Raw genomic sequence first — 72,089 nt, 5'->3', positions numbered from 1 at the left:
GGCAAAACAAACCAGGAGGTTAAGCAAAGGGTGGTTCAACATCGTTTAAGGATGAAGAATAGAATTTCTGCAGCGCCTATGGTCAACCATTTCACTGAGATGTGTCACAATAAAAAAGGTTTTAAGTGGACTGTCCTTCGTGTCAAGAGGCAGGAACCCAGAGACTTTGTTAATTGGAACAGTGGCGTAACTGATCATGAAGTTTAATACAGCAACGAGGGGTCTAAAAGAAATGATTGAAATCAACAGGTTATAACATCGAGTAAATTAACAAATAATTTTATGTGTGTGATGACCGCATGCCCGATCTGGATAAAAGCAGTCTAACGATACGGACCTATTCCAGTGCATGCTCGATTTTGGCCCCACACGCTTGCACGGCGATCTGACCTTACATTGGCCCGGTTGCTAACTACAGGTTGGGCCCACGCATGGTTCCACCCGCACTTTCCCACGCAGCTGATTGGTACGATCAAAACCAGCTAAGCATGTAACAATAAACCCAATGAGAGATGAGCATGCAAACAACGCTGTCGACTGCACTATGGCTCCGATGATACTGGTTAAAGAGGGTTCTACGTTTTTCGAACCTGACCTAACTGTCTCACCTCCTGTTTAATAACTAGCTCCTAATGGCTGACCAATCACACCACTGCACAGCCCACTCCCTTGTGGATTTTTACTATAAACCACAGGCACTTGACGCCTCATCTTAAAAAGGAGGGCGCCACACAGCTTCCCATTAGTCCCAAATTCCATTGTACATTGTTTTTAAAATATACCCAAACATTTTGTTTCAAACACCCCCCTGTTCTATAACATACTCTTTTGTTCTTCTTTATTCCCACAGGTCACTAACCACCCAGTACAGATCTACTAGGGCCCGCGTCAGGCTACCTTCGAAACTGATTGGAGCCTGCCATTAGTTGTGCACTACATTTCTCTCATAGGTCCTGAAGAAGTGTCACACGACTCTTTATGTGCAACTAGGCATGAAACATGTCGACCCCACCTCAGTGACTGCCCAGTAGGAACATTATATTCCCACAGGGGGTCCATTCTATTTTATTTCGGCAGGATCTACGAAAATCATTAAAGTTTTTTGAGAATAGGATTGATCCTGACTTATTTTAGATTCCACTTCACGTGAACCAAACCTCACCGTCCCCTTACCCACACGCACCCATCGGCTTCTTCTAAAAAGATCTCTGGCAAAGAGCCCCAATTACGGTGAGCCCGTCGGGCATTGCAGAGCCGGCCCGACGTGGAGCAAGGCCCAATGATGAAGCATGACACCGCTCTGGGTGTGTAAGGGCATCATGAAAAACGATCTGTCTTTTCCCCTTCCCCTCCCACTCTCACTTTAGGAACTGCATACTCTTTGTCAACACGTTCTCCTCAGAGCCTGGTGTGCAGGACCTCCATAAATATCGGCTCCCGGTCCCACCCCCCTTCTTTTCAAGTACAATGATTCCTACAAATGTGTGTGATATTGTATTGATCAGGTAGATCGGCATGAGAGGACTAGACCATTGTAGCAATGGGATAATGTCTTTCAGATGATAAGATGATGCAAGAATGTAGTTTGTTAATGGTTTATGCAGGTGAGCTTATGGAGGCAAGTGCGGTGAAGGAATGTGGGCTGGTGTTTCAGCATGTGCAGCCGCCTATGTAGTGAACGGTGCTCAAATATCTTTGAGACGTGAAGCAGCAGGATTCAACTCCCAATACGCTGCTAGCATCTCCTGGCAATAAGTCACGTCCTATATCCACATGTTTATGTTGGGTGCGTGGGGTGATCCCCAGTGGATTGCAATGTGTCTCTTGGCCAAGAGGAACATCATGGCGGACAGGCAGCCCACGCCTGAAGGAGTGTCAGCGACATGGCCAAGAAACGCCCTGAGCGGGGTGCAGGCATACTGAAAGCCAGTCACTTCAAGAATAATATTACACACTCTGTCCAGAACAATGACATGGGGCTAGAGTGCCATGATGAGTGTTGGAAAGTGGCTTGCGTCTCAGCGCAACGCCAGAATGCAACATTCAGGCGAAGTCACATTTTCTGTAGTTGCACTAGTGTACAATATAATCTATGTAGGTATTTGAAATGTATGAGCCGCAATTTATAATTTGGGGAGAGGCGCTTGAGTTGAGCGCAGCAATAGGCCCATTGTTTGTCTCTGGATAGTGGGTCCAGGTCTGAAGACCACTGCACCAGTGCATTAGGTGTCATGATCAGGCTGGTCTACTGTGTAATGTTATAAACACAGGTTACAAGCTTCTTGGGCAAACAATTCGCTAATATGTTTTTCAATGGGAACAGGGGTGCAGGTGCATTGGGAAAGAAACCATGTATTTGTTGGCAGTTAGCCCTGAGTTGGTGGTATAGTAGGAGTTCCAGTGGGGGGCATGTGCGTCCTCCAAGTTTCGAGGCTGAGGTAAAAACTCCTCCATCGGATACAGGTCTGCAAAAGTGGTTAGCCCCTTTTGACGGACTCATTGTATAGAGCCTGCGTCTTGCATTGGAGGGAAGCTAGGGTGGTGGGCAAGTGGCGTGAAGGTTGCGTAAAGCTGTGGTAATTTCACCAGACGTCGAAGCCCATCCCAAGTCCAGCTTAGTTTTTCAACGGTGTTAATTTCTGCATTGGGCCATTTGTAAGTGTAATAGAAAGCAGCTGGTAGAGGAGCTGGGAAAGTAACATCTCTCCCCAGCGCCACAGGACAGGGTGGACTCAGTAATGGCGGTATTGGGCCTGAGCACGAAGAGTGTGGGGTGCAAAGTCCTGCACCCCCAGACCTCCTTGTATTAGTGGTAGTCTCAGGACTTTGCAGTAACAGCTTTCTAAAAGTGGCATGTGGGATCGCGGGCCAGATAAACAGACATGGAGGCTGTATGTAATGAGCAATGGTGCATGTTTTATTGAAATTAATGGGTTTTTGGGGTCATATAGGGGTCTTCTTCTTTTGTCCCAACGACATCCTTATGGCTGCTCTGGTCGGTAGTCACTATTGTCTTGACTTGGTCTTCTACGTCTAGTGGGCTTCCCCGGAGGCTCATAAAGAGAAAAAAAGGGAGCCATCACTCACTGCGGGGCAGCAGGGTTTGGATTAGTCGTGTACCTGTCACCAGAGCCGACCGGTGTCATATATAAAAAGAAATAGAATGAAGAAAAACACACGAAAAAACGTGGGGTGTTGTATAACGCAGAGAAGCCAGGTGACACTTGTCAGTCAGGAATACACTACACAGCAGATGTTCCTTTGCGGGATGGCTATAGGGGTGAAGTAGCTTGTGCCGTAGAACAGACTGGCCCAACGTGCCCTGGTTGTCTCTGTGAGCCAAAGAGCAGGGTTGTAGGGAAAGAAAACAAAGAAGAAGGGGGGTTCCTGGGACAGTACTGCCATTTTGCACACGTTTATTGGTTGGTTTCCCTACCCGCTCTATCCATAACCCTCCTGCCACCCTCAGTCCCTTCCCTTTTTCCCCTGGGTCACAAACAATTCACAGGCTCTGCTGCAACTCTCCTGAGTTGCGGACGCTCTCCAGCATCCTCCGGGGGGCACCACCACTCCTCGTTTTCCTCCTCTTGGCTCCCTCTGTCATGTTCTTCAATACCGCTTGCTGCTTAGTTCACGCACCGGTCCTCACTCGCCTCTTCTCCTTCTCCGTTGGTCACAGCTCGCTCACCCTCTAGGGATTGGGCCTTTTTCACCCTCCGTGGGTGATTCCTTCCAGGATTGGCTCTGCCCACTTCTGCTCTGTCACCTTGCTCTCGCCCTTCCTCTGTGGAGAGATGACAGGTGGGTGGAGCTATCCTGTTAGTCGATGCACCACGGAAGTCACGCATTTGTGTCTGTTCCTTGGCGGGGAGCCTGCCTCGGTTATAACGACTCGAAGGGACAGGTAAGAGATTGATGCCGCCCCACATCCCCTTTCCCTTGCTGTCCTTCTATTAGGGTTCTGTTCTTGGGGATATCATGACAGATAGTCCCTGTTCACCTGTTCTATCCCTGTAGGAACAGAAAGCATCTCAGAACCCTTTCATTGTTGCCTTTATCGCGGGCCAACCATTCCAAGGGGGCATGGTCTGTATACAACATGAACTTATTTCCTTCTAGATAATATCTCAGAGTATCAACTGCCATTTGATTGCAAGAGCTTCCTTGCCTATGACAGCATAGTTTCTTTCTCTAGGGAACATTTTAAGGCTAATGTATAGAAGGTTCTCTCTTCTCCTTGGTTGGTTTTCTAAGATAACCTGGCCCCCAGCCCTTGATCTGAGGCATTTGTCTGCAGAATGAAGAGAATGGTATAAACAGGGCTGTCCAAAACAGTGTCGGAAGTGAGGGAAGGTTTTAACCTCATTGCTGCTGGACATATTCCCCTCCGGTGCTGAGGAACAATTATAATGGGTGTGGTCATGACGGAACGGTTCCGTCATCAGCACAGCTCCACTGTGCCTCATGACGGAACCGTTCCGTCATGAGCATCGAAGGGGTTAAGGTCTCAAAGGCCTGTACTACTTCCGGAGTGGGTCGTTCTAACGTGGCCTTTACTTTCATGGTTTTCTGAAAGAGGTCTGTAAGGGGGGCCGCTGTCTGTGGGAGGTTAGGTATGAATCGTCGATAATATCTGAGCAAACCAAAAAAGGTTCTGAGGTCCTGTTTTGTTTTGGGAATGATATCTGATAGATAGCCGCAAGTTTGTTATTTTGGGGCCTGATTACTCCCTCTCCCAACATATATCCCTAGTATCGGAAAGTCTGAGCTGCTACATGGCTTTTGGCAGGGTTGATATTTTGACTGTGATGTCCTAGGGCTTGTATCACCTTGAACAAATGTAGCAAGTGCTGTCCCCAGGTTTCACTATAGATGATGATGTTGTCTATATATGCCCTAACATTTCTCTCATGAGGTCGTAGAATGTGATTCATAGCCCTGTGGAAGGTGGCAGGGCCCGTGTAGCCCGAAAGGCCACACTGTAAATTGGTATAATCCGTCCGGGGTGAAAAAGGCTGTTTTCTCTTTGTCTTGTCTCAGTAGGATTTGCCAGTATCCTTTGCACAGATCAAGGGTGCATATGTATTTGGCCTTCCCTATCCTCTCAATCATTTCATCCACTCTGGGCAACGGGGTAGGTGTCGAAGTCAGATATTTTGTTCACTTCTCGAAATCAATACAGAAGCGTACCGACCCATCCAACTTCGGTACCAGGATAATGGGCGAATTCCATTCACTTACTTTTGGCTCGATTATACCCATTCGCAACATCTGTTGTACTTCCTGTCTATGGTATTTCTATGTGCCTTGGGTATTCTATAGGGTTAGAAACACACTCCCTTCCCTGGAGGGGTTTTGATGGAGTGTTCCAACAGTGATGTTATTCCAGGGGACAGAGAAAAGGTTTCTCATAGAGGATGGAGGACATTAACCAATTTCTGACTCAGACTTGAAGGATGGTTGGGGTCGATACATTGGTCAAACAAAGGGGCTGCTCCTACTGTCAAGCCTACAAGGTCTGGCAAGGGTCCCTCCCATTGTTTTAACAGATTGATGTGGTATATTTGTGAGGAACCCCGAGTCGCATCAGTCTCAATGCAGAAGGTCACAGGTGTTACCTTCTCCATTACGGTGTAGGGGCCTTGCCACTGCCCTAACAGTTTATGATCAAAGGAGGCTATCAAGTAATATGGGGTATCCCACACTGAAGGATCCCTCTTTTGCTTTTTTGTCATATTTAGCCTTTAGTGCAGGCTGAGCTTCTTCCACATTATTCCTGACTATGGCCCGTATCTGTCCTAGATGCGTTTTGAGGTTTGATATGTATTCTACCAGGGCTTTAGCAGCATTTGGCTCATTTTCCCATGCCAGCCGCAGCTGCTGCTGACACTGCCGTTCATCTAGCCACGCTCACCATACGGACCCGGATTGGATGCCTGTAAGCATCCACTCTCGGAGGACTCGGACTGAGCCTCCTCGAGCACTTGACTTTGCATGAATTTGAGTTTACCGCGTGACGGTGACCCCACTTATTCTACTTACCCTTATCACCAGCTTTTAGTGACCGGCACCTCTTGGAGTCTAGCCACTCCCCGAACATCCGGATATCTGATTTCCCCAACCTCTTGAGCACCTGAACCATTTTCTACAATTACTTCTAGTGTTCAGATACCCCCACCTCTGTCTCCAAGGAGACACGTGCCCTATGAAGGTGAGACCTACAGTAGGTCACACACCGAAACGTAGGTCGGCACCATTACAATAACCTGGTGAAGCCTATTTGAACTGTTCATCTATTCATTGTATGCATTTGGATCATCATCTGAAACCCTTACTGTTTAATATTGTAATATATACTCTTTGATAGCATATATTTTCTTGTAATTTTGGATTTTTACCCACTCGGAGACACAACAACACTGTACCCAGTAGGATCCCCATGTCTCCTGTTTTTGTGCTACTCATACCTACAGGTCTTCACCCTTTGTATTTTTTAATATTTTTACTAAATCACAATGAGTGGATTCTCTAGGATCAGGACGAATGGGATTGAATGAGCATGTGTTGGAGTGATTGTATGAATGATTGTGTTCCATGGGGGTATACAATTTTCCTTTCATTGTGCTTTTGATTATATCACATTTATTGAAACTAATGAACTGTTTACTTATGAATATTGATTAAAACGTATTCATGGATTTATATCTCATTTTGGTTTGTTGATCTACTTTCTCCTGGGAGGGAGTTTGCATTTATAGTGACTTTATTAGCACTTGTTGATTGAATACAGGTGGAGATTTTTGTTGTTTTATTATATTCTCATTGGGGAGAACCAATAACACGGGCGGGCTTCCTTTTTTCCGTTCTTCTTTGGTTTCGGCTTTTCTTTATTTTGGAGGAAGGCCATTCGTGCTCTTTGTCCCGGGAGAAGGGAGCTGTATTCCACCACTCTTCATCTCCTGGTGGTATCTTTGTAATAATTTGGGATAGGTTCGGGTAGTTGTTTCCAAGGATGGCCTGTTCAGTCAACTGGGGAATGAGGCCCACCTTCAGAGTAGACCCAGCATCATTTTCGTGTTGACTTTGTAAATGGGTGGTAGGATATTGCTTCTTGTCACCATGAACACATTGTATGGTTACTGTCGCTTGAATGGGCCCGATCCTGTGTTTAGTTTATTTATTTGAGTTTTATATAGTGCTGGCTAGACCCGGAGGTATCAGGGCACTTTACATGAGGATAAGAGTTAGAGGTTAACATGTTACATTTGTTTAAGAGCAATCAAAACATAGGAAACAAAGTAAAATTGCAGAGTTACAGAAAATGTGTTATGGGGGGGTGGGATGGAAGAAATCAGGGAGAAACTGTGCCCAATGTCCGGCTGAGTAGGTGACGGCCAAGGGGATGAACCAGGGCTGATCTCCTTAATAGCTGAACCAAGCAGCTACACTGTGCGTCGGACATATTGCCCTGGGGCCTTATGACACTTTGAAGGCTCCCTGTTTCTGCCAATGCTATGACTGGTTGTCCATGTACTGACACCTTACAATGATGAGGGGGTGGTTGTCTATCGGGAGGAGAGCAATTATAGTTCTGGACCATTTCAATCTCCATTGGCTCTTCTTTTTGAGGGCAAAACCTTGCTATATGTCCTATCCCCCACAATTAAAGTATTGGGGTGCAGCGGGGGGGCTGAACAAGGTAAGACCAGGTACAACAGTGACTGGTTCAGGTTTTCGTAGGGTTGGAGTTCGGGGTGGGCAATGGACCCACCTGCTTCCCGCTTTCCAGGGAGGGTCATCACTTCCCTTTTGCAATTCCTGGACTCTGCTGTATGCAATGGCGATTTTGACAGCCATTTCCAGGGTGAGGTGTGCATGTTGCTAGACCCACTTTTGGGGAGGATGCAGAGAGGTCAAATACTGCTCCAGGTAGATTTTGGCCATGATCCCTTCTTTGGTGGTATTGGAGGGTTTCAACCAACGGTCAGCCATGTCCTTTACCTGGAAGTATAGTGCTCTCGGTGTCTCCTGAGGGACCTCCTTTATTTGGCGTAGGTTCTATCTATATGTCTCATCATCGACTCCCAGTCTTTCCATGATACATTGTTTTATGTCACCATGTGGAGTCACTCCATGCATAGTGGCTGCTTGATAAGCCCCTTGTAAATTGCCTGACAATAATTGACAAAAGTTCTGTCCCCATTTATCGGCTGGCCAGGCCGCTGCTGTGGCCATCCTCTCAAAATTATTAAAGAAGTAGTCCGGATCCTCGCCACTCACATATCTTTGTAGTACCACAGAGGTAAGAGTGGCAGGCCCTCTCTGCTGTCCGATAGCTTCAGTGAGTTTCTCCATGGCTGCTCCATGGGTTTGACCTTATCCGTTGAGCACTTGATGTAGTTTGGCCCGATCTTTTTCCACCACGGTGAGAAAATGCTACATCACTTTCCCCTGGTTTTCCCTGCTTTCTGCCATTTTAACGATTGCAGCCTCCATGCTTCCGGGTGATCCCACTTCTGACACCACTTGTGTGATTGCGGGCAGGATAAAAATATGCAGAAGCGGTATGTAATGAGCAATGGTGCATGTTTTATTGAAAATATCGGGTCTTCGAGTTTTTGGGGTCACATAGGGGGTCTTCTTCTTTTGTCGCAACGTCTTCCTTGTAGATGTTCTGGTTGGTAGTCACTATTGTCTTGGCTTGATCTTCGGAGTCTTGTGAACTTCCCCAGAGGCTCATAAAGAGAGAGAAAAAAGGGAGCTGTCAGTCACTGTGGGGCAGCAGGGTTGGTATTAGTTGAGTACCCGTCATCACACCCGACCGGTGTCGTAAATAAAAAGAAATAAAAGAAAAGAAAACACACAAAAAAAACATGGGGTGTTGTATAATGCAGAGAAGCCAGGTGACACTTGTCAGTCAAGGAACACACTATACTGCAGATGATCCTTGCAAGATGGCTATAGGTGTGAAGTAGCTTGTGCCTTAGAAGACCCTGACCCAACGTGCCCTGGTTGTCTCTGTGAGCCAAAGAGCAGGGTAGTAGGAAAAGAAAACAAAGATATGGGGGGGTTCCTGGGACAGTACTGCCATTTAGCACATGCCGCCTCACATGGCATTTCAGAACTGTGAGTTAAAAATTTATTAGAGACCAAACACAACATTTCTACCTCTTCCCAAGAAAAAGTTGTCCCTGATTAAATGTGATACGGTAACCTAATTTTATCCAATGGGAGAGTTAGGCCTTGCAGTAGTGAAAAATGAATTTATGAATTTTTCACTACCAGCATTTAAAAGTACATGGCCAACTTTTTACAAGTACTGTACCCTGCCCTAAAGGCTGTTTAGGGCCTAGCCTAGAGGTGCCCTATTTGTATTAAAAGGGAAAGTTGAGGCCTGGCAAAATATTCATTTTGACTGGTCGAAATGGCAGCTTAATATTGCACACATTCTGCAATGGCAGACCTGAGACATGTTTAAAAATGTGACTTGAGTATGTGGCACAATAAAGGCTACAGACCCACTGGTAGAATTTAATTTACAGCCCCTGGGTACCTATGGTACCACTTTATTAAGGACTTACACGTAAATTAAATGTGCCAATTCACTGTAAACCAATTTTACCATATTTAGAAAAGTGAGCACAAGCACTTTAGCACTGGTTAACAGTGGTAAAGTGTGAAGATTCCTATGCCCAACAAAAATATAATCAAAATAGGAGGAGGGAAGGGGAAAGGTTTGGGGGGGAACACCATGTCAAGGATGTCAGATCTAATGTAGTTTAAATGTTGCTTGTAAATCTGAACTTTATAAAAAAAATATGTTATCATGACAAATTTGTAAATTAGCGGTTAAACGGCTAATAAAAAAATAAGTTGAGTAAGAAAACGCCCTTGCCTAGTAACAGCATTAAAATTAAATGTTTTAGGGGTGACATTGTTAATAAGCATTTTTGCTGATGGAGGAGTATATAAAGCTTTTACCATATTTGTAAAATGTATGCAAAAATTATAAAATTCAAACATTTTCAACCAAAAAGACTAATCAAATTTAGCAAAAGCTTTTCCAGTGTCTAGTGCCAAAAGGCCAAATGGATTTTCATATGAACTCAAATGAGATAAAACATGACAAAAAGTCCTGGTATTATACAGAGATTTACTTCCTATGATAAATCTAGCTTGGTAATGATGTATGCTGCAATGCAAGACTTTAATCTATGCATTTGAATTGTTGAATACATGTTACAATCTTATTTAGTAGTAATATTGGATGGTGTAAAAATACAAAATTATGATCTTTATTTAAGTTGGTAAAACAGTAATTAGAGATTCATAAAAAGATCCTTCAAAGAGTCTCCAAAAATGATAAAAGATAACATAATAACTCCTGAAAGAGAGCTGTATAAAATTCAGCAGGCAACCGATCAGGCCCTTAAGATTTACCTGAACTGAATTATTAGCAGTGGGCATTTCAGCTAAAAACACTTTTTAACACAGTTTCATCATGTGCAGAAATAGAAGGTAAGTTACATGTTTCAAGAAAAGGCCAATATAATAAAATTAAAATTCGGGTTGGTCATAGATTATAATATAACAATTTGTCAATTCTATCTTTAATGAAACTGGTTATTGACCAACTGATTTTCTAATAGTGTGAATATATTTTGATTTTATTATCAAATAATTAGCTAAATCTTTCCCAGATTAGTGTTACAATAGACATACAGTTTTTCATTAGATAACTGAATACTTATGTGTTTGATAAGTATAGAATTGCATTCAAATCAAAACTTTGTAATTTGTCTATTGCATTTTTTTGGATTAATGCTGTTGGCGTTTTGACAAGGTGCACTGGTACTGTGCTAATTAGGTCCCACTGCATGTTCCCTGTTCTGTAAAACATGTTGAAATTGGCTAGAGACTTAATTGGCACATTAAATGTACCCATCTGCCCCTAGTATCTGGTTCAAAGTGTACATAGGTCCTGTAAGTTAACCGTCGCTTGTGGACTCCAGCACCCATAGTACCACCCATTACAGTGAGTGTGAAAACATGACTTTTGTGTCCACACTAGATATGTGGCCTGGGAATGAGTAACCCCTTCTCTATGGTCACTCAAAATTGGTTCTGGGTGTAACTCCTCACCCACTGGGATTCCAAATCCTAGCGTGAAGGTGATGAGGGGAAAATATCTTTTAACCCCATTATACCTGGTGCTTGCACCATCACAAGTTAAGGCTGGAGTGTGTCTGAACCATCATAGGCCAGGGCATAGAAATGGAGACTCAGTGTGTACCAAGAAGCCTTTCAAAGGTGAGCAGTCACAAGGTATTGCATGTTTAAGAATTTGGGTAGACGTTTGCTCAGTGGAAACCTGGGGTTGGACTGCAGCCAACTTAGTTTCTGTGGGTGGTGTAGCTGTTGAAAGCCTTGCTGCCTTACCTCCCATCTTTGTAACGTACAGGCATTCGTCATTCATGAATAGGACCAAGCAAGGGGCTCTGAGGTATACAGGAGCCAGCATGACCACATAGGTGGATTGGCTGGTTTTCCTAGAGAAGATAATCCCTGATGTTCTCCATAAAGTAGTCAACGCTGACAATAGGGTGAAAATTCCTCTGATAGCAATAGTCACGTTTAGTGGGAAGGTTACTGGCTTGAAGAAGGCAGCTGTGAGCCCTGCAATTCTAGTAGAGTCTCTGTTGGGAAATGATCTAGAAACCTTTGCTTGGGCTTAGGTGTAATGGAAGACTCATGCAGAAATGTTGGTGTGTGTTGCCACAAGTCCCAGACAGCCCATGAAAAGAGTCTAGGGAGCCCGTAGTCTGGATCAATGGCATAGGATCCCGCAAGCAGGAGGAAGGGCAAGAAGGATAGGAAACTAGTCTCAAATTGTCCCATGGCTAAAAAGATATCTGACCTCTAGGGGGGGGTTCTGGAGACTAAAGGGGGAAAAGAGCCTATACTCTCTGAAATGCATAGAGAAGAAGAACTCTTGAGGGAAGAATTCTGCTAAGGGCACAGAGAGTGCCATCCCTTTAAGTCCTTTGGTGGAAGGCTGAGGTGCAGGAGCAGGAGAATACTAGTGAAACACAAAGGATCTACTGAGGCATGGAAGCATTATACTATGTGGCTAGGACCCCAACATCTGGAGCACCTACAAACAGTACAGGGCATTCCTCTTCAACTTAGTTTATGATATTCCCTAGTTAAGGCATTTGGGGCAGACCAAGACCTGCAACAGGTTGGTCAACCACTTTTACTGGCCTTAGATGTCTTAGAAGATGAAAGAGTTCTGTTGCTGCTACACCACCTGTCAAGCAAGTGGTAAGTCAGGAGGGCAACCCAAGGCTACCCTGATCCCACCACCTGTTGTGGCGATACCTTTTGAGAGGGTAGGGATTGATATTGACAGGTCCCTAAACCCTGAAATAGATTAAGGGAACAGGTTTATCTTGGTGATAGTGGACCATGACACTAGGTACCCTGAATGGATACCTCATAGGACGGTGACTGTGGTAGCCAGGGCCCTTTTTGGTATCTTTACCAAAGAGGTTTCCCCAAAGATGTAATATCTTCACTCGGGGCTTAAATTAAAGGAGCCAGTCGTTCTGCAATTTTGGTTGTCCTTTGTAGCAAGAAACGAGTGTGTCTAAACCTGCAAACGATTCAGTGCTTAAGCCTCGAGTGAAGACGCACACCTCCCAACCAATAAACGGTGCCCTTTCTAAAACCCTACTTTACTCACTCTCGATTGCATCGTTTCGCTCTAAGTCAGTCTGAATGACCTGACCAGACTTTCCAATCTCCACGTTGTCAAGGATCCTCATGATTAAGAACCAGCACATCTGTGAGTTCGTTTAGATCTATGATTACCCTAAATATCGGAAACACTCCACATTTTATGATCCAGTTTATTTAGCACTTCTACATCGCCTATCTAGGTCCAGGTCAAAAAGTGTGGGTTGAGAAGCCTGTGGCTTTAAGCCCCCCCCAGGACAAATGGACTAGGCCTTATGCGGTGATGACGAAGATGGGTGACATCACCTATCTGGTATACTTTGATACCCCAAGACACTCTTACAGGGTGACCCATGCCAATAGTCTGAAGCCTCATTGGACAGTGCAGATAAGACAATGATCATGGTCACTGATAAAGGAAATGGAGATTGAGCCTGTCCCAGACCTTCTGTCCCACAAGGCCCAGGTGTTAACTATATCTGCCTGTAACAGGGGAGACACCTTTAAATCTAATTATATTCCTGGGCACAGCACTGTTCCCTCAATTGAACCTTCCTTGATATTGGTCAAACCTGATTGTATGATGCAGATGTATGAAGTTTGGTCCGATCAGTTAATCAGCTGACCAATTTTCAGGCATTTTTGGAAACATTTCCTATTTCTCCCAGAATTTTCTCTTCACTAGTCCATGAACATAATGCCAGCTATAACTCTGCTAAGTGGTATGAGGTCTCTTGTATATTAGGCTATAAGAAAGAGAACTTCAGGTATGCAATATCTAGTGGAAAAGGATGTCTAGAACACGCAAATTTAGTATAAGTACATCTAAGGCACATCAAAGGAGGCAGAATCTCTTTTGTTTACAAGATACAATTTTCATTGACAAAGTGCGCAATGATGTCTTTGTTGATTAATTTATGGTCTTGATTCTGTGAGAAACATACAAAAGGTGAGGGGAGGAATGCTTGCAATTTGTCTATATGCTGGCAACTACATGGGATAGCATCTCAACCCATCATTTATTTTGCTCACCATGCCACCTCAGTTTGAAGCCAACCATATGCAACTCAATCTTGACCCTGCGTCTCCTTGGAACTGTGTAGCCCGAACTCCCAGGTCAGGTCCTTCCTGTATCCAAAAAAAAAAACGGACCGGTTCTGCCCTAATTATGGGTTCATTGGCCAAGTACAGCTTAGTTTTAGTAACTCAGTTAGCACAGGACCCATGCCATACCTGGCTGATGTGTTGTAAGCAAACCTCAGCTAGGCCTACTTAGTGCAAGGGGTTCGCCCTTCTCTGCACAGAGTCCTCAGACCTTAGGAAGAAGTTGGCAATGAAACTGGAAAATACAAAAGCAAAGTTTATTAAACCTTTAAAGGTGGTACTACAGTCCACACAACACCCTTCAGTATTGTATCGAGTAGCGCACCGAACTAAAGCACATGGCCCCTTTTATACACAATGAGGGGGCTCAAAGGAAGGTGGTACAGAAGACAAGAGCAGTTTCATGGCCATACAAGGACATATTGGAAGGCACAATCGATAGATGGGCGGAGTTAACAGTGTTCGGCAACTGGTAAACACATTCCTATCTGGAACCAATTAGTAACGGTCATTGACCCTACTGCGCATGTCTGGACATGCTGGAAGCGGGGAATGCTAAATATAGCCTGTTGCCGGACAGATTTCAGGCGCAGTTAACAAGAAGATAGGACAAAGCACATGACGAGCACATGGCAATGTATGTCATACAAAATGGCCGTTGTAAATACAAAATGGAGTCGGCACATTTGATACGATAATGGTCAAACAAAGCATGTCTTCTGCTAATGCTTAACGTAATCGCCGTTGATTTACAACAGATGACCCTTACAGGATTAGCTGAATACATTTGAATTCCTGGGAAAAGCTAGATACTCATCCCCTATATCGATGATCATCATGCTCGCTATCTCCTTTTTCAAATCATTCTGCATTTTGACTTCTGAAATATTGTTTTTGGTCGGTATGCAAGCAGTAACACACATAAAACATATCATCGGACTGCACTGAATACATATACAACAAGAGAAGATTGTTGCAATTATCATACATAGGGATGTTAATACTTTCCAGCCCCAGGCAGAAATTAGAGTCCATAGCCGCCCTGTAAAAGTCCATGTACCATTTTCTGTGTGAAGGTCTGCAGCGATTTTATGAGGTTTATTAATCGCTTTGTACACTGATGGGGTGTGGTCAGGTATGAACATGCAGCAGCTACTACCTATAACACGACATGCACCACCTCTATCTGCTAGCAAAACATCCAACCCCATTCTATTCTGCAAAGCCACAATTCTAGCAATATGCGATTCTTCGGTGATGTTTCCTAAAGCTACAGCTGTTTGATCTGTGACAGCTTCCACTACTCTAGTCAATCGTCTAACTTTTCTGCAGTTTAATGCAGAACCCACAACAAAGAATAATACTAAATTAAAATCTATATATTATTGTAGGCTAGTGTTGGTTAGATCAATGCTATATTTTATGAAGGAAGAGAATTAGCACCAGGTTCTGTGCATATTTCTAAGCATCGAACTAGACGTTGTACAAACTGACTAAAACTGACTAAATACCATTATGAGTTATCATGATATATATTTTCATTTTATTATCAATTTTTTTTTCATTTTTTACAGTATCAAATTCACAATAAATAATTCTTCATGCAATCATTATTCTGTTCATAAATAAATTCTCAGTGCAGACAGAATACAAAAAGTGCATAATCAATGTTCATATACAGAAAATTCCATTCAACGCGTTTCAGCATGTGCCTTCCACAGGAATTCTGTATTTTTGTCACATAAGTTGTTACTGTAGATAACCAAAAGGAGTGCCTCTGGCGACGGATAATGCCGGAACAAGAAACAAAGCCGTTCACTCGTAATTATGTCTCCACTGTGGGGACTGTAAAAAGAGAGAGTTTTCCCAAATAAACCCAGAAAGGACCTGGAAATATCACACCCAAAAAAGAATTCCTTTCTGTGTGTTACAATTTAGGTACTAATGTATCTCATAAACAACAACATTTGTTTAGACCAATTTCATCCACAGAGCCCCATTTTTTTTTTTTTAAATATCTTTTTATTGCAGCAAGGTTAGTGATACATACAGGATGTTCAAGCCATTTCCCTTGGCGCTCTAGGAATGCGCGACTTCCCCATATCCGTGTCACACAGCCATTTAGCTCACACCCTGGAGGTTGAGCGGCAATACCATGGGGGGACAATCCGCGCCGAAGAATACTGTGTTGGGACATAGCAACCAGGCGTTCGGGAAATGGCAGTGCTGCTTTTCAGTCCTCACGCTCCCTCTTCCGTGGCCCACATCCAGTTGAACCAAGAGTCACTCTTCACCCCTACTGGACAGCCCTCCCCCCGCCCCTCCCTCAACTCTCCCAACCCCAACTACCCCCCCCCCGCCCAGAACTTACCCAAAACCGCCCCCGCCCTCTCCCGGACCCCCCACCCCCCCAGGCGTGCTAGAGTACCACCGAATCGAGCCCTCAACCCTCCCGGCTAAACCAGATCCGAAGCAAAGCATCAGGATTCATCGGCAATTATTCGTAAGTCATCACAGTGGAATGCAACCAGGGGAGCAGTATAGGGGGCCTAAGCCATCCCCGTGTCAGGCGGGCACACCTCCGGAGCCGGGCTATGCGCCGGGGTGTCACTCTCATCCATGTCCAGGAGCGTGAGGTCCAGGACCAGCCCCTCCCACGCCCTGGCCCTCTCCAGTGCCATGTCATTGCCCGCCCTGAGCGCAGCCTGCAGATGAAGCTCACCCTCACACCGGGCCCATTTATGCAGCTCAGCCTTCCAGCGCTCTACCGTGGGGCCCCTGGATGCCTTCCATTGAGACGTGATGGCCCGCTTCGCCAGGAGGAGCCCCTGATCCAGAAATTTGCTAGTAACCTTGTTTTTTTAAGTGTGAGGGAACCAGTGTAGGATGCAGTGTGCCATGGTGAGTTGCAGGTCCCTCTCCGTTACCTCCCTCATAACCTCCACTACCTCTCCCCAAAAGGAACCCAGCTCAGGGCAAGACCAGAACATGTGTTGGAAATCGGCAAGATCTGCCGGGCAACGCGGGCAGGACGCCGGGTGGGTCGGGAAGTATTTATGTAGTTTGTCGGGGGTGAAGTAGGCCCTGTGTAGGACATAAAAGTGCACCAGCTGGAACCTTGCGTTGCGCGTCCCGTTACGGGCCCTTTCCAGTATGCCATTCCACGCCTCCTCGGGGATTTCGGTCGCCAAGTCAGCCTCCCATTTCGCCTTCAAGGCCAGCAGTGGGGCGACGGACTCCGAGACCATGCGTCGATATAGGCACGTGACAGCCTTGACCGTCCCCGCCATCATCACAACGTACCAGCAGCCCAGAGATAGCGGTGGCTCCAGCATGCCTGCCTTCTAGTGTTTGCGGATCGCCGCCGTTAGTGCTTCGTGAAGGAGGAAGTCCCCTCCCGCCAGCTCAAAGCGGTCCCTCAGTAGGTCGAACGGCAACAGCGCCCCGTTTTCGTAAAGGTCACCCATGGATGACAGCCCCCGCTGGTCCCAGTCATCCAGCCCGCGCCACGAACCCCCATGCGGGAGTGCTCCGCAGAGTTTAAGTGGGATCTCAGGTGCGTACGGAACCGCAATACCGCTCCTTCGGCGATACCTGTTCCAGCATTTTCGGGGCGTCGCAAACTCCTGAGTGAGGTGGAAATCTCCCATCGGAAGTCCCAGGACAATCCGGGACAACACCTGGACCGGGCCCGCCGGTTCCCCTGAGCCGTCCTCCCCTTTTCTGGCTCTTGCCACCCACTGCGTCAGCCATTGCAGCTGCGCCGCTAGGTAGTAGCGCTCATAGTCCGGCACTGCCAGTCCTCCATCCGCCCGAGGTCGGAGAAGCGTGGCATGCGCCACCCTGCGCCTGCCCGCCCCCCACAGAAAGCCGATAACCATCGATCGCAGCCGCCGAAAGTAGCTCGCCGGGATCCAGATTGGGAGGGTCCCGAAGAAATAAAGTAGCCGCGGCAAAGTCACCATCTTGAGTAGCGCCACTCTCCCCATGAGTGACAACGGGAGCGTGCTCTAAAAGTCAAAGTTTCCTTTGGTGTGCCTGATTGCCGTCCCGATATTTCCCTCAAGGATATCTGCTCTGTCATGGAAAATCGAGGTGCCAAGATAACGCAGGCTCCTCTCCTCCCACGTCATGCCCTCCGTGGTTTGCGGGCATGCTCTCCGTGGGCGGGCTGGGAATAGGTGGGACTTCGCCCAGTTCACTCGGAGGCCCGATACTCTACTCAACGATTGTAGGAGGGTCTGAGCTCCACGCAGGGAGTCCGCCGAGTTCGCCAAGAACAGCAGCAGATCATCCGCGTACAATGCGATGTGGTGTACCTGTCCATAGACGTCCAGGCCCTGATATGCCCGTCCCAGCCGGGCTCGCGCCGCAAGGGGTTCAACAGCCAGGGCAAACAGCAGGGGGGAGAGAGGACACCCCTGGCGGGTGCCCCTGCCCACCAAGCACATCTCCGAGATAACTCTCCCAGTTCTGACCCTCGCCGTTGCGTCCTGGTAGAGCAGCTTCGTCCAATTTACAAAGTCTTCGCCGAGACCCAGCGTACGCAGAACGTGGAAGAGATAAGGCCATTCCAGGCTGTCAAAGGCCTTCTCCATATCGACAGCAAACACCACTGCCTCATCTGTGTCGTAGGTGTCAGCCTCCAGCACATGTAGGAGTCGCCGCACATTAAGCGCCGTGTTGCGGGTCGGGAAGAAGCCTGACTGGTCAGCGTGGACCAGCATGGGCATGTGGGGGAGCAAGCGCGTCGCTAATATCTTGCTCAAGATCTTGTAGTCCAGGTTGAGCATGGACAGTGGGCGGTACACCGTTCTGTCCCATGGTTGCTTGCCCGGTTTCAGTAGGGGGACGATCAGTGCCTCCCTCGTGGTCGCAGGAAGGCGGCCCAGCCGCTTCGACTCGTTGTATAGCCACGTCAGCCGGGGCGCGAGGAGATCAGCATAGGTGAGATAAAATTCCGTTGGGAATCCATCGGTGCCTGGCGTCTTGTTCCTGGCCATGCTCTTGATGGCGACTCGCACCTCTCTCTCCTCGATCTTGTCTCCGAGCCGCTTCTCGTCCTCCTCTCCCAATACCGGCAGGTCAAGATCCTCTGTAAAGGCCTGGAAGTCCTCCAGCGATGGGAGGACCCTGCTACGGTAGAGCTCCTTGTAGTAGTCATAGAACAAGGCGATGATCAAATCGCGCCGCCCCCGCGTGGTCCCTGAGCTCAAGGATGACCGAGCTCCGGCGAGCCGGATTGGCCAGCCAGGCCAGAAGGGCTCCTGACTTGTCTCGTTCCGAGTGCGCTCGCGTAAGGTAGGCCTTGGAGTCAAAGCACCGGAGGCGCTCTACCGTCGCCGCCACTGCCTCACGCGCCTCCAGCAGGGCTTCGTGCGTGTCCGGCCGTTCAGGCCTTGCTCTCTCTAGCTCCCGTAGTGCCTCGTCCTCCCTTGCGATTTCCTCCAGTAACGTTCTCCGCACCCCCGATGACGTCGCGATGCACTGGCCCCGCATCACAGATTTAAAGGCGTCCCATTCCATCGCAGCTGAGCCCGCCGTGCCCGCATTCACCTGGAAGTAGGCTTCGATGCCCGAGGCTATTGTGGTTCGGAAGAGCTGGTCATCTAGTGCCTCAGGGCAGAGTTTCCAGGCTGGGATCCTCGGGCGGATTTGCGACCAGCGCATCCGCACGAGGAGCGGATTATGGTCAGAGATCGAGCGCGTAAGATACTCACTGTGGCACACCTCCGCGTGCACGTCCTGGGAACACAGGAAGGCATCTATGCGAACGTGCAACTCATGGAGAGCGGAGAAGAACGAATAGTCCCTGTCCGACGGGTGGTTAGCCCTCCAGGAGTCGACCAGTCCCCACCGGCGCTGCCAGGCCGAACGCGCAAGTGCAAGTTTGCCAGCTGGTGCATTCAGCAGGGGGGATGCGATCTGTCCAGGGCAGTGTCGGTCACACTATTAAAGTCGCCGCCCAGGAGCAAGGGTTCCACTAAGAACGGGGCCAGTTTGTTGGAAAGTAGAGAGAAAAATGCAGGCTGGTCCACATTCGGGGCGTACAAACAACCCAGATTAAGGTCCCTCCCATCCAGCTTGCCTCGTAGCATTATGTATCTCCCCTCCGGGTCAATTACCTGTTGCGTGCACTGGAAAGGTACCCCCGCCGGTACCCATATGGCCACCCCCCTAGCATAAGCAGAGTAGCCAGTGTGATAGACCTGCCCCCTCCAGCGTCGCTGCAGCGCCTTCCCTTCCTTAGCTAGCAGATGCGTTTCCTGAAGGAAGGCGATGTGAATGCCCCGCCTGACTAAATAGGAGTGGATCTTGTGTCGCCTATGCATCGAATGCATCCCCCGTACGTTCCATGTGAGACATTTGTAGCCTAAGTCGGATCCCATGGTAGAGCCCTTCGTGACCTATCTACCCTCTCAGTGACCCCCCCAGCACGCCCAGGCCCCCCATCCCCCCCCCAACTTGTGTAAGCAAACTACCCCAACTCCCACACCCCAGGACAGACAACCAACATGGAAAACCCATCCAAACTCTAATATCAAAAGTGTATTACTGCAGAATAGGGCTGGAGCGGCCGCGACACCGACCCCAGACAGGCTCGAAGCCCCCCGCCCCACCTCCCCAAGCAATACTCAGGAGAGGTCTCGCGACTCTCCCCTCCCCCACAAGCCCAGTTGTAGGTCCCGGGGGGGTATCCGCACCTCACTGCATAGCATCCGGAAGCGGCCCCCATCTGCACCCCAGTACCATACATATGCGGCCAGTGTCCCTCGATCCAGATCAGCCAAGGATACCATCTGCTGTTTGGGGAGTCACCACCGGCAGTTCCGTCTCCGAGAGTTCGTGCCCGCTGCTGGAGCCAGGGCTGGGAGCACTGACCTTCGACTGCTCCGATGCACTACTGGCTGATGGCCGCCACTGCCTGCACCGCCTTGGCTCGCTCCTGCTGCCATCCCGATGGGGAACCAGATCGTCGCGTCGGCGTCGTTTCCGTGGAGCGTCTCCTGGGTGGGGTCTGCGGCGGGGGATCCGCGCCCGGCTCCCCCCTAGCATCCAACCAGCTCCAAGCCTCCTGTGGCATCAGGAAAAAGGGGGTGCGCTCCCCAGCAATCACCCGCAGCCGCGCCGGGAACAGCATGGCGTAGGGCATCTGCAGCGATCTCAGTTTCCGCTTGACCGCCAGGAAGGAGGTCCGCTGTTTTTGCACGTCTCTAGTGAAGTCTGGGAAGACCATGACCCTGCTGTTGTCGATTCTCAGGTCCGGGAGGTCTCTCACCCTCCTCAGGATATGGTCCCTGTCCCTAAAGTGTAGGAGACGCAGTACAATCGGACGCGGCGGCCCCCCTGGCTTGGGGGGGGCGCGCCTTTAGCTTCCTATGGTCGTCCTTCAGCAGGGTAAGGTCCGATCCGATGGCATCCATGCGCTTTTCGAGAGCTTCTCGCGACGCTACGATCGCCTGCATGATGTCCCCTAGGGAAGGGTCCCGCGGGCGGGTCGAGCTCCCCTCTCCAAGCCCCGGCGGGTCATCTTCCACGAGGTGGCCCGGGTCATCCAGCTTCAGGGCCTCAAAGCCCTTCTTCCTGCCTCCCCGCACCATTTTGCTGGGCAGCTAGCCTTGTGTGCCCCTGTGGTGGTCACTAGTGATTCAGGGTACTCCTGCCCTCCTTGCCAGGTCCGTTGTAGTCTCTCGCCCCTCACGCGCCTCTGGGCCCCCGGCAGGCGGGGCTACGGATCATTGAGCAGTTCGGGGATCAGGCCCACTTCACCAGGGCTGCCGGGCACCAGTGCACCCCGTCTAGTCACTTGACGAGGTCTCTCCCTTCGGGGTGCACCAGACTGAGTTTGCGCCTGCTAGCGTCAGCCCCAAGGTGGTTCCCGATGCGTGGGCCCCTCTGGCCCGGGAGCCGCCCTTTCCCGCCTACAGGCCTCTCAATAGCGGGTGGCCGGTACTTCCGCCTCCACTCACCCCACCATCCGTGTCCGCTCGGCACTAGCCTGCCGGCTGTGTGGGCACCGCACTTCCCCAGGCAGGGCGGCTACCGGACTATCCCCGCTTCAGGAGGGTGGGCACAGCACTCCACGAGGCCCCAGGGAATCTGCAATCGGCAATCAAGGTGGTCCTCGTCATTCGGGCGGCGCCATCTTAAGGTCAGGCAGGCCGGCCGTCTCTCGCCCTCCAGCCCCGTGCAATCTGTGGCGCCCGCTGCTGCCTCTCACCTCCGACGGGTGCAAGGGGCTTCCGCTGTCAAATGGCCAAGTACCACCATGTCCCAGGGTTCCTTATCTCTGCCAGAGCTCCGTCAACAGGCGTTTCAGGCCAGGACGGCGGCCGCCATTTTGGGCGCTCGCTTCCCCGGGTGCCTCGTTCTCTGCCAAAAGTGCAGTGGGGGCTCATACAGGGGCCCCCAGACCTCTGGATTCCTCCTACTCGCCCCCGGTACTCTCCTGGGCACTTCTGTGGGCTCGGGGTCCGAGTCGGGGCGCAGGATATGTGGTGGTGCGAGGCGGGCGCGGAGGAGCTCCGGAGTCCCGCTTCCACCTACATCGGCGCCTTAGCCACGCCCCCTCCACAGAGCCCCATACATTGTCTTTAAATCAAAACATAACATTATATGTAACTAAATAGTTTTTATTGTTTAAAAAAGTTTTTCATATACTTAGTATAGAGAATTTATTAAAAACAGAATCATGTAGTCTTTTTCAAAACGGCATTTTACACATATTTACTAAATTTTACCATAACTCAATACATAATTCTCAGTACATAATAAAAACAATCAATTAATACAATTGTATTAATTTTTAATAAATTGTCTATACTAAGTATATGAAAAACTATTTTAAACAATAAAAACTATTTAGTTACATATAATGTTATGTTTTGATTTAAAGACAATGTATGGGGATCTGTGGATGAAATTGGTCTAAACAAATGTTGTTGTTTATGAGATACATTAGTACCTAAATTGTAACACACAGAAAGGAATTCTTTTTTGGTTGTGATATTCCACTGTGGGGACTACAGGATAGGATAATCTCCTTCAATAGTGGTTTCTAATGTCGATATTACATATGAGGGTAAAGGTAGCAGATGGACCCCTACCGAAGATACTCTGTGTCCGATGGAACAATAAATCACTTAGCGTGAAACTTGTCACAGATGTAGATGATACGCTTATTGCTTCAATTTGCCATGGGTATGAGTCACTATCAATGAGGTGGTGTTTCTTGTATAAAATGGTATTTCGCAGAAACAATGATCTTTGATCAATGCTATCAGTAGTCAAAGTTCTTTTATATCTATTTACAGTAATATTGTTGAACAATTTAAGATTTGGATGATACAATGGAGGTGCCAGAAACACAGGGGGCAACAAAAATGACACATAACAAATGCCGGTCTAGCCGGCTGGCAACCAATAATATCCACGATTTCCACACACAAAATAAGTATTATGTGAAGCCAAAAAGATACTATTATTTAAGCCATCTATATTCAATACAGTAATACAGTCATTGATCCCAACAGGGACATGTCCAATGCTCTGTACACATAGTTCTGCTTGTGCTTGAGTAACAGAAATGACAAAATGTTCGGCATTGGATGAGTCTCTTGTGTTGGTGAAGATATATGGCGTTGAAATATTGTCTGGTCGATATTCCTCCCAATCCCATTTAGTTCCATTCGCCTGGGGATACCCATCTTTGTCTTGATGGCACTCTTTATTTAACCGGAAAAGCAGTCTGCCCACTGTAGGCTTCCTGGTCGCAAAGAGCAAAGTTTACCAGGCTCGACAAGAGCCATTATGCGAAAAAGGGAGAGGTGTGAACTGTGTACCTCCTTTCTTTTGATGTGCAGGCATCATCCCACAAATCCAACAGTTTGTAGCATTCGTAGCGATGTGGGTGTGATGTAACATTTGAATGAAGGTATTATTGAGATAAGATTGTCGATGTTTCCATTCTTGAGATGGGAGCTTAAAGAAATAATGCTCCTCTGGTGTGGGTGTAGTAACAAAAAACAACTCGCGAGCAGGAGTTGTCTCCTCAACAGACCATGTATTGTTGCCGCAATCACCAAAGTAACAACAAACCCTACAGCACAAAAAATCTTCTTCTTTTCCATTTTAGTCACAACACAAAACAAATCTTCCTGAAACTAAAGTAGTTGTCAGAGCTCTTACCCCTGGGTAGCCGTTGATTTCTTCACCACGGGCCAAGACGGGTGTCACTACTCTAATGCAGGGCTGACCCCCCCCCCCTTGCCACATCGGCTCTCCGTTTCACTGACCCAGGGAATGCTCAGACAACTTTCACAAATACTGCAGATTTCTCTCTCGGTCTCAAATTATATCTTGTTGCTCCAGAGACTGTCTGGTCCGGGAAGAACTCCTCAGATCCGTCAGGTGTCACAGCATGGCCTTTCTCCGCAGTCAGAACCTCTCGATGGTCGCTCAACACAGCAGGCTCCACCAAAGTCGGAAGTACTCATCGACGATGGGTACCATGGACCCAATTTTTCCGGTTCGTCACTCGAACTGCTGTTCTCGTGGCAAGTAGCACGTGATCTGGCCCACCCCACCTTGGCTCCAAACTGCTCGATCTCTCAAAGGACTTCAGGAGGACGAAGTCTCCAGGCCGGAGGTTGTGGCCCTCACCTGTGGATCTGTCAGGAAGTGCTTCTCGAACCTGTTGATGAATAGAAACCAAGTTATCAGTTAATTGTGCCAAATAGTCATTCATTAAGACACAAGGTACATAGTACACAGAACTCGGTTTTGGAATTCCCCAGATATTCATAGGCCTACCAAACAGGACCTCATAGGGTGTGAGACCTGTTCGAGTATGAGGCACTGATCTAATTGACAACAATGCCAGTGGCAACCCATTGGCCAATTCAGAGAAGTAGAAGCCTGTATCTTAGCTAATTTCAGTTTCAGAGTAGCATTTTATCTTCCCACCAATCCTGCTGATTGTGGGTGGAACACTGCATGAAACTTCTGTTTGATCCCTACTCCTTTAAGGACATACTTTATAACGTCCCCTACAAAATGAGGTCCGTTATAGCTCCACAAAAATCTACAAACACCATAGCGAGGAAAGAATTCCTTTAAAAGCACCTTTGCCGTAGTAATTGCAGTATTGTCCTTTGTGGGGTACGCCTCAATCCATTTACTGAAGGCACATACCACCACTAAGACATACTTCAGATTATTACAGCGTTCAAGCTGAATATAATCCATCTGCAAAACTTCAAAAGGTGCATTCGGTGTAGCAAATCCTCCTGCTGGAGTTCGTGTCCCCTTTCCAGGATTAAATCGCAGGCAGATCATACAGGACTGTACTACTCTCTTAGCTGTACTAGCAATTTCTGGATGCTCCCAAACTTGAGCAAGCAATTTCACTATTGCTGAAGCTCCAACATGTGCTAGCCCATGTGCCATCTGAACCATAGGTTGTACAAAAGCTATAGGCAACTTCCATCTATCCATCTGCTTGTTTCGCCAACAACCTTCATCATCCAACTCTCCATCCCTGGACCATTGCTCTCGTTCTTTGTCAGAAGCGGTTCTCTGTATCTCTAGTACTTCCTTCCTAGCATCGTGCCACCGCTCAGCTTGTGACTTCACTACATACATAGAAGTAGTGTCAGGTTGCATCGCAGTCTCACATGCATCTCGATCTACAAAAGCATTTCCTTGACCCACCTTATCTGTCACATTTTTATGTGCACTGCATTTCACTATAGCTACTTTCTTTGGATATGTTAATGCAGTCAAGAGATTATGCACTAGTTCTCCGTGCATTATCTGCACCCCCCGATGATGTCAAAAAGCCACTTTCCTTCCAGAGCATGCCAAAATCATGCGCCACTCCAAAAGCATAGCGGCTATCTGTATAAATATTCACACACAATCCTGTACTAAGCTCACACGCTCGTGTCAAAGCTATTAGTTCCGCTTCTTGAGCTGACTTCTGTGGTATTCGAGCTACTATCGTGTGAAGAGTAGTAATTGCATATGCGGCTGAATTTGTACCATCCGGTAACTTCAGACAAGACACATCAACCCACAATTCTCCATCCACATCTGGAAGGGGCGTATCTTGCAAATCAATACGACCCCTTGTCTGTTCCTCAGTCAGGAAAATACAATCATGTCTTTCCTGCGCCTCAGGCTGAGTCGCCGGAAATGGCAACAACATGGCTGGGTTTAGTGTTGCACATCTCTTCAATGTAATGTGAGGAGCTAACAACGTCAACTCGTATCCTGTCAGACGAGCGCTAGTTAAGTGCTGCGTCTTTGTTTGATTCAAAAGGGCATCAACAGCATGGGGTACCAACCCCAACAGTTTATGTGATAAGACTATCCCTTCACTCTGGCGTATTGACACAGCTATTGCTGCAACCGAGCGAAAACAACCAGGCAACGCTCGAGCAACAGGATCAAGTACTGCTGAAAAATATGCACAAGGGCATTGCTTATCACCATGTGTCTGTACTAAAACTGACAATGCACATCCATCCCTCTCGTGTACGTACAATGTAAAGAGCTTCGTGTAATCTGGAGTACCTAACACTGGTGCTGAACAAAGAGCTTGTCGTAACTGTCGAAAAGCACTCTCACATTCATCTGTCCAAGGGAGGGGTATTGGAGTGTCTTTTGTCAAAAGTGCTAACAAAGGTTTAGCGATATATGAAAATCCTAATATCCATTGCCTACAAAAAGTAAGACCTAAAAATGCTCAAACCTCTTTCTGTTTGGAAGGTACTGCTGTGTCTAGAATTGCTTGAATGCGATTTGATGTGAGTGCACGCCCCTCCTTAGACAAAAGGTGACCTAAGTAGGTGACCTTTGGTCTACAATACTGCAGTTTCTTTCTCGATACCTTATGGTGATGTAAGGCAAGGAAAGAAAGCAAAGACAGAATACACTTCTCACATTGTTCAGGGTTATCGGCTGCCAACAAAATATCATCAACATACTGTATGAGCGCCACACCCTCGGGTAGAACAAAAGAATCAAGTTGTCTTTTCAATGCTTCGCTGTAAATACTAGGACTCTCAGTATAGCCTTGAGGAACTCTACAAAATCTATACGGTCGAATATTCAAAGTGAAACCAAACAGATATCGGCTATCAGGATGAATACGGATCGAAAAGAAAGCGTTCTTCAAGTCTATAACAGAGAAAGTAGTTGCAGTAGATGAAACTAAAGTAAGAAGTGTCGTGATATCAGAAACCACAGGACGTTGTGGTACCACTATCTTATTCACCTCCCGCAAATCAATAATAAATCTGTAGATCCTGGTATCAGTGTCTTTCTTCAAAATTGGGAGGATCGGACTATTACAAATGTTAAATGGAACTTCCTCAACAACTTCAACCTCAATGAGATCTTGTACAATTTGTATGAGTGTTTCCTCGCCCTCCTGTGAAATTCGATATTGAGGCAGGCAAGGCAACACAGCTCCCTCCATTAGTCAGTAGAACCCAAAACATGTGCTTTAACACAAGGACCCCTCTGATCTACTGTAACTGTAACTGATTCATTACCCCATCCTACGCAATCCTATGCATAAGCAGAATCATGCGACTCAGGCTGCACATAATCGGACATCTGGTATTGGTTACGCCTATCAAAAGTATTGAACCCATTTTGCACCCGCACATTCGAATCAAACCTAGCAAGATCGTTCATAGCACCTCTGGGTCCTGAGTTCCCCGAGCAGTTCCTCATGGATCCTCGGCCACAGACATAGCGCTGTGAGCGCAACATGGGACATTCATCTGCCCAATGACCACATTTCTTACAATACGCACATTGATCAACAGCCAAAGAGGGACGAGTATAAGAGGAATTAGAAAATCCTCGTCCGCCTCTATCGTTACCTCGAAGAGGTGGACCATAAACCTGAGATAACATAACCTTTGTGTTTAGACTTTTTATCCTCGTTGCCCCTCGCTTCTAGTTCCTCAAGCTCGTAATATTGAGCCATCGTCAGGACAGACTCCGGAGAAGAGGTGGTCCAAGAGCTTTCGCTAACTTTCAAGCGGCTAGCCACTCCTGGTAATAAATTTGTAACATACTTATCTACAAACAAGTGTCGGCCCGTATCGTCAGTTAGCGACTGGCCACTGAAATCATGAAAAGCTTCCTCAAAACGTGTGAAGAAATGCGAAACTGATTCATCTGTCTTTTGCTTAAAAAGATGCTAGAATAGTCCAATCAATCTTTTTAGGGGGAAAAATTGTTTTTAACTTAGCTAATATTGCACCAGGAAGATCTAAAATCAACTTACATGGCTTTTTCGCTGGTTCCCTGTCCTCATCTTCCCTCTCTATCTCCTTCCATAATGCCCCATACGCTGCCCTATCATCTATTTTACGCACGGATCTCCACATATCAGGCGGCAATATTAGCCCAAAAAATAAATCAATATCAGCTAATGTCATGGTACAAGAATTTAAGGCTCCCTCAACTTCCTCATAGAAAGCGGCAGGATTTTTACGCGGATCAGGCAATGCAGCTTTAAGTGCCATAACATCTGCTCTATTCCAGGGAGTATATACCCAATTATAAATAAAATACCCTTTAGCATCTACGGAATATTTATCGTCACTTGTACCTGTTACTTTAGGAGGAACATATAAAGGCGCAGCCTCTCGAATAGGCTATGCATGCACTATCGCGGTCTTATCTGTTTCAAAAATAGATGATTGTTTCCGGTCGACCAATCCCGTTCGTCCAACTGTTTAAGCTTTCCGTTTCTCCTCCCGTAGCCGAAGTGCCTCAGTTCGAAGTTTAACCAGCCACCTGATCGTATCAGTCACCTGGGGAAGAGTAAAAAGACCTTTACGTAATTGCTTACAATCAATTGCCACATCAGGTTCGAGAATGTAAGAAACTTTTCGAAACATGTCAACAACTTCTTCTGCAAAATGCTCAGTAAAATATATCCGCTTTCTATCTTGCCATCCCTTTAAAGTCTCTAAAATATCAGAAACAGCAACAGTATCCTTAAGTGACTGTCGAGCAATCTTTCTAAGTTCAGCCGCACCGTCGACTGACGTCATGGAGCGGGTATCACGTTTCGTTTTATCTGCCCTGGAATCCTCATCTTCATCAGATGGAGCAGACGGAACGACATACGGAGGCGGAGGACGATCTAACAAAGAAAAATCATCTTGCGGTTTATTAAGGACAGGATAAAGAGGTTGTCGAACAGCATATTGGCCAGATATCTGTAATCTGCGCTTCTTCTCCTGTCTTTCTTCCATCTCTTTCGCCTCCTTCTTTCTTAGTTCTTGCGCTTTTTCATACACATTCTTCTGTTGTTCTTTCTCAATCAGCGCTTGCTCACGTTTCTCAAGCTCACGTACTTCTTTCACCCTCATTCGCACACTCTCAAACATACCTTGTCTAGATTTTTGCTTAAACTTACACTGTTCCACATACTCAATTTTTCACATATCAAACGACCCATACTTCGGCCAACATAACTCAGGATCCTTTCGCGTGTATTTCCTCCACAATGTGCTGTACATTATAGAAGAAAGACCATATTTAATATACATCTCCCTATGAGGCGTCCCCTCTGGGGGAGCTGGCTGCGATTCCTCAAGACTTAAACGGGTATTTCCACAAAAGCAGCAGAACCTACGAAGTGCGCTAAAAGCAAGCATGCCAAAAAATAGTGCAAAACATGCAGTATTATAATCAAAGTAGCACTTAAGGTATCTGTAATACGTTGTGCAGTTCAAATCAAAATCGCATTGTAGAGAAAAATCTCCTCATTACCTGCCTATATATGTTGCAACATATATATTTCATATACACATACACATCATTGACTAGTCATTCGAAACCAAAATTGCCATGGCAAGCGTATCCTAAAACTGCCTTGCCACTCCCAGGCTTCCAAAACCCACAGCAAGTACCGTATAACGGTTCTTACCAATCACAGGGCGTCCAGATTCCAACTGCCAAGTTCTAAATTCAACCAAACGGCCACTGCACGGCAAGCCAACAGAAGAGATCTCAGTCGAGGACCGGCACCACCTGGATGGTCAGATCGGAAAGAAAGGAAAAAACGCCTTGGATGCCAAGACTTGGGTCTCCTCTGGCATGCGATCGCGTCCGCAGTGAGATTCCAATCCTTCGTCACAACCACTCCTTCGGGCATCCAAGTTGCCGATGAGCCCCACGTGTCGGGCGCCAATTTGTTGTAAGCAAACCTCAGCTAGGCCTACTTAGTGCAAGGGGTTCGCCCTTCTCTGCACAGAGTCCTCAGACCTTAGGAAGAAGTTGGCAATGAAACTGGAAAATACAAAAGCAAAGTTTATTAAACCTTTAAAGGTGGTACTACAGTCCACACAACACCCTTCAGTATTGTATCGAGTAGCACACCGAACTAAAGCACATGGCCCCTTTAATACACAATGAGGGGGCTCAAAGGAAGGCGGTACAGAAGACAAGAGCAGTTTCATGACCATACAAGGACATATTGGAAGGCACAAGCGATAGATGGGTGGAGTTAACAGTCTTTGGCAACTGGTAAACACATTCCTATCGGGAACCAATTAGTAACTGTCATTGACCCTACTGCGCATGTCTGGACATGCTGGAAGCGGGGAATGCTAAATATAGCCTGTTGCCGGGCAGACTCAACGTACTTCGTATGCTCAAAAAAATCTTCTGTTGGATCCCCTCCGAGACAAGAAAGACTGTCACCCAGCCGACTGGACTATGGAAACACCCTCTACGCCGGAATCACAGCCAAATTACAAAAAAGATTCCAACGCATCCAAAACACCTCAGCCAGACTCATTTTAGACATCCCTCGCCAAGATCACATTACCGGTCACCTGAAAGACCTCCATTGGCTTCCCGTCAACAAGAGAATAACATTCCGTCTCCTCACCCAAGCACACAAGGCCCTCTACAAACTAGGACCAGAATGCCTCAGCAACCGAGTGTCGTTCTACACACCAACCCGCCAACTCAGATCCTCCAACCAAGCCCTCGCCGTAGTCCCACATATCCATAGATCCACCATGGGAGGAAGATCCTTCTCCTACTTGGCGGCCAAGACCTGGAACACTCTCCCCACTCACCTCCGCCTTACACAGAACCACATATCCTTCAGAAAGGAACTTAAAACATGGCTATTCGATAAATAATGCACCCCTCCCACAAGCGCCCTGAGACCCTCTGGGTGAGTAGTGCGCTATACAAATTACTGAACTTGAACTTGAACTTGAACTTCAGGCGCAGTTAACAAGAAGGTAGGACAAAGCACATGACGAGCACATGGCAATGTATGGCATACAAAATGGCCGTTGCAAATACAAAAAGGAGTTGGCACATTTGATACAATAATGGTCAAACAAAGCATGTCTTCTGCTACTGCTTAACCTAATCGCCGTTGATTTACAACAGATGAGCCCTTAACCAGAGAGGAACTAGTCCTGTCTTGCTTCTGTTCCTGTTTTCTAGGCAAATCCTGTATTTTGAAGAGACTTATTCAATGTTATTTGAAGTGTGATTGTATACTTTTCTGGTAAAGGCTAAGAAAATTATTGTTTAGCTTGATTGTGGGAATTGATACGTAGCTGTGGTCATTGAGAATGAACTGTTATTGTCCTTTTGTTGCATCCGCTGACTGTCCATTATCCTCTGAAAAGGTTTTCACGCACATTTCAAATCTCTACCTTGCAATACAGAAGCTTTAAAGGTATTTAAAATATATGCTTTTGTATGGTAAGTGATAAAAGATATTTTAAAATTACACAAATCTCAAAAATGTGTCCACTTTTGAGAAATTCCATTATGCCAACTCAGGGTTCAAGAGTAAGTTTGATCAGATAATGGATGTAAAGATCTGAAATAGTTTTTGATGTTGAAAGGTGGGCTTAGAATTGCAACAAGTGAGCATTTTTAAGTTTTGGAGACACAAACGTATGTATCATGATGTACAGCTTTGAGTTATCTGCACTGTCTTGGGAGAGAGAGGCTAATAATCCAGAGACTGTGATAGTCAATTGAGTACCATACACTGTGCAAATGCACTCAATTCATTATGCTGGGAGCAAATGATTCAGAATCATATATTTTAAATATACAGCCTACATCATATTTTGGCTAAACTACAGAATAAGGTAAGCTTGTATTCTTAAATATTATGTGTTCTTTCGATAGCAAAGTGCAGATTAATTTGACCATGTTTATTTGTTCGTTCATGATATCGACTGGAGTGACTAATCAAATTAATTAACTGGGAACTTGCAGAAAGTCTACCTTGCAAGCAATGATCTGATCAGTAAACCAATGCATAATGAGTTATTCTATGTTGGTGATTTTATGAACTGCACTATTGAAGGTATCTATTACAAGTGTCTCCTTAAATTGTCTCCCTTCGACACAATCACCTGCACTTTTGTCATAGTAGTAACTGTAGCTGTATTAAAATCAGATTTTTGTACCAATTTGGTTCAGGCTAACTCTTTTCTAATTCTTTGTCCTATTTATTGCACCTTCTGAATTTGATACCCGGAGTATTGGATTTCTCTGGGTGCGATAATGGCACCAAAGGTTCTTGGTCAGTCTTAATTGAGGTTTTAGCATTTCACATTAATAGGTTCTTGAGGATCTGTTTATTTTCATCTTATATGTTTATGAAGTAATACATTTGATGATGAATTCTTTTATGATAATTTTTGTGTGAGAAAGCTCAAATGAGGACACATAAAGAACATAGATTAAACTGTATGCTGCAAAACAACAACCAAGCAGAATCATTTCTTGCATCTTTTATGTTAGCACTGCCTCACAAAAGATGGGTTATGTTATGTTAAGTGAGCTTGATATAGCGCAGCAATTCACCCCGCCAGGGTATCTCAGTGCTGGAGCACATACCAGGTAAAGGGGGAAATGAGATTTTTGAAGCGGGCAAATTCAGAACAGTCGCAAATATGCTGTGATAGTTTGTTCCAGTGGTGGGGATCAAGGTAGGAAAAAGGTTTGGCTGCCGTATTTGACTTTGTTAATGTGGTGGGGGAAGATCATACCCTGGTCTGCAGATCTCAAATTTCTTGTGGGACATTACTGGTGAAGTTTATTATGGAGATAGGCAGGGCCCTTTCCAGAAAGATATTTTTGCACCAAGCATAAAAGTTTAAAATGTGTGTATTTTCTGATTAGGAGCCAATGAAGAAATCTAAGAGTGGGTTCTTAGGGAGTGCAAGTGGGGGGATGTTTGCAGAGAAGGCGTGCAGCAGTGTTCTGAACTACCTGGAGTTTTGATAGTAGTGTTTCATTAACTCCGGCCAGTAGGTCTTTTCTGTAATCCAGGCAACAGACTAGCTGAACCTGTATAAGGGTTTTCTAGTATGGAGAGGTTACCATTGAAATGCTTTCCTATACATTCACATGATTCTGAAACAAGAGCTACTTGTGGACCCTACCTGCTCTTTCATGGTGAGGTTGTCATCTATCAGGATGCCTATGTTTTTTACTACTTTTTTAGGTTGAGGGGAGGTGCCCAGTTTGGACAGCCACCAGTTGTCCTACCAGTAGTTGTGGGCTTTGCCGAACAATAAGATCTCAGTTTTTTTGCTGTTAAGGTGCAGACAGTTTTGTAGCATACAGGAAGCTATTTTCCTCACGCATTCCCCGAATGTAGGTTTTACAGATTTGGGGTTAGGACAGATTGATATGATCAACTGTGTTTCATCTGCATATGAGATGATCTTCAGACCACTGGACCTTACTACTTTTGCTAAAGGGTAGACATATATATTAAAGAGCTTGGGGCTCAATGATTGAGCCCTGTGGTACCCTCTTGTCTTTGGGCATGACGTGATTTAGACGGTCCTTAATTTACCGTCTGGGTCAGATCATTCAGTAGGTTTTGTAACCACCCTAATGTCTTGCCAGTGACACTAATCTCAGAAAGTCTCTGAACCATGATGGAGCGTGAGATGGTGTCAGTGTCAGCAGACAGGTCAAGTAACACCAGCATGGCTGGGAAGCCATCATCAAGGGAAAGTCTGATGGCATCTAGTGCCGCCATTAGTATGGTTTTTGTATAATGTGAGGCTCTAAAGCTAGAATAGGAGGTGTCTAGGATGGAGTTTTTTCCAAATAGTGTGATAGTTGTTGATTCACTAAATTTTCTAGGTTTTTAATGAGGTAAGAAAAAAGTGATATGGGTCTTAAATGAGCAGGTTTTAATGAATCTGCATTAGGTTTCTCAAACTTGACATCACCTGCAACCTTTCTCAGGCTTGAGAAATGGTTGCTCTGTTCAGAGAAAGGGTGTACAGAGTTGTGATATCTGGAAGCAGGGTTTTATCTAGAGTCACCATAAAGTAAGAGGGGAAGATCAGAGGAAAATCCTGATTTGTTTCTGCTCATTGTTTCAATGTGATAGGTTCGAAATGTTCAGACGCAATTGAAAGGTGTGAGGTGGGGGCAGTGGCGGATGGGGGATCAGAGGAGGGGGGAGAGGTGGGTTGAGTTCTTGTAAATGGTTACTATTTTTTCTTCAACCTGGTCTGCAAGGGTGTTGCAGAGATCCAGGGAGGCCAGGATAGATGATATGCAGGCTGTGGGCTTCATAAAGTCATTAAGAACTTTCAATAGTTCTTTGGATGAGTTACCTGCATTGTCTTTTCTACTGATAAGCTGTGTTTCAGAGCTGCTTTGAGTTCTTTATGATAGATATTTAAGGCTTATTTATAGTCGTTTTTGTCAGAGAGGGACTTTCTCTCCAATTTCATGCAAGCTGATTTTTCTAGTTTCAGTTCTTCCTAGAACCAGGAGGAATGAGGTTTACCAGAGTTATAGGAGTTAAGTCTGAGGGGAGCAATTTTATCCAAGGTCTGTAAAAATGATTCTTGGAAGTATATAACAGCCCGATTCAAAAACATTTAGAGTGGGGAAGATGGGTAAAAAGGAAGAATCAGAAATGTTTTACCAAGGTCTATTTTTTATGTGGGAATTATTCTTTCTGCTAAGCTGTTTCCTTTCACTTGGAAGCTAAAAGGTTATCATGGAGTGGTCTGACCAAGTTAGGACAGAGGGGTAATCCACCTGTAGATTTTAGTGCATTGGTGAATATAAGGTGTAGAGAGTAATTTCTTGGGTGAGTCCCAGCATTTCCAGACAAGTGGTTGCGTTATGGGGTCTGAACCCAGTTCTGCATGGAAGTGTAAATCCTCTAGTAGGAGGAATTTTTGAGAAGCGAGCACATGGGGGTAAGGCGTTCCTTATCTTTGAAGTCTTTTTTAGGGTGTGGGGGGCAATAGACTAGGGAATATTTCCATAAATCTCCAGGCAGAGTCTCCAAGTAAAATTGCAGAGCTCTATCCAGTCTTTGCGGAAGGTGTCAATTAGTGTGACCTTAACTAGGTTGTGGAAAGCAATAGCAACATGTACCCTTTTTTAGTTTCCCAAGTGTGCTTGAGCAGATTGTAGTTTTTTGGAATGGCTATGGGGATGCAGGCAGTAGCCGATAGATTAAGACAAGTTTTGGTGAAAAAAGCATATGTCTGACTGATGAGAGGTAATGTGGGCTGATATTTCCATAGCGTGTTTGGGGAGGAAGCATAAATTGCAGTATAAGCCTTATATAAATTGGTCAGTATTGCTCAAATTTATTTGCAGGTCTTCAGCAGGAGATGGGCAAGCAGTTCCAATTGAGTCCTCTTTCCTGGGTAATCCTGTGATTAGCCACTCACTGTGTAGCCTAGGCCATGCCCTACAAATCAGAAGGTAATTTAAAACTCTTCCTGGAATGTGAATCTGAATGCACCACAAATCAATAATAAACTCGATGTATTTAGCCACACCATTTTTACAATCAATGTGCACAAAAATAATGGCGTTAGATTTGTTCCTTTAGATTTGAAGATTATTGTTTTCCATGGTGTTCCTTCCCATTACTTACTGTTTCTTCACTGATATATCAGTTAAATCAAATAGTCTTTTACATTTTCCAGAATATTGGTATTACTTAGGAAACAATATAAAGGTGAACTGATCAGATTGAACATAACAAAGTAGAATTTTCAGGTTTTCAATGCAATTGTGGATTATGATGTTAAGTTTGTCCCACATATCAAATGACCAGTCCTACTTGCCTGCCACTCAGCCCTGTTACTGTACCCCAACACTGATTCAGTATCTCCATTTGTTCAAGCAATTGGTTCCACACACTCCTCTTGCCAGTGCACCTCAATAGTAACCTCATGTGTAGTCCCCCCACTTCCAGCAGGCTCTGTTAAGAGCTTGGGGACTATGATCAGTAACGATCTGTCCATGAAGGTCCAGATTGGCTCAGTGGTCTCTGCCTGTTTTTTCCACCTGCCAAGAATCCGGAAGATCAGTAAATTCTTGACCACTGAAGCTTTGACTTTGGTCATTCTAGCTCTGGTAATTTCCCGCATTGACTATGCCAACTCACTATATGTTGGCATCTCAGCATATCAATTACATTGCTTGCAGTTGGTGCAAAACCAAGCAGCCAGGTTAATTTTCCTTCAGCATCGATGGCATCATGTCAGACCTCTGATGAAGTGTCTACATTTGCTTCCTGTGGCTAACTGTTATGCCTTTGAGTTGGGATGTACCATCTTTAAAGCACTTGATGGGAATGGCCCAGTTTTCATCTCCTCTGGCATCCATCGCTATATCCCCTCTCGGGAACTGTGTTCTTCCAATCTGAACTTGCTGACCACTCCCTCATTCAAATGCATAAAACATGGGGGACTCAGATTTGCGATCTAGGCCCCGCAATTCTGGAATTCGCTTCCTGCAGCATTGAGGTCAGCGGCCTCTTATACACAGTTCAGGAAACAGCTTAAGACCTGGCTGTTCTCTCAGACATATGATTAAGTTAAACTGTCTCAGTGATGCAGCTTCCCTTTTGCCTCCAGCGCCATGAAACAGTTTGGTGTACGTGTGCATTATAAATATTTTTAACATAACATGTGTCCTATGCTACTCCAATGCACATCAATGCTGACCTCTATTTCCATGTAATTCCAGTAGGTTTAGAAATGCTCCTTTATCCGGAATTTCTGCACCCCCTTATGGTTCAATAATGGTATCCCATTGTTTGGCGACCAAACCCCACTTTGTTAATGCCATTATATCTTGTCCTGATGCACCTCTTGTAATATATTATTACTAGCAGCTCGACCCGACGTTGTCCGGGAGTAAAAGGCTGCTTCAGGGCCCCCGCCCGCCCCGCAGAAGAGTTGTCTGTGCAAGTCCTGGCCCTGTTAAACTGATTTGGCCCACTTGTGTTATTTTTTTAATTCGTATGTATTGTTTTTCGCGTTTTATGTTGTCCGCAAGATGTGAGGAAAGTGTCGTGTCACCTGTTGAATGTTTTTTTTTCTTTCGAAGGCTCTTTCCGTGTGTTCGTTTTTGTATCCCTTCAAAGAAGTTTCCCTTTCGTTTTGTCAATTGTGTGGTGAAGTCCTGGCAGTGCTCGAGTGATTATGGGCAGTTTGTTATTTTCGTTATTCGTATGTCTTATTGTAAGCGTTTTATCTTGCTCGCAAGATGTGAGGAAAGTCTCGTGAATGCGCAGTCCATTGCATTTCTCGGTTAAGAAATGTCGGCTTTTTTTGTTCGTGTTTACCCCCCTGTGACGTCGTTGGTCAATGGCTAATGGTAAAGACTTTTTTTGGTAAGCCGAAGTCGTGTGTGTGTTTTCTTTAGTGCGTTGTGATTGGTGTAGTATGCGATTAATCCTGCCCCCTGTGTGGCGTCATTTGACACTCTTCGTCGATGGAAGGCCCGCCCGGTTTTTAATGCGAAGGCATCAATGTTGTCTGGGTAACTGCAACAAATGTGTGTATATTTCTTATAGCGCGCACCTCTGCTGTTTTTGTATATTGGTGTTACCGCGCTGTATGTGTAAATTTAAATTCATTGAAAGCGCATTTCCGCTGCATGTGTTGGGATTTGCAAATGTTTGTTAGAAATTCATTGAAAGCGCATTTCCGCTCTATGTCTGCAACTTATGCATTCTAAATTCAGTGAAAGCGCATTTCCGCTCTATGTGTGCATATGTAAGTCTGTTGTGAAGTCGCTTGGCCTATGTTTGTTATTTGCACTTGGCACGCCCTGTAAACGCCCACATTTGTTGTTTGAGACGCCCACGGCCACGCCCCAAAGGGACTACTTTACCACTTTTGGCGTTTTCGCTTTTTTAATGTATATGGTGTACATATCTATAGCCTATGTCCTTCTGCCACATCTCCCCTTTCAAATGGTGTATTGGGTGTAGTGATTGGTGCATTACGTTTGTAGTTTACCTGGCTCAAAGGTTTGTGTTCTCTCTTTATAATAGTAGTATAGATTGGGATCCATCTTGCACTCTTTTTTTATATTATTTTTTATTGGAACAGAGCATATGGTTCATGATAGGATATATATTTAAAAATGATAACAATAAGACAGGTTTTGATACAAGTAGTTAATCTCATAATCATTTAGAAGATGACCTGCAAAGTGAAAATGTTACGCTTTTAGCATAGCAGCAATACAAGAGAAAACATTTCCGAATACGCCTAAAGTGCAAAGACCAACTACAATGATTCGTCCTATAAACTGCCAAGTGCAGTATTAAATCCTCAAATCCAAATGTTGGTTAAAATGACTTTGGTTGTGGTATGAGGAGTTATCCTATATAACCATAAATTTTCTCTAACTCTACTCAGCCAGTCTTTACCTTCTTTGATTGAATCAATGATAAAATCTTTAAGAACATGATTGAATCTCTCTACTTGACCATTTTCATGTGGTTCATATAATGATGTAAATATGTGCTTAATTCCACAGTCTCTTACAAAACTTTTCATGTCTGTAGAAGTAAATTTTTAATTTGTACTCCATTGTCTGTGACAAGACAGGCAGGACACCCCTAACATGCAAAAACTTCTTTTAGAAAACGTAAAACAACTTCTGTGGTGACTCTTGCTACAAACCTCACCTCTGGCCATTTCGAATTGTAATCGACCAACACTAATGCAAAACGAAAATTTTCTGGTAAAATTTTGAATGGACCCAATATATCAAAAGCTGTTTTCTGCCATGGTTCTCTGGGCCACTCTACCATCCTTAAAGGTGGCATATTAACCTTCAACATCCTGATCGCTAGATACCCAAAATTCACATTCCCTGACAACATGGTCAATAAATCTGTCCGTTCCGGGCCACCCAAAAAAAATTCTGATCAGCCGCTTCATGGAAGAATTGCCAGGATGTGTCTTGTGAGCTATGGCAAGAATAATATCCTGCATATCTTTAGGTGGAATACATTTACTACTTTTAAAACAAAGATATCCTTCAAACTCCAATTCGTCAAAAACTTTAAAAAAAGGAACAATTCAGCTTTAATTTGATTCTTATTGGGCCAACCTTCCATTACATACCTCTTAACTTCCAACAAATCCTTATCTTTATTGACACACTCATTCAATACACTTTCACTTATATCTTGAAACTGTGCAGGTATGATGTCACAAATGGTTAAAGCAAAATCAGATTCCTTTACAACATTAATTCCACTTTGGGCACATGGTAGCCTTGAATGAAAATCTGCTGTCACATTGTTCTTCCCTAGTACATACTCTGTCTTAAAGCTATATTCTTGAAGTCTGGAGGACAGTCTAGCAATTCTTGCAGTGGAATTCCAACCTCCACCAAACAAAAGAATGTTAACTAAAGGCTTATGATCTGTCCTAAAAGTAAAATTACATCCCAAAACATACAACGTATAGTGTTCAATGGCCCAAACACACGCAAGCAGTTCTCTTTATATGACTGCATACTTCCTTTCAGTCTCATTGAGTGTCCTTGATGCAAATGCCACATTCCACTCTTCCTTACCATTCCTTTGTGAGAGAACCCCACCAATCCCATAAAGGCTTGCATCTACAGTAATAATACACTCTTTTTCAATACAGAATGGTTTCAAAGTTGGTGCAGACACTATTTCTCTCTTTATCTCATCAAACGCTGTTTGTTGAGCATCAGACCAATCAAAGTTTGTATTCTTTCTTAGCAATACCCTCAACGGTTCCATTTTGCTCGCAACATTTTTAACAAACTTACTATAATATGCACACATTCCCGCAAAACATAGTAACTATTCCTTGTTAACCGGAGCTGGAGCATTTAGAATGGCATCTACATTGGACTTTTTTGGCACTACACCATCACCCGATAGTGTATGTCCTAGATACTCTACACTTTTTTGATACAAGTTACACTTCTTCTCCTTAAGAGTGAGTCCATGTTTCTCTGATCTAATACATACCTCAATCAAATGCAACGTATGTTCTATCTCACTCTTTGAATAAATTAATATATCAGCCTGAAAACATTTTACATATTGGTCTAAGTCCCTGAAAATTCTAAACATGGCTCTCTGAGAAACAGAAGCTGCCGAAGCCAAACCAAAAGGCATTCTAGTGTAACAAAAAAGACCTTGAGGAGTTATAAAAGTTGATAAATTCTTCGAATTTTCACTTAGACAACCCTGATGGTACGCCGATCTTAAATCTAACGTTGAAAAGACTTAAGCCCCTCCAACATGGATACTACCTCGTTAATGTTTGGAAGGGGGTGGCAATCAATGACTATGTTTGAGTTCAAAGCCCTTAGGTCCACACACACTCTTAGACTTTTATCAGCCTTGCAGACTAAAACTATGGGTGAAACCCATTCCAAAGATTCAATCTCCTCCATTACCCCTTCTTTGGTTAGATCTTTCCAAATATCTTTGAGCTCATTACTCACGTTAATGGGCACTCCTCTGAGTTTTTGTATGATAGGATGTGCATTACTTTTTAAAAATGATTTGGTGCTCAAAATGTATTACTTTTCCCAATTTTTCAAAAAAACATTCTTGTATTTCCCAACTACCGCTCCAATTTTATCTTTTGAATCTACAACGGATATTCTTTTAGTTGAAAAATCTTCACCCAAAATACCTGGTTCAGGAGATCGTGGATTAAGCATGATTCCAAGCTTCCACTGATCACGCCATCCTAAGACAGTCACACTGTTCCCAGCAATGTACAGCTTAATTTCAGTAGATCTTCCTTTAAAAAATAACACAATATTAAAATACCCATCCATGTCAATTCTTGACCCATCAAAGCTTTCATCAATGATATCACTGGTATGTAATGTTTTACCATAACACACTTCTGAGAGTTTTTCTTTAAAATATTGCTTCGATACAATGGTCCACAGCGATCCTGAATCAGCCATGAGCTGTAACTCCACTCCAAGAACTTCCACTTTACATTTGAGTGACTCAAGTACAATTTCTCCATTTCCATCACAATTCTCTTCTACTATGGACACAACGAAACCTCTTTCACAGTCAGAACTTCCAACATTGCCTTGTTCTGTAACTTCATAATGTAACTTGTCATTACCAGTAATTGTTGAAATACACCCAACCGCAGACGTACTAGATTTCATGTAATCTCTACACACATTGCTTAGTGACCTATCTTCCCACATTTTCTGCACTGTCTGTCAATTGCAGGACAACCCATGAAAGATGCTAAATGTGTCTTACTGCCACATTTATAACAAAACTGTGGTACTGAATCTTCCCTTCCCTCTAAATTAATTACTGTTGTAGTATTTATTTGTTGGTAATTTCTGTTGCAGTCCTTCCTGTGTGTAATTATGGTTCTCAAATCTATCATCATTCTTGTTCCAAATCGCACATACTTCCTCTACACTCTTACTGTTCTTTGTACTTTGCCTAACCGTTTGCATCCAACTTTCTGATTGTTCTACGACATTGGCATTTGCTATGGCTTCAAAAAAATTGGGATCTCCCATAACCCACACATTTTCTTGAATTTGTTTATTACTAACTTGCACAATAATCTGATCTCTAATCATCTTGTCTGTCATAGCGCCAAATTTACAAAGCACACGTAAGGGTCTTAAACCAGTCAAAAACTTCATCAAAAGACTTGTCTTCTTTTTGTGCCCTTGAATAAAATGTAAACCTATTCAGGGTAATACTGGTTGTGGGTTTGAACCTTTCCTCAAGTCTTTGTAAGGCTTCGACATAAACATTAACATTTTCTTCTCCTATTTGTGGTATAACTTGCGGTAAAGCTCTAAAAATAGCCTGTCCTTCAGATCCTAAACAGTGCAATAATATACTTTTTTTTCTGCTTGTCCTGGTTTGTTCAACAGCCTATACCAATTTCCTACCCCTCTTATTTTAGCCACATAAAGAGCAGCCACCAAGGGGTCCGGGGAATTCAGCATACCACTAGTATTTTTAGCAAGGAAACAATTTGTAAATATTCGAGAAAGGTCGGCTTCTGATGGTTCTCTGCCCTTGCCAATTCTTCTTGCCAGGAGATCAGTCTGTTTTGTATTATAAAATGCCTTAGCTCAGACAAGCCACAACATTCCCAAATTATTATGTGTCTCAATTGTAGCTGGAAACGAAGACTAGCGCATTCTCTAATTTTTAAGTACTGGAGACCTGACAAGCTCATCTTTTTATAAAAGGACTGAAGTCTAAAAAGATAATCTTTTAATGTTTTCTAACATATTTTTTTGGGAACTTTTGATGTTTTTAAAAATACTGGGGTTAGTGATCCAATTTTATGGGTTATTTTATCTATAAAAAAGTTGTCTCTAGCAAAATTTGATCCTATCAAACCTGACACCAACTCTAAAAAAGCAGCTTCATAGTATGTTCTAAAATGCGGCAGCGCCAAACCCCTTAGCTCTATAGGACCCTTGGAGCTTTCTTACCCCAAATGAATTGTCTAAATAAGGTATCTATTTCCCTAAAATATGACTGGTATATTTTTATCGGGATATTAGACAATAGGAAGATTAGCAGCGGTAATATGGACATTTTAATTAGTGATATTCGACCCACTATCTATAAGGGGAGTAATGTCCATTGTTCCAAGAACTTCTTAATCTTACTCTTCATCCTCTAATAGTTTAACTCAAATAGTTGATTAAACTGTGCTGATACATGTATCCCGAGATATCTTATCGGGTCAGTTTTGGTCGCTTGAAGTTTCAAACAAGGTGGAAAAGAATTCAGATCAGCATTAAGGGCTAACTTTCAGTTTTTTGTGCATTAATTTTGTACCCACCTATTTTTTCAAACTCAGAACATTTCCTCAGGAATGTTCCAAAATTTGCCCTTTCCGGAGTCAGGTACAAAATGATGTAATCCGCAAATATTTTAAGTTTGGCCATGTCAGGAATTTGGGATTGGATAGCAGCATTATTTTGTATCTTTAAAACCAAAGGTTCAATAAAAAAAGTAAAAAGTAGGGGCGAAAGTGGGCAATGGGGAAACCATCCTGTCCGCAAGCTTTTGCCCCAGCTGTTGTTCTAATAGCTGCTAAAATTTCACAAGTCCCCACTTCCTTTTCCAATTCACAGATCCGATTCTCCGAAAGTTTTGGGATAGTCATGTTTATAAAATATTCCTTAATTAACTCATCCTCCACTAAATATTCGGTAGAATACAACCGGCGAAAATGGTCCATGAAGGCTTGAGAGATTTCCCTACTGTCAACTACTTCTAAACCGGACAGAGGATCCAAGATTTTCAATATTATAGCTGACTCTTGTATCTTTCTAGTAGAATTCGCCAAGAGTTTGCCAATTAGATGGCTCTCCTCATAGACTCTCTCCTGAAATAATTGCGAGCTACAAACTTCTTCTAAGATAAAAAAGTCCTTCAAAGCGGCTCCTGTCTGTTCATATTATTTGGGAGGAACTGGAGTTTAAGAGCGTAATCCTGATCAACTTCTTTTGCAATTGGGCTATCTTAACCTTTCGGGCGCGGAACTAATCCGCCGTATAAGCTATTATCCGCCATCGGGCTGCTGCCTTAAACCCTCCCCACACAGAGAATGGAGTGGCAGTCTCTTCATTAATCTGGAAATATTCCCGAATCCATTCTCTGAATCCCTCTACCCACTCCTCATTTTGCAGAAGAAGCCGATCTAGCTACCAACTAGGGCGTTCCTTACTTTGTCTCCAAGTATAATTTCCATCTCAACGTATGCGTGATCTGAAAAAGGGATTGCCACCTATATCGACATCTCGAATCTGAAAGGATCTGGAATTAAGAAAAAAATCTATTCGAGAAGCCGTCCGAAACCGGCACGAGTAACAAGTATAAAATTCCTTATCTTCATTCAATTCTCTCCATGAATCTACTAATTGATACCCTTATATATTAGCTTCCAATATTCTTTTTGGATTTGGTTTTAATTGTTTTCTATTTCTGTTTGAGGTATCCTAATTAATAACCTGTATAAAGTTAAAATCCCTGCCTAATATCACCTGCCCAGAAACTCCTACCAATAAATCATAAATCTCCCTCAAGGGTCCGATATCATCTAAAATTGGTCCACAGTAATTTATAAAATTTAATATTTAATATTTTTCCCTGCAGCTTAGCTACTACCCCTATCCACCTCCCATGTTTATCCCTATGAACCTCTAAAAATTAGCAGAGAAGTTTGTTTGAGAAGTCTCAGTAATGTCGTACCACTACTGGAATGCTTCTTACAGTCTTAATAATCTTCCTTAGTCTTCACCTGCAACACCTCCGTGTTCCACCTGCACTGGCATCCCTTTGACCAGCTTAGCAATTCTCTTTAGTGTGACTTGCAGCACTGCTAATGCTGTATAATTCTTGAAACCTTTCTTTCAGTCATGGCTATTGTTCTCATTCCTGATCTGCACTGCTAAGTCTATATCATATCTTAGGCCCCTGTTACAGTCTGGATAATCCTGACCCACGGCAATCCTGATGCTATACCAGTACTGGATACAATCTTACACTCTTAGCAATGCTCAATTTTGACCTACTGAGGAAAACTATGATATGTGGAATTATTGAAATATTAGCCACTGGTAATTACTGTGGGCCACAATACAGTCCTTCATTTTATGCACAATTTGAGACAAAAGACTTGAAGTAGCCTTATGTGAATCAACCTTCGTCTTGCTCCAATACGATCAATCCTGCACCAACTGCTAGGCTAGGTACCCTCTGAGTGGAATCACAAGCAACTTGGAGCAGTTTCAGCCTATTTTGACCAATATGGTGCACCTTGAGTTTAACAGCACATGGAGCACGAACCCATGCCTGCTCTTAGTGATGTCATCAATTATATCATTTGAGATGTCACCAGTCATGTCATAAATGATGTCATAGAACATGTCATGAGTTCTGTAATATGTGAAGACATAATACGTGCATGGTGGGAGCGCAATTATAGTTTGCTCTGCTAACTATAAATGGTGAATTTCTTTTTTTAGTTCAAAACGTTCATGTTATCATCGACAAATTCACCTTACTATAATGTTACTTTAACCCTTATTTTTTTCAGTAAATTTGCAGTTTTTTTTTACGTAAAGTAATATTTTACTACAATACATAAAGCCAACTCAGCCCTTCCACAGCCTTTTACAAAGTGCCTGGCCTGTGTTCAGGCCCTGCAGAAAACTCCTCACAGGCAGCCACCCAGAGGCAACCAACCCCTTGCTGTGAATGGCCTTTGGCAGTTCGTGCGTGGTGTGGGGTTAGTCCATGTCCTCAAGGTTAATTAGGTCCTGGGGACACATCCCCAAGGGCCTTTTTTATAAATGGGTGTGTGCCATGTGGTCCCCTACCTGAGCCTTATTAGACCCGGGGGACCCCATCCCCAGGACAGTTTTTTAAAGGGCACGGGGGCCTCATGCTCCCCCTCCCTCGGTCTTGGGGACCCCACTCCGGAGGGTTGTGTTTTTTTTAATAGGGAGGGAGCCTTTTTTGGCCCTGGGACCTGCTTTTAATATGGATGGGTGTCCTGATGCCAACCAAAGGCACCCACCATACACTTGTTTGGGGCTGTGGGGAGAGCACACGCCATCTTACAGCCAGGTCCTGTTTCCAACTTTCCATAGGCAGTGAACTCCACATTGCACAAAGCCTTTGACTGTGCCCAGCATAGTGTTGGCCACAGGGCTTGGCCCACAGCCTGGCCCTGTGGCCGAATCCCAGGTAGGCTGCTAACCCTGCCCCATGCACAACCTTTGGTGTGCACAGTGTTAAATTGGCCTTCAGGCCCCAGAGACCCTATCCCCTGGGGAAAAATCATAGAACCAAAGAACGAGCAGCAACCCCAAGGCAGGATTGAAGAAGCACTTTATTGTTAACATGTACATGGCGAATGCATTTTGGCGTGTCTGCCTTCCTCAGCGCCCCTCCTCAAAATGCTTCTCAGCTGCGATGTGGATAGTCCTGCCTTAAACGCTGTTGAGCTCACCATGCCAGTTGTTAAATGGCCCTCTTGTGCAGTCCAGGATACAAGGACTGCATGTCCCGCAATGCTCGATGTTGTTCATTGCGGGAGCAGAGATGTTCCGCGGGGTGACACATCCAGAGTAGGTGTAAAGGACAGGCGCAGGTGTGGTAGCATCCTGGGAGGTAAGGCACGTAAACAGTCTGGTGCCCCCTCAGCTCCACCTTGTCACCGCCCCAACCCTTCAGCCAGGAATATAACACAGGGGCCAGCACAGGAATCCCGGTTGCCCAAAAAGGAAGTGGAATCACCTCCTTACCGCAGTCTTTTCCAAGCATCGGGTGGGTTCACGAACAATATTGCCAACGCAATTAAATGAAGAAATGCTCCACGGAGCCAGCCAGAATGTTCGTACCACTTGCACGGCGGGGGAGCGCTGAAATGCGCACTGGCGTAGCACATTAATTTGTGACCTTCACCTCCTTCCAAAGAACGAGCAGCAACCCCAAGGCAGGATTGAAGAAGCACTTTATTGTTAACATGTCCATGGCGAATGCATTTCGGCGTGTCTGCCTTCCTCAGCGCCCCTCCTCAAAATGCTTCTCAGCTGCGATGTGGATAGTCCTGCCTTAAACGCTGTTGAGGTCACCATGCCAGTTGTTAAACGGCCCTCTTGTGCAGTCCAGGATACAAGGACTGCATGTCCCACAATGCTCGCTGTTGTTCATTGCGGGAGCAGAGATGTTCCTCGGGGTGACACATCCAGAGTAGGTGTAAAGGACAGGCGCAGGTGTGGTAGTATCCTGGGAGCTAAGGCACGTAAACTGTCCAGTGCCCCCTCAGCGGTCGCCAGTAGGTAGTTATAGTTAGGATTGGCTACCCTAGGAAATCCACAACATTCTATTGGGAATAACTCTGGTGCCGGTTGAGGAAGTTGCGTGTAATTTTCTAAAATTTTGGCCAGCTCTGCTCCGCTCCTTCCCTGGAATTTTCGGGGGGATTCGTGAAGTGGGGACTTAGAAAAAAGGGGGGTCCCAAAACGTGTTTTCCCCATGTTAATTTCCATAGGACGGTCTGACAAGTCTACAGCCCGAACCGCTGAATGGAATTACGCCAAACTTGGTACAAAAGTAGGGACTGGTACGCAGATGTGCCTTTTCTATGTTTGCTGAAAATTGCTCCAGTGGTTTTTACGAAAATTAACTTCAAAAACACATATATATTTATATGCGTGCTTCGAGTGCTTACTGGTACGCGTACCGGGGAGCGCACCCGGTGGAAAGCTGATTGGCTATCGGGTGTCTGACAACATTCTAAACAGTCCAGAGAGTCCGCCATCTTGTGTCTCGGTAGAATCGAGACACAAGAGGTGAAAAAAGAAAGGGGGATATAATTAAAAGGGGGCAGAGTAGACACCCCCTGACCCCCTAGATTTTCTGAGGGGGGCCTAGAAGGACCCTGAAGGGCAAAAAAACTTTTTTTGTTGTTGAAATTTTCGAGTGGTAAGTGCAGGGTGCGTTCTCAGGTGCGCTCTCCGGTACGCGCACCCTGAGCGCACCAAGGGGAAAACAGAATTGTAAAATATGTAAAGAATACAGCTCTTTTTTGAGAATTGGAGGTAGTTCTGAAAAGAACTATTTTTTTTTTCTTTTTTAAAAAAAAATGTCTTACTTTTTTACAATGATTTTATATTTTTTTGTATTTTTTTCAGGGGAAAAACAAAACCAGGGATTCCAAAACTGCTCAACATGAGCAAAAAAAAGATGAAAAATTCGGGACGGGGAGGGCAGCGGTGTTCCTGTCTCTTCATATCAATGAGTTCAACGCTCTGCTCCCCATAGCAGAGCAGTTCATTACAGTCCACACAAAGAAATGTATGCCTGCAAAGACCGGCTGGATGTTAGGGATCATTCTTCCATGTGGTGTTCCCGAAGCTGTTGCTCCAACAGTGGAGGTGCTGGCGCCATCTCTTCGTGCATTCTCTGCAAGGTCTCTGACACTCTCCCTGGCAAAGTTATTTGGGTGTATTCTCTGGACATGCCTAATTAAGATGGCATTTCAAAAGCTATATTTTCTATTAGAATTGCCACTGGATAAAATAGTGCCACATATCTTGCAGGTTACCTTAGCAGCATTAACCTTTCTTTTTCCTTCAGGGATGTCAAAAAAATTCCAAATGAAGTGGTCCTTTGTTTTGTGGTGAGGAGGCTCCTCAGGCAAAAAACCATTAGAATGTAAATGTAAATGTAAATGTATAGGCATTTATATAGCGCACTACTTACCCGTAGGGTCCCAAGGCGCTTCGACCGCTGCGAAACCCTTCCTGGCTTCCCTGAGAGATGGTCCCTTAATGGGTATCTCCAGGGTGAGACCAGGCATCCCCGGCGGTCTGGTGGGGCCGTTAGTGAAGATGAGGCAAGCTAATGCCCAGAGTTGCCGAGTGTGATCGCTGATCAGAGTGGGCACCGAGGCGAGAGAATTATCGAGTCCGCTGACCCTGGTCCAGAAACCTGCCGCGCTGGGAATCGAACCCTGGTCCCGGGCCGTCCTCTGCTCTCGGGTCTGCCGCCTCTAACCAGTGAGCCACACTACTTCACTGCTTTCAGCCATTGCTGTAGAACAGAAAACTTTGAGAAGCAGATAATGCACAGAACACCTCTTGCTCTCTCCAAGCACAAATCAAAAGTGAGATAAATGGGTAGGGTTCTCAATTTTTGGAAAAAAAAATGTTCTGAACCAATGAAAAGTGTTATTTTAAGGTCACATGGCTTGGCGCGCTTACGCTACGTGCCCCGGAGCGCATCTGGGGTGCTTACGCGGCACGTACGTGGGCACTTCCTGGTGCGCTTCCGGGGGCGCTTACGCGGCGCGTAGCAGTGACGTTTTGCTCGTTTTTCAGGAATGCGTTTAAAGTTCAAATACAGTTCTTAAATATTAAAAATAGTACTTTTATATATTATTATTTACTTTTAATACAAAAATTATTATTATTTTTTTCGATCGCGATAGGGTGCTCTTGCTGCGCGTACCGGCGCGCGCTCTGGTACACGTACCGTGAGCGCACCAGTGCACAAATAATTTAAAAAAACATATATATGAAAAACATGTAAAAAATAGTTTTTACCAAATATAGAATTAGGAAATAATTAGATTTTTTTTTTTAAATAATAGATATAATATTTACCTATCATTAAAAAACAATATTTCTCTTAAAAATTATAGTTTTCAAACTGGTTAAAGTTCTGAATTAGCTTTTTAAAAAAGTTGCAAATTCACTGAAAAAAACATAGGTTTCACACATGTTATAGTTAGGAATTAGCATTTAAAAAACCATTGAAATTCACAGAAAAAAAACATAGGTTTCACATTCGTTATAGTTAGGAATTAGCATTTAAAAAACCTTTGAAATTCACTGAAAAAAACATAGGTTTAACACTCGTTATAGTTAGGAATCAGCATTTAAAAAACCTTTGAAATTCACTGAAAAAACCATAGGTTTCACACCTGGTATAGTTAGCTGAACATTTTACTCATACAAAAGCATTGAAATTCCCACGTTATAGTTAGTTGGACTCACTATAACTCGCGCACCCGCAATCCACTGCTGATGATGTCACATATTACATCATTCATGACATGGTCAGTGACATCACTGATGGCATCTCAAATGACATCACTGATGACATCACTGATGACATCATCCAGTGTCTGTGTTTCTGAAAAGTTAAAATACAATTAAGTTAAAGTTAATAATTTACATATTGAAGAATGAGTGGATGTATGAGTGTCTGGATGAAGGATTTAGTTGGTGCGTGACTGACTGTATGAGTGAGTGATTAAATGTGTCTTACTGAATGCATTGGTTAGTGACTAAACTGTCTGAATATGTGCATCAGTATGTCTGTTGTTGTGTAAGCTGCTCGATGTGTTGATCAGTAGCTATATGAGTGGCTATATGGGTTATTGATTGGTTGTTCAAGTATTTGTATGTGAGGGTGAGTGTGTGTGTGGGTGGCTGGGAGGTGTGTGACTCTGTGCATATATATGTGAGCAGTTGATTCACTTGGTATATGTGTTTTTAAGAGTGCATGTGGAAAGAGCTGTATGGGGGTTGACTGTCTGCATGGATGTGTTGGTGAGTGAATGGCTATCTCAGTGCTCCATGTCCAAGTAGGTACATATGTAAAACACAGTGCATGTGAGAGTTGCCATATATAAATGACTATACATGAGAGCCTGTGATTGCGTAAGTGACTGTATGGTTCAATGTGTACTTGTATCAGTGATTGTAAAAGAGAGTAAGTATGTGTTACTATATATTTGAATAAGTAAGGTTTAGTGTGTACAACTTTGTAGTTGAGGAAATGGGAGTGTGATTGATTCTCTGCATAACTGACTAGGTGTTTGAGTAGCTCTGTGGATGAGTGTCAGTGTGTAAGTGTCTGTATAGGTGTATGACTGGATATGATATTGTTCTATTGATGAGTGACCGTATGTATGAGTGATTGTATGGGTGAATGAGTGGATGTGTGTGTAGACCTAGAAATCAGTGAGTGCGTTTGTAGGTACTGGTATTGGTGTGTCAATAATTTCAGGAATGGTAGTTTGTATTTCACAGTGGGTGTATCAAAGGTTAGATTAGAGTGTGAGGAGGTGCATCGTATTATCACATGGATGATGTCATCAGTGATGTCATCAGTGATATCATTTGAGATGTCATCAGTGATGTCATCAGTGATGTCACTGACCATGTCATGAATTATGTAATATGTGACATCATCAGCAGTGGATTGCGGGCGCGCGAGTTATAGGGAGTCCAACTAACTATAACGTGGGAATTTCAATGCTTTTGTATGAGTAAAATGTTCAGCTAACTATAACAGGTGTGAAACCTATGGTTTTTTCAATGAATTTCAAAGGTTTTTTAAATGCTAATTCCTAACTATAACGAGTGTAAAACCTATGGTTTTTTCAGTGAATATATTTATATATATTTTTTTTTTTGGAGAGGAGGAGAACACACAACCCTCACCCACCACCCCTTAATTGGCCCCAGGGGCCAGGTCCACTAAAAAGGGGAGGGGACCATGTGGCCCCTCTTCTCAAGCCTATTTGGGCCCCTGGGGACCCCACACCCCGTGGCAAAAATCTAAGGGGAGAGGTGCGTACAACTACCCTCCCCAAGCCTTATTAGGCTCCAGGGTTCAAATCATGCCCACACCTCCAGCCCCCAGCTGAGTGCAGTGTTATGGCGCTCAGACCTATCACACATTGCAGTGTTATGATTCGCTTAGGGGAGCGATCCTGGTGCCTGATTCCTGTCCAAGCCGGAGGCAGGACAGCAGGATCAGAGAAGAGGCAGTACATGGCCTCAAGGTAAATGTTTTTTAAAATGTTTTATTATGACTACCCTGCGCGACCTCGCCCTTGTGCGAGACTCCTGCCCCACTACTCACTAGCCATGCCGGCTGCAAATGGATGTAGTAGCACATCATTTAAAGCAACCTAATTTTCAAAATGTATACCAATCACATTTTGTTTTATATTGTCAGAATATTCGTTCTATAAAGGTTAATGTAATTGAATAGACTTCAAGGATAAAACAATAATATCAGGCATCATGAAGCTGTAACACCACCTTAAATAAGTCCAAATCGTTACCTCTTAGAAATGGTACAAGTGCAACGGGCATTTACTACAGATTTATAGGAAGTGAGATAAGAGCCCGCAAAAAATGTAAGTGGCCATAGTTTCTCACAGTTCTGGTCTAAATAATTCATAAGGAACAAAGAACTACATTTTTAAACTTTATGCGGCCTGATACAGTACTTAAATATTGAACAAATATTACATTGGTGTGTCAAGCACGCTTCTGCATGACTCATATTTTTATTTTTTATTTTGTTCACCTAGAAAGGATGATGGGCTTTTCTGACGGTTGCCTCTGTAAGAGTGAAAGGGAGGGTTTTTAATAGAGCCTCTCCTGTACAGAAAGCAGGAAACAATAGCAAGCTGTCACAGCTAGCTGGCACAGTCCTTTGATCAGCCAAATGAATGTAGCAGGCCTTTCTCATAGAGAGGAGATTGCTTATCGATCTATATCAAGATATGCATGCTAATCCCAGACAGCAGAGAGTATTTTCAAGTGGAGTTAATAATCTGATTGCTGTCCTGTCTGGTGCAATTCACTGATTTCGGAGCTCTAATCAGTCTGGGGTCTTGCAGTCAAATGCACTTTGCTCCTTAAATTTGGATTTGTGACATTGATTGAGGAGTCCTTGTAAAGGTGTTGACAAATCAAATTGTTTGTTCCACTAGTGTTTTGCCAGAGATCAAGTCCAAAGTAATACGCAGTGAATTTGTTCATTACAAGTAGGTTGAAAGGAATGATAAAATTCACCTGCATCATTATCACAGATGCAGCAGCAATCAAAGGCATGTTTGTGCTGTAAAAATGCAGTTTTCTTTGATCTCACTTTAAGCATCCACTGAACACTAAAACACATCTGTATAATGTACTGAATATTCGTTTTAAGGTCATAAAAACTAAAGCCGAATATAAAAAATAAAATGAAAGGGCATACCTACATCCTATTAAAACATGTAGGCAGCTCACCGTTCCCACGCATTTTTCTAGTAATAAACAGATTTTTTTTATTTATGAAGTGAAATGTATTTTCAGTACAGATCCCGAGCAGAATATCGAGCTACATGCCGTATTTTAAGTTTAGGTCAAAGTAATAATCTTACAGAAATAAAGAATATTATCCGACGTGAACAAGCACGAAATGTAAACGTACCTGACTGTTGTGAAAGAGCTTTCAAGTCACAACATTCGATCAAGTTGAAGTAGGTGTACTTTAGGTAAACATTGGGGGAGATATTTAGAATTTGGTGGGTACCAGACAGCTTCCAAATACAGGCTGATGACCTGCCTGCCATAATAAGAATGTATGGGCCTCATTTATGAAAAGTGACGCATCGCTGCGTGAAAACAGCGATGCGTCACTTTTCACTGCGCACTCCTTGCGACATCAATGATGCGTCATATTTAATGTATGACGCATCATGTCGCAAGGACTTACAGATACATCAGTATTTCTGACGCATCTGTAAGCCCAAAAGTGACGCATTGCTGGAGTGTGTCACAAAAGTGACGCAACTCCAGCAATGCATCCTTTCACATGTGGCAAGCCCCATGTGAAAGGGCTTGCGTCAGTCTTACGCCTGCTGTGAGGCAGGCGCAAGATTTTGACGCAACAGCATCCTAAAAGTGACGCAGTGAAATCTCATAGATTTCACTGCGTCACTATTACGAGGATTTTTGCGGGGGAACGCCCCCTCTGCAAACATTATACCTGACGCAGGTATAATGTGGCGCAGGGGTTTAAAAAGTGACGCATCTACCTAGATGCGTCACTTTTTAAATATGGCGCAACAAGGCGCATTTTGTACGCCGCTGGTGCGTCACAAAAAGTGACGCACCGGCGGCGCAAAACTGACATACGGCCTCATAAATAAGGGCCTATGCATCTCTGTACACTCTAATTGTGATGGCACATCCCCCAATTTTGGTGACCATCGGTGGGTCACCAAACTCTAAATGACGACTAAGCTTTTACTAACCAACTAGTAGCCCTAATCTGTGCTAGGAGACCCTTGTATTTAGAGTGTATCAGTCATACAGGGATCAATAGCAATTAGGATAAAAACACAAGGGTTGAAACGGTTATGTGATCATGAGCCATCGGTGGATCCTAAAATCAAAAGCAAGATGTTTAAGGGGTACCAAGAAGGCAGACGGATTCGTTCCCATAATCGATTCATGCTTTACATGCTTTTGCGCTTTCTTCTAATTTATAGTAAATACATTGTAAAATACATGCATATGTTATTGAATTGCTTGGAGCTGAATGTCTTGCCCCATCATCTTCGGTTAGCTACAGTGAGTCAAGTGGGATTTCAAAACCATGTTTTACCTTTTAAAGTTTTGGGGCCTGCTGTATCAAAGGTTTTTTTCCCAATCTGTGTCCATGAGAAATTGTGTCAGAGATTGAATTGACATGGAGGGAGCAGTGTTTCTAAATTAGGCCTGGGTACATTTTTGGTTTCACTAGTGTATTGAGCATATTTTCGGTAATTTTGGGTTACCATTGCTATGTAGAATTCCTGAAATTACACCAGTACACCACATTATGCAATTACATTCCATTGGCTGATAAATTGTACTGCAAAAGCGCTGCTCGTGACAAAACTTTACGCAGAGCAGCACATGGGAACAACACGAACAATAAACTGTTGATCCCGGTGTTTTTAGGTTTTTCGCTATTTTTTTAAGATAAAAATGCATCCTTGTGTCCAAGAGGACACAAGAACGTTTTTCTAGAGAAACTACGGTGCTAAAATCAGCTTTGCATTTCAAGTCATTATGTGTAATTTTTCATAATTATGCAAAACCAATTTACCAACATTTTACGCACCATTATTCTAAATGTTAGCCAAATTAATGATACAGGAAAGAGCATAACAATATAAGCTCCATTGTCTGTTTCAGGTAGACAATCATGCAGAAAGCAAGGGGAAGAAAGTAACATTCTGTCTTTAGGAAGGTTAGATGTAAGAAATGCAAACTTTATATATCATTGAAACATATGATTACACTTGCTCATTATCAGACAAAAAAGGTGGCATATCATCTCACACACCATGAGGACGAGGAAGTAGAGTAGGAGGAGGAGAAGCAGGCGAAGAAGGCATAACTTCTGATGTCTGGAGAAGGCAATGGCATGGGTGAGAGCAGGATACATTAACATTCATAGTTCGTTTACATAAAGGTGTACATACCTTAGCCAGAGATGAAAAGTAGCTGCATATGACCAGTGTCCATGCAAACTCAGGATGAAGGCACTGTGGGTTATTGGCACTGAAATGACAGTCAAGCTGGTAATGCTTTTGGAGGCAGCCTTTACCTCATTTTGTTGGATGGTTCCTTTATTAGAACATATATTGTAGGTAGTATAAAAATGATGAGAGGAGAGATTTTGCTACTGATTGAACGCTTGAGGGGATAAACCGGGTACACATCAAAATAGAGATATGAGATCTTGTCTATAAAGTATTTTTTCTTTTTTTTAATTATTCTCTCCTAATTCAATGGTTTGCTTATTTTTTCTATTGTTTCATTAGTTAATTGAAAGATATTGTACAGCATGACCAAATGCAGGAGGTGAGGGATGAAGCATTCTGTTACAACCCAACTCTAAATTTCTGCCCGCTGAGCTTGCCATGCCCATTCGCTCCAGCTTGCACTGCACCATATTCTGTAAGGTGTACACCCATTTTCTGGCTTTCTGTCATAGCTGCAAAACTATTGCTCTCATGTTATTCTTTCTGATGTCGTCAGTAATATCCACGTTTCTGAAGAGCATTAACATTTCTTTTGCCATCAGAATCCCACTCTGCTTTTATGGACCCCTTTTGTGTCCAGCTCAGATAAGAGTGATGCTGAGGGAAAGGAGAGAAAGGAGAATACATCATAGGATTCCATGAGAAGGACAATTTTTAAACGTATGCAGCACTAACAGCACTCTCAACAACATATTATTCACAAAAAAATACCCAACTATTGCAAAACATTGGGGCATATTCACAAGGAGCTATCACCGAATTAACAGCACTTTTGCGCAGCCAAACTCGTGATAAAATTACCCCACCATTCACAAGCAGGTGATAACAGCCGACACCACCAGTTTTCCCGCGATAGCAGTTGCAAAAAACATCGCCACAGAGGACCCCCCGCAAATATCACTAATGAGATGCAGAGTAGGCGTTCCTGTGCCAAAACCCACGACAACACCACACCTCAACATTCACAACGACCAGACAGGAAAAAACACAACACACGTGATAAGCTGCGTTAGCAGCAGGAATTGAACACCTTCTCTGACCTGGTGTAAAGTCGGACGGCAGCCTGCACTACAATAAGGAGCCCAGCCCAGGGCGCCATCAGAAGGGCGACAGATGCCATGCAGCAAATGAACATGCAGCACGGACACCCAAGAGGGCCACAACACCCACCCGGCACTCCCTCCCCCCCAGACCACCACAGAGGCAGCGCAGACAAACACAGCGGCCCCCCAGGTAACGCACCTGCCTCACAGGCACAACATCTGACAATGTCACTGTCCACTACAGGCCGAAAGGAGCAACCATCCTACGCATCCTGGCCGTCATCGCCCAACAGGCCAACTGCAACAACACAGCGGACAACCAACATCCCACCAAACACCAAGCTGCTAGCTTTGTAGGACCTGTTGGCCCCTGGCACACCCCAACCAACAACTGCCAGAGCCAGCGGAGTTTCACAGGAAGCCACATCCAAGACCCCCACACCTGTCCTGGACATCACCATCACCCTGGCACCCCAGTTCCCTTTCGGCCAACACAATGCGGAGGAACTCATGAAGACCAAGCAAGCACCATAAGCTATAGCCGGATGCACGAACGTGTTGAGGGAAAACCACTGCATAAATGTCCCACCTGTGCCCCCTGGTGACAGAGCACAAATCAGAGCAACAGGAAGTACATGTAACACATCAATGTGCAGGCAACATTAGAACACCGTGGGACCTACACCAATTTCGCCTCCAAATACACAGCCAGTGTGCATAATACCTTCACACTCCGACAGTCTAACAGCAACCAGCTGTCCCAGGATGGCACCAAGGGAAATGTACAGCCCCTTGGCAAGTTCCCAATTAAAACCCCACTCACCTCAACTCTACAACCATGCACTCCAAAACTCTGGCAATGCACACGTCACAAGTCCACAAACAAGATGCACAACAATATGCCAACCCACCAGACATGATAGAACAACTCACAATGGTAACCTGGGCAAGCCGTGAACATGACCAATCAACAGCATGGCACCTCAGCCACACAATAGACAAATGTGGGGTGAGGAGGCAACCAGGCATGTGTGAAGGATGCAGTAGAATCATGATTGGGAAAGTACACTATGCCAAGAGTGGCGGCGACGTGCTGAACATACCGCAGTATGCAGAACACACCCATATCCACGGCGACATACACTTCTGGTGAATGGAGTGTAGTGGACAGTGGACGCAACCATGTCACGCCACCCAGTGGGGGTCCTTGCTGTAATGGTGCCTGTTACACCCCCACCCCATAAACTTGAGCAGAGTGGGATGGGCCGGCGAATGCCAGGCCAGTGTAGAAGTGTGAATAAGAAGCACGTAGCCCTGGGTGTTGTCCTCTTTTGGAAATCCCAACATCTCTACCAGGGTGTCAACCCCCACCCCCCACGAGGCCGACGCCGTCCTCATTAGCGAAGTTGCCTGAGAACCTGTGCGCCTGCCATACCCCAGCCCGCTGGACCACAAACCCATCAGAGATGACTCTACGCAGCCAGGCTACAGTAATCATTATCCAACACCTCTGTGTGTCATGGAGGGCCCACCACATGCCAGTGTAATCACCAAGCCCGAGGCCCGCGACCCGGCCAGCCTTTCAGACCACTGCTGTCCCCCCCGATGCTGACCCACATCACTCATTTCTCATTTACATATTCTACCGGCAAACTCTGCTGCCTAGTGGGTCCCATATGTGAGACTGTGTCCTGGCTCCTGTATGGCAATGACCCAAAATTTGGTACAGCGGCCATAGCACCAGACCCCCGCTGATCCATCAGACATAGTGCCATATGTGCATCTTGCGACACATGCCGCCACAAACCCTGTCCAACGCCAGCCGGTGAGCCGTGCTGCTACAAACCCTGTCCAATGCCAGCCAGTGAGCCGTTCTGCCACAAACCCTTTCCAATGCCAGCCGGCGAGCCATGCTGTCACAAACCCTGTCTAACGCCAGCCGGCAAGTCGTGCTGCCACAAACCCAGTCCAATGCCATCCGGCGAGCAGTGCTGCCACAATCCCTGTCCAACGCCAGCCGGGGACACGTGAATGAGGAACCAGGACTACTCTGCGGACCAGTAGGTCTCACATCCAGCACCTAGTTGCGAATCATGAAAGGATGAGTCCACACCAGTGGTCAAACAGAGAGGAGTAAGAGTAAGATGCAGCTCAGTTCCGATAAAGACGGGTCACAGTCACGGAGGTGACCGAACATGTGGTGCCACTGAAGCAGAACTACGCAGGCCGGTGTGGCCACCAACCAATATCGGCGACACTCAGTGAATGGCCCGTGCTGACCACTGCCTCTGGTTACACTGCTCTCGGCCTAGGCTGTGCTTGAGTAGGTCACAGATTTGGAACTGAACATCAAGTATGCAAAGGCACATGACACATCATTGCACGCAAGGACCCAAGAGGATGTCGCCTTGCATCTTGGTGTAGAATAACAGATGATTGTTACAGAGGTGTTCGTACACTACCAACAACTGCCCTGGTGTCACTAGCGCTGTGCATTGTGAGCCAAAGACACGTGGCTGTGGGACACTGCTAATCGCTGCCTTCGGCCTACATTGCGATCCCGTAGGTCACAGAGTTTACTTTCAGCAATGGTGGAGTCCATATCAGTGTACCGGCATCATTACAGTCTGCATAACCACTCAGCCTTGTTGCCACTAAGTCTGTTCCCCGACATTCATGGACACTCGCTGGTCGAACAGTGATGACATCTTGCCCTGGAGGACACCTTCCCCTGTCCCGAGAAACACAATCCAACACATACACCTCAGATAATGATGGTTACCCACTCAGGTCTCATGGCCCATCTGACTGCACCACAAGTCACTGTCCTGTGGCTCGTTGCCTGTGCCGGGCGGGTCCACTAACTCTGTGCTGGTTCTGTCCGGGACCCCTTCTCCAGAGACAAAGGCTGGCCCCTGAGGCGTATTATTATTATTATTATTATTAATAAATTTTATAGAGCGCGTAGTCACCCGAGAGTATCCTAGCGCTAAGAACAGTTAACCTGAGGGGAGTGAAGGGCAAGGAGTGAGTGAGTGTGGTGGGGATTTATGGAAATAGGAGGGTTTTCAGCCTCTTTCTGAAACGTAAATAGTTGGGTTCTGTTCTTATCTCGCGGGGTAGGGCGTTCCAGAGACGTGCTGTATGAACCGAGAAGGCCTTGGGGTCATCAATGCCCTGACTCTGTGGTCTTGTGCTGGACACAGTCACCGGGCCCAAATGTGTCCCATCAGGGCACACAAACCAAAGCGAGTCCAGACCAGCCCGTACGACGCATCACCACAGGAGGCACATGCCACCACTGCAAGGACCACCTCCGAACGCCATCTGCCAGAGTTGAAACGGTGGTCCTGACAGACTTACGGAGTTGCTCAGGCTTGTTGTGGATGCCATCGTTGGCCTGATGCCCTGCTCAGCACTCCAGGTGCAAGTGACTCAGTGCACCGCAGGCCATTGTCCGCTGCTGATTGTGTTTTGTGCTGTGGAGTGGTTGCGCAGGTATGTCTCCTCAAACAGTGTGTGGGCCCTGAGACGGTGATGGTGAAGATGATGCAGGTCTGACACACCCCACTGCATGTGCATCGGGAATGTATCGAAGGGACACAATCTGAGACTTTTTCTGCACATTAGCGCGCTCATCTCTAGTGTCCACAGCCCAGTGCACTGCAACTCATGGACACTTCTGCTTGCATGTTGGCTGTCCTCTGGACTTTACCGGCTCACCCCAGCAGTTGATTCTGTATTGTATGTGTTTTCTGTTTCTGGTACACTGGTGTCCAATGTCCAAGTGGTTGCCAACACCAGACATTCAGTGCGGGTTGGCTTACACTTACCCCACACACATCCAGCACAGGCATCACTGTACATGTGACTCTGCCAATAAAGGTGCCGGGCGCATGTGCCCGTAGCCAGTTTAACATGACCTCTGCATGTGTCCCTGTGGTCTTGTAGAATGCATTTGGGCCCTGGGCCCTACGACTTTACACTGTGCGGTGTACATCGGATCCAGACATGTCACCAGAGTCAGCTGGTCGGGGCTTGGACATGTAGCTTTGTAGTCACCCACTCAATTTGTGAGGGGAGTGGCCAGGGCCATCGTACTCACAGCCAACATGGGTGTGTGACTGCTATTTGCGCACCCCTGGGCATGGTTTAGTGCTGTGAATGTGCATCTGCATGTGTCTCTATGGTAGCCTGGGTCTCCTTTGTGGGTGGGCCCTGAAGGGTGATAGACCCCTACGTATGTGTCCTGGTTCGCATTCAATGGGTTTGGCCCCCACCCACACCTGTTGGACCACCTCCATTTAGCATGCTGAAACATGGCATTGGGGTGCCATGTGAGGGTGGGTGAAGTGTTGTGATCCAGCTGTGCTTGTGGGTGCTTCCTGCTGTGTGGTCTGTTGCAGGCTTGGGTGTCCGGGTCCTGGTGGGGGGTTGCATGGGATATCCATCTGCTGTTATAGGTTGTTGGTATCAACGGTGTGGTGGTTCTCTCTGGTATCACTGATGTGTTGTATTATGTACTCTGCTACAGGTGTTGTGTGCCCCTCTGCGATGTGAAGGGAAGGTGAGTGTTGCCTTTGTGTTGACATATATTATGGTGCATTGTGCTGTTTTGCATGCAGGCTGTATGGCAGTGTACATTGTGACTGTTTGGGGGTGCTGGATAAGTGTACATTTGGACTACATGACGAATGTGAGGTCGTACATGTGCATTTCCATTTCACTGTTACCAGCTCTGTCAGCTGTAGTTGGCATGTTTCTGTGCATGAGCGGAGCCAGTGTGTCCTCTGTTCTGCAGTGTCGGATGTGCGCGTACTTCCACGCTGTTATCAATGTGGGTGTACTGTTCTTGCTATGTGTGTGTGCTGCAGTGTGCCAAGGGGATCTGCAACATGATCCAGGGTGTTTGTGGGTGTGCAGTGTGCTATGCCTCGTTTGCATTTATGCCATTGTGCCCATCTCCCCCTGTCCCCCAGGCCCTGTTCGGTGCATTCCCTGTTGGTGTTGTGTCAGGTCCTCTCAAGCTGTGTCCGTAGTCCCTACATTTTGCACTGTCTCCACACTGATGACTGGGGGCAGGGTTTCATCCAGCTTCTCCGTTGGCGCTGGAGTGCCACCTCCTGTTGCCATTCCTGCCTTCCTGTTGGCAGCAAGTTGGTGCCTTCTTTGAGTTGCCATGTCATGCTGTCGCCTATAGGCCTCCCGGATTGGCCTCTTCGGCACTCCGACTACATTCCAGGTGGTCTGCTTTTGGGTCTGTTGCTGGTAGTGTTCTTTCACCTCCATGATGCTGGTCTTGTTTTCCTGCGGTCTGCACCCCATCCACCTCTAACTCTTCTCCTTGGCCTTCCCCGACCCCGTTGTTCCTTGCTGGTAGTCTGTGGGGGTTGTGGGGTACGAGCTGGCCTCTGCGCTGGGTCAGGGTGCATCCATATTGCACCGTGCTTTGGCTTGTTTTTTTTTTTTAAATATATTTTTTTATTTTCACCATTGCACAGTTAGCACATTGCAGCGCACATTCTCCAATAGTACAATTAATTTCTTATGGCATATTACATATCAAAACATTTCCATCATAAACAAAATTCATCAAAGCATCCTTCTAATTTCAGTAAACTAATATCTTCTCGAGTTTCTGCAGCAGATGCCGCAAATTCATCCAAGGCTCTCCTAACTTAATCACTCAATCCCAGACCCTCTCTCCATCTTATAATAGGGTCCCATATCCTTAACCCCAATCTCCTCCCTTTTCTACCTTTCCGGGCATATATATTTTTTTCCAGATTGTAAGTTGATAAAAGGTTAGACAGCCAGACTTGCATTACTGGGGGGTTTTTATCAAGCCAGGTCCTGGCTATGCAGAGCCTATAAACTGCCATTGCGACAAAAATAAACTCCCTCTGTTTAATATTGGTATCTGTGGCTATCCCTAACAATATTTCTGGTGGTTTTAAGGTAATCTGGATATTCAGGGAGGCATCAAGAAACTTCTCTATCTCTTTTATCACTGTTTGTAGTTGCGGACATACAGCAAATACATGTATTAGATCTGCATCAGGGGAACTACATCTTGGGCATGTGATACCTATGCTACCCCCCCATTTTGCTATCTTTGCTGGGGTGAAGTATAGCGAGTAGAGGGTTTTGTACTGCTGTGATTGCAGCGGCGCTGAGCAGAGCAGAGTGCGACCTAAATCCAGTGCCTCTTTAAACCAACTAACCTCACCTTCCAGCTTGTCTGCCCACTTATCACTATACTTGTCCATATCATCTGGTTTTTCTGCTATCAGGTTTGCGTAAAAACTCCGAATAGAGCAGTCCCCCTTAACCTTATTTTCTCCAATATTTCTACCTTGCCAAACCCCACACTCCCACCCTGCTTATTCCCCAAAAAACTTCTTAACTGCAAAAATTTTAAAAAATCCCTCCTGTCTAATGCAAATCTGCTCATTAAATCTGTAAATTGAAACACCCCCTCCGTACTCCTCACATCCCCAATCTGTACTATCCCCTTCTCCGTCCAGCCCGCCATTGTGATATCTCCAAAAATCTGCATTGGGAAGGAGACATTTTCAAACAACCTGGTATACCAATTGTATCGGCCCAGGCCAATTTTCTTCATCACGGCATTCCAAATCTTAATTGCGGCTTGGACTGTCTTGAATCTGGTTCTTTTGAAATATGCAAAATCAATACATTTAAGAAAAGAGTTCTCAACCTCCGGTCCCAACACTATAGAGTATATCCTAGACGAATAATTTGTTGTTCTAACGTCCAAACCGCCCCCACCTATCAGCCCCTGCATATATTGCAGTGCAGATGCCCAGTAATATAATCTGAAATCAGGCGCCCCCCAACCTCCTCTCTCTCTAGGCAGCGATATAAAACGATATGCCCTACGGGTCTTGCCATGAGCCCAAATAAATCTGTTCAAAATGTTTTCTAAATCTTTAAACCATTTCACCTCAAAAAATAACGGTATTGTCCTATAAAAATACAAAAATGTTGGCAATATTAACATTTTTATAACGTTGGTGCAGCCCACTAATGACAAATGCAAATTGTTCATTCAATCCAAATCCGTCTTGACCTTTAGCATCAGGGGCGCGAGGTTATTCTGTACCAGTGAGTCTAAATCCGCTGTGATTGCAACCCCCAAATATACCGCTGAGTCCACAACTCTTTGATCATTGAAAACAATATGGTGGTTACATACTATTTGAGTTTTGAAACTATTTAGACTGTACCCCGATATTTGCCCAAATCTTTGTGCTTCGGACTCAATTTCCCCTATGGCCATGCTGGGATTGGGTGTCAAAATGGCCACGTCGTCGGCATAGGCCAGCGTCTTTACCTCACATCCATTCAACCTTATTGGTTGTATTTGTAGTCAAAAAGGGTTGGAGCCCGGAAGAGTAGCCCAGCAAGCTGTTCAGAAGGGGGAAATGCAGAGGGTGTGGAAAACCACCCCCTGAATGCAGAAGCAGCACAGGCCCCCTTCAGGTGTCCCCACACTGCCCAGTCCTGAAGAGACCCTATATCCCTAAAGGGTCAAAACGCTGTTGGCAGTTCAAAGAGGCGGACTAAAACAGCAACAGTTTCTAATTGTCTAAATTGTTGTGGATCAATTGAATGTAAATTCCATGGTCGCCTTAGTTGTTTTTTTACACAAAATTGAAACCTTTATATGCCACTGTAATTTCACTAGATTAGCGCAGGTTCAATGGTACTTTCACTGTGACACCAAGCACTTTTATCGAAATGTTTAACTTTTGTACAGTCACAACTGTTTATTTGAACATATACTGTGTGAAGCATTTCTTATTTCTATATAAACAATGCAATAATATACCAAACCTGATTTGTGTGTATGCAGCTTTCTTTCTGACATCCTTGCAACCCCTTGTATTGCCATTGTGCATAATTTTTATCATAAGCTTTCACATATTATCCTAAAGGAGCCTTTGTTTTCTTTGTTAGTCTTCATACCCAGGCTCCCAGTGATTGGGGTCCCCTTGTTCCCCTTTCCATTACCTGGATGAGTCAGCTGTCTTCAGTAGTAGTTGGAAGAATATTTCTCACCTCCAGGAAGTGCTTCAGGCTCTCCAACACAGTCTAACTATCAAGACCAGTAAGTGCCAGATAGGGCAGGGGTCTGTGGTGCATGTGGGCAACCTGGTGGCCAAGAGTAAGGTGCAGCCCCTCAATGCCAATATAGAGACCATTATGACCTGGGAGCCTCCCAAAACTCAGGCTGAGGTCAGAGCAGTCTTGGACCTCACTTGGTAATGCAGGTGGTTTGTCAATGGATATGGCAACATTGTTGCCCCCTTAACTGAGCTAACTACTAAGAAGCAACCCAGAATTGTGATTTTGACAGAGGCATGCCAAACAGCATTTAACTCCCTTAAGCAGGCCATGTGCGCAGCCTCTGTGCTCAAGGGCTGTGACTTATAATAATAATAATAATAATAATAAAGCCATTCTTAAAGCGCCTGGTTACACCTATGACGGTGTGTCCCCGCGCTGAAATGCTACTACTCCCAGATGAGACAGAAAGTACCAGAGTACTATTTATTTGGGGAAGAGATAAGTTTTTAAATATTGTCTGAATCTTGTTTCGGAGGGCTCCATACGAAGGTTTAGGGGGAGGCTATTCCAGTGTTTGCAAGCCAAGAAACGGAAGGAGCTACCTCCCATTCTGGTCTTGTGAACACGGGGAAGTTGGAATAACATCACTCCGGCGGATCTGAGATTTCGGGTGGGGCGATGGATAGTGAGGAGTCTTTGCAGATAGTTGGGGCCTTTTCCCTGGGAAATACGATGAGCCATACATAGTGCCTTAAATTTAATGCGCTCCACAATAGGGAGCCAATGAAGTTTACGCAATGCTGTCTTGCCGGATGCCCTGCGTGGAAGATTGAGTACCAAGCGGGCCGCGGCATTTTGGACACCCTGTAGCTGTTGAATGCCTTTTTTGCTCAGGCCAAGAAGAAGGGCATTACCATAATCCAAATGTGGCGTGACCAGGGCGTGGATAAGTTTCTTCCTGGCACCGAAGGGGAGCAGATCGAGAACTTTGCGGAGAGTTTTCAATATTCCGAAGCATTTTCCAGTGATTTTATTAATCTGTTGCTTGAAGGAAAGTTCCGCATCGATCATAATTCCCAAATTTTTGACAACCTCTGCTGGGCGGGGGATTGGCCCTAATTCCGTTGGCCACCAGTCCTGCGACCAGGTGGAGGGGGACTTACCGACCACCAACAACTCCGTTTTATCGCCATTTAGGCGGAGGCAGTTGCTGTTCATCCATCCTGCCACAGCCCGCATACAATTGGAAAAGTTAGCGGCTTCCTCAGGCTGGTTGTTGGCAAGTTGGATTATTAATTGGGTATCGTCAGCGTATGTGACGATATCCACACCATAGGATTCCACAATATGTGCCAAAGGCTCCATATAAATATTGAACAGCGTGGGGCTCAAACTTGAGCCTTGTGGAACTCCATGCCTCAACTTACGAGGAGATGATTTGTAAGGAGGGCAATGAACCTGAAAATTCCTATTTTCCAGAAAGGATTTTATCCACTCCAGGGCTGGACCCTCTATTCCCATATCGGAGAGGCGTGACAGCAGCGTAGAGTGCAGCACGGTGTCAAATGCTGCACTAAGGTCTAAAAGTACCAACGCTGCTGTCTGCCCTCCATCAACCAGTTGTCTCAGGCGTTCTATGGAAAAGAGGACTGCGGATTCAGTTGAATATCCTGCTCTGAATCCTGACTGGGTTGGGTGAAGACGGGAGTTCTCTTCAATAAATTTCATAAGTTGCTTATTCACAACCTTCTCCACAACTTTTCCGCAAAAGGGGAGGAGGGATATAGGGCGGAGGTTTTGTAGTTGGGAGATATGAATATTTGCTTTCTTTTTCAGGGGTATAACCTGTGCGGTTTTCCAAGCCTCCAGCACATGGCACTCCTGAAAAGAGAGAGCAATAAGCTGTTCAATCTGCTCGATCATACTATCAAGAACTCCTGTACAACGGTTAGGGGAGATTACGTCCAGGGGGGATCCAGAATGAATTCCTCTCATGATGGAAAGCAAGTCTGATCTCTTAGGGACTGAGAAGCTTGTTAACTGGAGCTTGGTAACGGGAGCATTTCTCACTATGGATTGAGAGTCGTGTGAGCTGTCTGTGAAAGTGGCATGTATTAGATCTACTTTTTTCACAAAAAAGTCCGCAATCTCATCACATAACTCATTAGAGTATGTATCTTGAGCCTCAAGTCTGGTGGGCACCGTGAGCTCTTTATATATTGAAAAAAGTTCCTTAGTAGGGTTTTTTGCGGATTCAATACGTTCTTTAAAATGCACACCTTTCGTTGCTCTTATAAGTTTGTGATACATTTTTAATTCCTTTTTGTATTTTTTCTTGTCCTCTGGATCATAGTTTTTTCTCCATCCACGTTCAATGTTTTTACATTTAGCTTTAGCTTCCTGAAGTTCTTTGGAGAACCAAGGAGCCGTTTGAGTCTTTCTGACAGGGGGTTTAGATGTCCATGGTGCTACTGTGTCCAGAGCTTTGGACATCCATTTTTCATAGCCCTCCCATGCCTTGAGCAGAGTGTCGTTAGAGGGAAGAGGTTCTCTACATAGGGCAGATTTAAACTTTTCCTCTGTGAAGTTCTTCCAGTCTCTGCGTTTTAAGGGTCTAGAATTGGGCACATTAGAGTTGGTCGTACTGCATTCCTGTAGGACATTTTCCACCTCAAAGGGGATAACAAAATGATCGGACCATGTAATTTGCAACGGGGTGTTTATTTTAAGATCCTCCCAGTTAGCAAAAACCGGGTCAAGAAGATGACCAAGTTGATGAGAAGGAGATGTGGATTGGAGTATTAGTGATAATGGTTTCAGAGCCTGTATCACGGCCTGTGCCTCCCTACATTTGCGATCTTCAAAATGAAAATTAAGGTCTCCTAAAATAAGAAATTTCTTATGTCGGAGCGCATGTTGTGTTATTAATTCTGTCAGCTGAGTAGCAAATTGGGAGGACTTACCAGGGGGCCTATATACTAAAAGTCCATTAATATTGCTTTTGGAACTAGTTTTAATCGCAAAGAACCCACCCTCACTGTTCGGCAAGGTAGTTTTTTCTAAAGTGCAGTGTAGGTCGCTCTTATGAATTATAGCCAATCCTCCTCCTATCTGTTTTTCTCTGTCAATTCTAAGCAAGCTATATCCTATCGGGACTGCCTCCAAGGTTTCTGGAGTCGAGGCTGTGTCAAGCCACGTCTCTGTTAAAAAGAGTACATCGAGCTCACCATCCACCACAAGATCATGTATCTCTAATCTGTGTTTTTTGAGGGATCTACAATTGAGTAGTGACATTTTCAAAATCTTCCCTCTTAACTCACCATTTTTTCTATCCTTAAGCGTAAAGTGGCAAGACACACAGTTCTTCGTGGGAGAGTCTACTGACATACTATGGCGACAGCTATCTTTAACATTGGGACGTATGTCAAGCAAATCCTTGGTGGTATACTTAATGTGTGTCATATTGGTAATGGCAGTCGGGGTGGAATGGACAGGGGTTCTGGCCCCGTGCCCCGATCTGCCGCGGACGGGCGCAGACAGGCTTGCCTTTGGCGCGCCTTCGGTGCGCCGCCGGCACGCCCGCTGCGCCCGCCCGCTGCGCGGACGGGAAGACATCATCCTTATATCCAGTAGGGGGGGGGGTGAGGAGCGTCCTAACAACTGGACCGCTACCCTCTTCCTTCCTTCCTCCCCAAGATGGCGACCTTTCTGACCTGCCGGCGTCAGCCCTAAAATCGGCTGCACCGGTCAGGCAATGTCCTCGGAGGTCCTCGGCCCAATATTAATCAAGGCGCGAGTGAATAGACTTTTGTCAGCAGGTAAAACCGGGCAGTTTAAAATATACTACAATTTTTAAAAACGTTCTGCAAACAGTGCTAATATAACGGTAATTGCAAGAAATGAAAGGGATAGCAGGGAGAGCCCCCGGCTTTTCGCCTCAGGGGTGAGTAGAAGTAAATCAGTCGTTCAGCATGAACGCAAGATTTAAATACCTTTTCACTCGGGGAGCGTCCGAACAACTGGACCGCTACCCTCTTCCTTCCTTCCTCCCCAAGATGGCGACCTTTCTGACCTGCCGGCGTCAGCCCTAAAATCGGCTGCACCGGTCAGGCAATGTCCTCGGGGGTCCTCGGCCCAATATTAATCAAGGCGCGAGAGAATAGACTTTTGTCAGCAGGTAAAACCGGGCAGTTTAAAATATACTACAATTTTTAAAAACTTTCTGCAAACAGTGCTAATATAATGGTAATTGCAAGAAATGAAAGGGATAGCAGGGAGAGCCCCCAGCTTTTCGCCTCAGGGGTGAGTAGAAGACTTCTCCCAGGAGTTTATTGTTCAAACAGATGCCTCATAGCATGGCATGGAGGCAGTTTTATCACAGCTCAATTAAGAGGGCCTTAACCAACCTATAGCCTTCATCTCCAGGAGATTAATCCCCAGGGAACAAAGGTGGAGTGAATAGAGAAATAAACTTTTCAGGTGGTCTTCGCACGGAAAACGTTGAGGACATACCTGTGTGGTACTCACTTTGGGATTCAGACTGACCACATGCTCCTCAGGTGGCTCATTCAAATGAGGGGTGAGAATTCAACATTGTTGATGTGGTCCATTCCCCTACAGTGTATAGACTTCAGAGTGGAAACAGACATGTGGTAGACCATGCCAATGCTAATTGTCTATCTGGGTTCTTCCACCTTTGTGATGAGATCCCTAGAGGTTGGGTAGATCTCCCACATTCAGCAGGGGGGACACGTGTTATACCTGTCATCCTTGGGTGGCCTTCCCCCAAGCATTTTGCCTTCTTACCTACCTAATTTTCTGCAAGCAAAGATTCAGTCTCCCACCTCAGTTTACACCAGTATTGAAAGCTAGTGTCAGTAGAGTTGTCAGCTCTGAACATGAGGGCAAGGTTCAAGTCCCTGGTGGAACTTGTCAGGGTTGTCCCATATTAGCAGTTCTTCTTGCTCTCCTTCTAGAACCAATGGCAATTTCTATTTAGGCTGATGATAAGATACAACCACGCATTTCCCAAATGGCAAAATTGGAATTGTATGTTGGTGATATGATTCTCCATCTAAACACTGATATAAAGTAACTCCCACGCTTTAGATAAGATCAACAAATGTACTCATATTGGAGGGTACAAAGTAAATCATTATGAAACAGAAACAATTCTGTTTAACACCTCAGCAGATATTTTAACAGTTTAAATATATGCCCCAAATGACAGTTTTATATATCTTGGAACTTTCTGCAGATTATGCAAATCTGGTTAAGTTAATATATCTTCCGTAACTTAACATTTACAGGTAGTGTTTCACTAATAAAGGTGTCCTTGCTCTCTTTTTTCCCATTTTTAAATTCTTTTACATGTTCCTTGTAACTTCAAGTCAATATGTTAGCATAGATAGGCCAAATGTTGTCCTATTTTCTATAAAGAGTCATCGTCCATGGCTTAAACTATCATGGTTAGAGATCAATAACGAACATGGTGGATTTTACCTGCCTAATTTTAGATTATACTATTTTGGCATGCTAGTGAATATTAAGTCTCAATAAAAAAAAGGCAGATATTAGCATTGCAAACTGTATTTGTTACCTTCATTTATACAAATGTTTAGATGCTCAAAAAAGATATAAAACCATAACAACTCTGCCATTTAGGAAAAGGTAATTTTTTAATTGCTGAAATAGTCTGCAAATTCGTCAATATATCATGCTTTGAGATTTCAATGATCTGGGTCTCAATCTTTAAAAAGCTATCATTCAGAAATTAGAGGTCAGTGGTTTTAAGGTTTTCTCAGATTTCATTTCAAATTATACATGCAAAACCTTGAAAAAGGTCCAAATTTGCTGTACTAAGAATCAGTATTAGTATTGACTAAATTTGAATTGGACCAAGTCTTTTTAGATCCTCTATTTTTTTTTGTTAGAACATAAATTATTAGTTGAGGAAAATGTGAGTCCTTTCCCAGTAGTAAGTCCATGTTCCTGATAGATCCAACACACACGTTCAAAAAAATGAACGTGGGCTCAAACCCTATTTGCTATGGCACACAGCAAACTTGCAGAATTTAATGAATTAAATCTTTTTTAGGGCAAAAAGCATCAAGATAACACCTATCAGGAGTCAACTTTTATGGTTGATCAGGTTGTAAGCAGGATTTCAGGCTAATCGCAATAGGACAAACATTGAATACACACAGTGGTTGCCCCCATTAAACATTTTGCCTTAGTCTTTTTATGGAAATGGAAATATACTGGATGAGGTTTCCCTAGTAAGTTAATTTCATACCTTCGCCTGGTCAAGATTTCTCCTTTTGGACTTATGTTTTTTTGGGGTGCTCAAAACCTCATTGAGGGCAAGACAGAAGCTGTATTCCATGAAGTCCTCTTAAAAACATACACCTTTGCCACAAGATCCCGCTGATGTTCCAAGATCTTGGAAGTCCCAAATTTTTTAGATTTTCTGGAAGTGTTCTTATTTGTCTCTACTAACACTCCCAGGTACAGCACTTAGGAGCAACAGCAGAGGCCACCAACAAGATCCCGTCCAGGTTCAGTTGCTACTAGTCACATCAGGAAAAAGGTCGTTGTAGGTTGTTGTGTTCCTTCATCTTGTTGTTTATCAAAACCACTGTATTCGACTCTCAAAGGTTCTGCTATAAGCATAAATGAGAGGTCTGAGTTGTTTAGTTTTACTGTCACACTTTCTCCATTTTTGGCACTTTTTATCTGTTCTCTGTTCTTGATGTTGTCAAATATCTTAGGTGTATTTTAATGTCTGTAGATAGGCAAAGCTAAATTAATATCATATTCAGTAAACAAATTATTATAATACATAGTGCAAATAAATAGTATACAGTAAAATATATAAAATAACATATAATATTGTAAAACCTCACTAAGCAGTGCAAAACAACTGCAAATTTCTAATTTATATACCATTATTGATTGCTAAAGAGGTTTACTATATTACAGATAATAAATCTCTCCCAGAACTGTTACAGTACTTTTGATTATTATGACCTTTAACCCGTTCCCAGTGTCGAACGTTCAGCGCCCAGTGCTGAACGTTCGGAGAACGAATGCTGGCCCGTCGGCCAACGGTCGTGCGCAGCACTGGGGAGGTAGCGCTCGTGACGACCGTTGGCCGACGGCAGCAATTAAAGGGTTAAGAGACAAGCAGATTCAACCATTTGTATTGTACAAGAATTAATTCTTGATTTTTAGTAAGTTCTTTTGCTTGTTAAACATTATTTCATAACCTCTGTCTCCTAGCTCTCTGCTACAATGAAAGAAAAAAATGGGAATGATCTTGTGAGAAGCTCTTGTTAGATACCACATTCAACATTACGTCATTTCACACAATCCCACATAGGCTGTCTTGTTGATTGTGACAGCCTGTCTAATGAATTTAATTCTCAGTTCTGCCCTATCCAGATATCACAAGCAACCATACTCTAATCAAATTTCGAAGCCTCACATGGATTTCCTTTTTTAAATGGTTTTTATTCTACTGAAGAATCTTGTTGGGCTTATCCTCAATCCATTAACTCCCTAACAGTATTAGTCAGGTAGGTCTGGCAGGTTGGAATAAACATCAAGGGGTTAAACTAAACATTTTTGCAAATGTGTTCCTTTAACACAATCCACTTTGGTTTATATATGTGATTGGTGAGTGATCCTTGTGAAAACATATTTTTCCCTTAGTTATATTTTTGCTAATACATTTATGTTAGGTGCACCAGTGCATGCATTTGGAAGGGCAAAATTGAAATATCAAATAACAGAATCAAGAAAGGTAAAGTTTGTCTCATGTATATGAAATGTGTGCCTAAAGAAATGTTACCATACTAGTGGT

The sequence above is a fragment of the Lissotriton vulgaris genome, chromosome 12 (assembly GCF_964263255.1).
Source record: "Lissotriton vulgaris chromosome 12, aLisVul1.2, whole genome shotgun sequence".
Taxonomy (NCBI): domain Eukaryota; kingdom Metazoa; phylum Chordata; class Amphibia; order Caudata; family Salamandridae; genus Lissotriton; species Lissotriton vulgaris.
Note: the sequence above shows the minus strand (reverse complement) of the source record.